The following is a 72,089-nucleotide window of genomic DNA, read 5'->3' on the forward strand; positions in this document are numbered from 1 at the left end:
AAGTTGTTTGCTCACAAAATCCCTATGCATAGGAAGCATGTTAGACTTAAATGTGCTAGTCATATTCTTCATGATGCTCTCTTTATGTTTCAATTCTTATCCTTTATGTGAGCATCATTGAAATCATCATGCCTAGCTAGGGGCGTTAAACGATAGCGCTTGTTGGGAGACAACCTAATTTTATTTTTGTTCCTTACTTCTTGTTCCTGTTTAGTAATAAATAATTCATCTAGCCTCTTTTTAGATGTGGTTTTATGCTTTTAATTAGTGTTTGTGCCAAGTAGAACCTTTGGGAAGACTTGGGGAAAGTCTTGTTGATCATGCTGTAAAAAACAGAAACTTTAGCGCTCACGAGAACTGCTGTCATTTTTATTTGGAAAGTTATATTCAGTTAATTCTTTTTGCAGATGATTAATAGATAAATTACTCAGTTCCAGCAATTTATTTGAGAATTGTGTGAGTTCCAGAAGTATACGTTTGATTCAGATTACTACAGACTGTTCTGTTTTTGACAGATTCTGTTTTCATTGTGTTGTTTACTTATTTTGATGAATCTATGGCTAGTAAAAGAGTTTATAAACCATAGAAAAGTTGGAATACAGTAGGTTTAACACCAATATAAACAAATAATTAGTTCATTACAGTACCTTGAAGTGGTGATTTATTTTATACTAACGGAGCTTACGAGTTTTCTGTTAAGTTTTGTGTTGTGAAGTTTTCAAATTTTGGGTAAGGATTCGATGGACTGTGGAATAAGGAGTGGAAAGATCCTAAGCTTGGGGATGACCAAGGCACCCCAATGTAATATTCAAGGATATCCAAGATCCAAAGCGTGGGTATGCCCCGGAAGGCATCCCCTCTTTCGTCTTCGTTCATCGGTAACTTTACTTGGAGCTATATTTTTATTCACCACATGATATGTGTTTTGCTTGGAGAGTCAATTTATTTTGTTAGGATTTGCTTGATGTTATTTAGAACAATGTTTTGCATATTTTATTTCAATAAAAGTGGCATTGATAGCCTTTACTATGCCTATTTTAGAAGTCCACATGTTGCTGTTTGAAAACAGAAAGTTTACCACTGTTGCAATAATTCCCTAGAAAATTCAGAATGTGATAAAATGTTGAAACCTTTTGCATATTAAGATCTGATAAATTTTCTACCGTGGGAATTTTCTTTCATAATTTTTGGAGCTAGGGAAGTATGGATGTTGCTGCATTCTTTACAGACTGTCCTGTTTAGGCAGATTGCTGTTATGTTTGCATTGTTTGCATATGTTTGCTTCTTTAATGATTCTATTTGAGGATATGACTATTAACTATGCAGAGGAATTTAGTATGCAATGTTGAATAATAATTTTAGTGATTTTCTACAGTAGAGTATGCTAGGTTTTGGCAATGGTTTATACTAACCTATCTCACGAGTCCTTGTTGAGTTTTGTGTGGATGAAGCTTTTGAGATTTAGGGAGACCTTGATATGAGAGGAATTAAGGAGACACAAAAGCTCAAGCTTGGGGATACCCAAGGCACCCCAAGATAATATTTCAAGAAGTCTCAAGCATATAAGCATGGGGATGCCCCGGTTGGCATCCCACCTTTCTTCTTCAACAACTATCGGTTAGTTTCGGTTGATCCTAAGTTTTTGCTTCTTCACATGATGTTTGCCATTCTTAGAATGTAATTTTATTTTTCTTTGCTTGATGTTTGAATAAAATACCAAGATCTGAAATTATTAAATGTTAGAGAGTCTTCACATAGTTGCATAATTATTTGACTACTCATTTGATCTTCACTTATATCTTTCGGAGTAGTTTGTCGTTTGCTCTAGTGCTTCAGTTATATCTTTTAGAGGTGGTAGTTTTATTTTGAAGAAATAGATGAACTCTCATGTTTCACTTAGATTCTTTTGAGAGTCTTAATAGCATGGTAATTTGCTTAAAATCCTAATATGCTAGGTATTCAAGAATAATAAAACTTTCATATAGAGTATTGAATACTAAGAGAAGTTTGATGCTTGATGATTGTTTTGAGATATGGAGGTAATAATACCAAAGTCGTGCTACTTGAGTAGTTGTGAATTTGAGAAATGCTTGTGTTGAAGTTTGCAAGTCCCATAGCATGCACGTATGGTAAACGTTGTGTAACAAATTTGAAACATGAGGTGTTATTTGATTGTCTTCCTTATGAGAGGCGGTCGGGGACGAGCGATGGTCTTTTCCTACCAATCTACCCCCCTAGGAGCATGTGCGTAGTGCCGAGGTTTTTGATGACTTGTAGATTTTTGCAATAAGTATGTGAGTTCTTTATGACTAATGTTGAGTCCATGGATTATACGCACTCTCACCCTTCCATCCTTGCTAGCCTCTTCGGTACCGTGCATTGCCCTTTCTCACATTGAGAGTTGGTGCAAACTTCGCCGGTGCATCCAAACCCTGTGATATGATACGCTCTTTCACACATAAACCTCCTTATATCTTCCTCAAAACAGCCACCATACCTACCTATTATGGCATTTCCATAGCCATTCCGAGATATATTGCCATGCAACTTTCCACCATCCAGTTTATCATGACACATTCATCGTTGTCATATTGCTAGCATGATCATGTAGTTGACATAGTATTTGTGGCAAAGCCACCATTCATAATTATTTCATACTTGTCACTCTTGATTCATTGCATATCCCGGTACACCGCCGGAGGCATCCATATAGAGTCATACTTTGTTCTAGTATCGAGTTGTAATCATTGAGTTGTAAATAAATAGAAGTGTGATGATCATCATTCAATAGAGCATTGTCCCCCAAAAAAGAAAAAGAAAAGAAAAAAGAAAGGCAAAGAAAAAAAGAAGGCCCAAAAAAATAAAAATAAAAATAAAAAGGGGCAATGTTACTATCCTTTTACCACACTTGTGCTTCAAAGTAGCACCATGATCTTCATAGTAGAGAGTCTCATATTATCACTTTCATATACTAGTGGGAATTTTCATTATAGAACTTGGCTTGTATATTCCAACAATGGGCCTCCTCAAGTGCCTAGGTCTTCATGAGCAAGCAAGTTGGATGCACACCCACTAGTTTCTTTTGTTGAGCTTTCATACATTTATAGCTCTAGTGCATCCGTTGCATGGCAATCCCTACTCCTTGCATCGACATCAATTGATGGGCATCTCCATATCCCATTGATTAGCCTCGTTGATGTGAGACTTTCTCCTTTTTTGTCTTCTCCAAATAACCCCCTCATTATATTCTATTCCACCCATAGTGCTATATCCATGGCTCGTGCTCATGTATTGCGTGAAAGTTTATGAGTTTGAGATTACTAAAGTATGAAACAATTGCTTGGATTGTCATCGGGGTTGTGCATGATGAGAGCATTCTTGTGTGACGAAAATGAAACATGACTAAACTATATGATTTTGTAGGTATGAACTTTCTTTGGCCATGTTATTTTGAGAAGGCATAATTGCTTAGTTAGTATGCTTGAAGTATTATCATTTTTATGTCAATATGAACTTTTGTCTTGAATCTTTCGGATCTGAATATTCATACCACAATTAAGAAGAATCACATTGAAATTATGCCAAGTAGCACTCCGCATCAAAAATTCTGTTTTTATCATTTATCTACTCGAGGATGAGCAGGAATTAAGCTTGGGGATGCTGATACGTCTCCAACGTATCTATAATTTTTGATTGATCCATGCTATATTATCTACTGTTTTGAATGTTTATGGGCTTTATTATACACTTTTATATTACTTTTGGGACTAACCTATTAACCGGAGGCCCAGCCCAGATTTGCTGTTTTATGACTATTTCAGTGTTTCGAAGAAAAGGAATATCAAACTGAGTCAAAACGGAATGAAATCAACTAGAGAAGTTATTTTTGGAAGGAAACCTACCGGATAGACTTGGACCCTACGTCAGAAGATGAAGGAGGTGCTCATGAGGGTAGGGGCGCGCCCACCCCCCTAGGGCGCGCCCCTACCTCGTGCCCCCCCCCTTCGGTCCACCAACGTACTCCTTTCACCCATATATACCTACGTATCGTAAAACTTCCAGAGAGCACAATAGATTGGGAGTTCCGCTGCCAGAAGCCTCCGTAGCCATCGAAAGCCAATCTAGACCCGTTCCGACACCCTGCCGGAGGGGGCAATCCTTCTCCGGTGGCCATCTTCATCATCCCGGTGCTCTCCATGACGAGGAGGGAGTAGTTCTCCCTCGGGGCTGAGGGTATGTACCAGTAGCTATGTGTTTGATCTCTCTCTCTCTCTCGTGTTCTTGATTTGGCATGATCTTGATGTATTGCGAGCTTTGCTATTATAGTTTGATCTTATGTTTCTCCTCCCCCTCTACTCTCTTGTAATGGATTGAGTTTCCCCTTCGAAGTTATCTTATCGGATTGAGTCTTTAAAGATTTGAGAACACTTGATGTATGTCTCTTGCCGTGGATATCTGTGGTGACAATGGGATATCACCTGATTCACTTGATGTATGTTTTGGTGATCAACTTGCGGGTTCCGCCCATGAACCTATGCATAGGGGTTGGCACGCGTTTTCGTTGTGATTCTCCGGTAGAAACTTTGGGGCACTCTTTGAGGTTCTATGTGTTGGTTGAATAGATGAATCTGAGATTGTGTGATGCATATCGTATAATCATACCCACGGATACTTGAGGTGACATTGGAGTATCTAGGTGACATTAGGGTTTTGGTTGATTTGTGTCTTAAGGTGTTATTCTAGTACGAACTCTAGGGCTGTTTGTGACACTTACAGGAATAGCCCAACGGATTGATTGGAAAGAATAACTTTGAGGTGGTTTCGTACCCTACCATAATCTCTTCGTTCGTTCTCCGCTATTAGTGACTTTGGAGTGACTCTTTGTTGCATGTTGAGGGATAGTTATGTGATCCAATTATGTTAGTATTGTTGAGAGGACTTGCACTAGTGAAAGTATGAACCCTAGGCCTTGTTTCCTAGCATTGCAATACCGTTCACGCTCACTTTTACCATTATTTACCTTGCTGTTATTATAATTTCAGATTACAAATACCTTTATCTACTATCCATATACCGCTTGTATCACCATCTCTTCGCCAAACTAGTGCACCTATACAATTTACCATTGTATTGGGTGTGTTGGGGACACAAGAGACTCTTTGTTATTTGGTTGCAGGGTTGCTTGAGAGAGACCATCTTCATCCTACGCCTCCTACGGATTGATAAACCTTAGGTCATCCACTTGAGGGAAATTTGCTACTGTTCTACAAACTCTGCACTTGGAGGCCCAACAACGTCTACAAGAAGAAGGTTATGTAGTAGACATCAAGGCATATTTCCTTCAGTCTCCCACTTGTACTAGATTCAATAATCTAGTTCACATTGCCATGTGATTAACATCAATAGTTCACATCTTCATGTGATTAACACCCATAGTTCACATCGCCATGTGACCAACACCCAGAGGGCTTACTAGAGTCAATAATCTAGTTCACATCGCTATGTGATCAACACCCAAAGAGTACTAAGGTGTGGTCATGTTTTGCTTCTGAGAGAAGTTTAGTCAATGGGTCTGTCACATTCAGAGCAGTATGTATTTTGCAAATTTTCTATGTCTACAATGCTCTGCATGGAGCTACTCTAGCTAATTGCTCCTACTTTCAATATGTATCCAGATCGAGACTCAGAGTTATCCAGATTGGTGTCAAAGCTTGCATCGATGTAACTCTTTGCAAGGCTTATCATGACATCGTATTTGTGGCAAAGCCACCGTTCATAATTTTTCATACATGTCACTCTTGATTCATTGCCCATCCCGGTCCACCGCCGGAGGCATGAATATAGAGTCATATTTTTGTCCTAAGTATCGAGTTGTAATCTTTGAGTTGTAAATAAATAGAAGTGTGATGATCGTCATTATTAGAGCATTGTCCCATGTGATGAAATAAATAAATAAAAGAGAGAAAGGCCAAATAAAAAAAGAAGAGAAGGCCCAAAAAAAGAGAGAAAAAAATGAGAGACAAATAGAGAAGGGACAATGCTACTATCCTTTTCCCACACTTGTGATTCAAAGTAGCACCATGATCTTCATGATAGAGAGTCTCTTATTTTGTCACTTTCATATACTAGTGGGAAATTTTCATTATATAACTTGGCTTGTATATTTAACCAATGGGCTTCCTCAAATGCCCTAGGTCTTCATGAGCAAGCAAGTTGGATGCACATCCACTTAGTTTCTTTTGTTGAGCTTTCATACATTTATAGCTCTAGTGCATCTGTTGCATGGCAATCCCTACTCACTCACATTGACATCTATTGATGGGCATCTCCATAGCACATTGATACGCCTAGTTGATGCTAGATCATCTTCCTCCTTTTTGTCCTCTCCACAACCACCACTCTATTCCACCTATAGTGCTAAGTCCATGGCTCGCGCTCACGTATTGCGTGAAAGTTGAAAATGTTTGAGGTTACTAAAGTATGAAACAATTGCTTGGCTTGTCATCGGGGTTGTGCATGATTTGAGTATTTTGTGTGACGAAGATGGAGCATGACCAAACTATATGATTTTTTAGGGATGAGCTTTCTTTGGCCATGTTATTTTGAGAGGACACAATTACTTTGTTAGTATGCTTGAAGTATTATTATTTTTATGCCAATAAACTTTTGTCTTGAATCATTCAGATCTGAATATTCATGCCACAATAAAGAAAATTACATTGATAAATATGTTAGGTACCATTCCACATCAAAAATTCTGTTTTTATCATTTACCTACTCGAGGACGAGCAGGAATTAAGCTTGGGGATGCTTGATACGTCTCCAACGTATCTATAATTTTTGATTGTTCCATGCTATTATATTATCTATTTTGGATGTTTAATGGGCTTTAATATGCTATTTTATATTATTTTGGGGACTAACCTATTAACCGGAGGCCCAGTGCCAGCTTATGTTTTTTCTATTTCAGTGTTTCGTAGAAAAGGAATACCAAACGGAATCCAAACGGAATGAAACCGTCGCGACGATCTTTCTTGGACCGAAAGCAAACCAGGGGACTTGGAGTGGAAGTCTGGAACTCCTTGAGGCGTCCACGAGATAGGAGGGCGTGCCCATGGGGTAGGTGCGCCCCAACGCTCATGGGCCCCATGGAGCTCCACCGACGTACTTCTTTCACCTATATATACTCTCACTAGTAGAAAATGGAGCTTTAAAACCGGTTTGTAAGGGCCTTTAGTGCCGGTTCCATAACCGGCACTAAAGCCCCCCCCCTTTAGTACCGGTTCGGCACGAACCGGCACTAAAGTGCCACCACGTGGCGTGAGCTCGCGCCCTGGTATGGGGGACCTTTAGTACCGGTTGGTGTTACCAACCGGTACGAAAGGTTTTTTTTTGAATTTTTTTTTTTGAAAATTTTGGAAATTTTTTTTGATTTTTTTTGATTTTTAATTTTTCTGAATTATTTGGTGATTTAGTCTCTAATCACCTCTCTTAACTGCTCAAGTGTGGATCACTCATTCCAAATCATCTAACTTCTCGACCGGTCACCCATCCCTCTCACTACTCCAGCCCGAGCACGCTTAACTTTCGGGTTCTATTCTCCTTCGTTTGCAAGTCTGCACTTGTTGTTTTCCTGACAATAGTAAGATGACAATCCTATTAACCCTCAGGAGTTTAGCTTGAGCATGAAGTCACACATTTCACTGTTTGAGTGAAACTATTATTCTAAAAAACAATAATTATTTAGTAACACTAATATTTTTTGAATAAGTTTGACCATAGTTTAACCATAGTTTGACCAGATTTGACCAAAATTCAAAAAATTGAAATAATTATTTAGTAACACTAATATTCTTGAATAATTATGTAGTAACATTAATACTTCTTGAATAAGTAGTTTGACCAGATTTAACAAAAAAATTTAAAAAAAACTTAAATTTGACCATATCTTTTTTTCCTTTTGGAATTTGAGGATTCTAAAAAATTGCAAACAGGCCATAGGCCGTCTCCATCGGATGCGGATTTTTGTGCTGAATTTTTTGATATATTATACGTTTTTTTCCGACATCGTATGCAAAAGTTATAGCCGTTTTACATTTTCCCTACACTTTTTGCAAAACATGTCCAAATTTAAGTTTTCAAATTTTCCTAACTAGTAGATGTAGTAATATAACTACCTCTCGAAGGATTTTATTTTTTGAAGTTTTTATCATTTTCTTTTAATTTTTTCAAAACTGAAATGGCGACACACGGGGGGGGGGGGAGGGGTAGAGTTTGAAAATTACCCTATAGTGCCGGTTTCTGTCACAAACCGGTACTATAGGTCAGACCCCTTTAGTACCGGTTCGTGGCACAAACCGGTACTAAAGGTTAGCCCTTTAGTACCGGTTTGTGCCACGAACCGATACTAAAGGTGATCGTGGGGCCCCAGCGTGACGCCAGCCTGCCATCACCCCTTTAGTACCGGTTCGTGGCACGAACTGGTACTAAAGGTTCAACACGAACCGGCATTAATGCATAGTCGTTCGAACCGGCACTAATGGTACCATTAGTGCCGGCTCAAATTCAAACCGGCACTAATGTGCTTCACGTTTGACCCTTTTTCTACTAGTGTCTTGTACCCTAAAAACATTAGGGAGAGCCACGAAACCACTTTTCCACCGCAGCAACTTTCTGTACCCATGAATCCCATCTGTGGACCTTTTCTGGTGATCTGCCGGAGGGGGAATCGATCACGGAGGGCTTCTACATCAACACGATAGCTTCTCCAATGAGGTCTCAGTAGTTTACCACAGACCTTCGGGTCCATAATTATTAGCTATATGGCTTCTTCTCTCGCTTTGATCTTCAATACAAAGTTCTCCTCGATGTTCTTGAAGATCTATTCGATGTAATACTCTTTTGCGGTGTGTTTGCCGAGACCCGATGTTTTTTGGGTCTATGAACTTGATTATCTATGAATATTATTTGGTTCTTCTCTGAATTCTTATATGCATGATTTGATATCTTTGCAAGTCTCTTTGAATTATCGGTTTAGTTTGGCCTACTAGATTGATCTTTCTTGCAATGGGAGAATTCTTAGCTTTGGGTTCAATCTTGCGGTGTCCTTTCCCAGTGACAGTAGGGGCAGCAATGCATGTATTGTATTGTATTGTTTCCATCGAGGATAAAAAGATGGGGTTTATATCATATTGCTTGAGTTTATCCCTCTACATCATGTCATCTTGCTTAAAGCGTTACTCTGTTCTTATGAACTTAATACTCTAGATGCATGCTGGATAGCGGTCGATCGTAGAGTGCCGTGACCATCCTAGAGTGAGATCTTTGGGTGTGAAACTTTTTCTTCGCGTGTGTCCCTTTGCGCCGTAACCATGGACAATCTTCATCATTTAACTGGATGCTCAGGTCAATATTCACTGTGGAGGGAGCAATCTCATGAAACTTTTCATAATCTTCTGACATGTTTGTCTTGTCATCCACTCCCGCGATGTACTATGTGGCTCTTTGACTCATCGTATGATGTATTCTCTTCCTTATCTTTTCTTTTTCTCGGTTTGGTAGACATGTCCTTCACATAGAAAACCTGTGCCACATCATTGGCTAGGACGAATGGTTCGTGTGCGTACGCAAGATTGTTGAGATCCACTGTTGTCATTCCGTACTGCGGGTCTTCCGTTACCCCACCTCGTGTCAGATCGACCCATTTGCACTGAAACAAAGGGACCTTCAAACCATGTCCATAGTCAAGTTCCCATATCTCCTTGATGTAACTATAATATGTGTTATTTCCCCTCTTGGTTGCTGCATCAAAGCGGACACCACTATTTTGGTTGGTGCTCTTCTTATCTTGGGCGATCGTGTAAAATATATTCCCATTTATCTCGTACCCTTTGAAAGTCATTATATTTTAGATGGTAACTGGGACAACAAGTATAGGTCATCTTCAACAGCGTCGTCATGCATGGCACATGTCTGCAACCCACCGGTGAAAGTCCCCGTTTGCTCACGTGTAATCCAGTCGTTAGACTGCTCCGGGTGTTTGGGGCATAGAATATTCTTGTGTTCCTCGATATATGGAGCCACCAAGGCGTGATTTTGTAGAACTGTGTAGTGTGCTTGAGTGAGAGAATGCCCGTCCATACATATTATTTGTTTCGGTCCTAGCGTGCCATTTCCACCCAGTCTGCCCTAATGCCACGATTCACAAACACCAATTGGCTTAAGATCAGGAATAAAGTCAACACAAAACTCAATGACCTCCTCATTTTCATGTCCCTTGGAGATGCTTTCTTTTGGCCTAGCACGGTTATGAACATATTTGTTTAAGACTCCCATGAACCTCTCAAAGGGGAACATATTGTGTATAAATACACGACCAAAACGACAATCTCTTCGCATAGGTGAACTAGGACATGCGTCATGATGTTGAAGAAGCATGGTGGGAACACCAGATCAAAACTGACAAGGCATTGCACCAAATCATTCTCTAACCTTGGCATGATTTCTGCATGGATTACCTTCTGAGAGATTGCATTGAGAAATGCACATAGCTTCACAATGGCTAATCGAACGTTTTCCGGTAGAAGCCCCCTCAATGCAACCGGAAGTAGTTGTGTCATAATCACGTGGCAGTCATGAGACTTTAGGTTCTGTAACTTTTTCTCTGCCATATTTATTATTCCCTTTATATTCGATGAGAAGCCAGACGGGACCTTCATACTGAGCAGGCATTCAAAGAAGATTCCCTTCTCTTCTTTCGTAAGAGCGTAGCTGGCATGACCCTGATGTATGCTGTCTTTTTCGTGCATACGTTACTGGTCCTCCCGTGCCTCCGGTGTATCTTTTGTCTTCCCATACATGCCCAAGAAGCCAAGCAGGGTCACGCAAAGATTCTTCGTCACGTGCATCACGTCGATTGCAGAGCGGACCTCTAGGTCTTTCCAATAGGGTAGGTCCCAAAATATAGATTTCTTCTTCCAGATGGGTGCGCTTCCGTCAGCGTCATTCGGAACAGATTGTCCGCTAGGACCCTTTCCAAAAATTACCTTTAAATCCTTGACCATATCATGCACATCATCACCAGTACGGTGGCGAGGCTTCGTTCGGTGATCTGCCTCACCTTTCAAATGCTTGCCTTTCTTTCTTAGGGGATGCCTGCCCGGAAGAAATCGACAATGTCTTAGGTACACATTCTTCTTAAAATTATCCAAATATATATTGTCGGTATCATCCAAATAGTGCGTGCATGCGCGATATCCCTTGTTTGTCTGTCCTAAAAGGTTACTGAGAGGAGGCCAATCATTGATGGTCACAAACAGCAACGCATGTAGGTCAAATTCTTCCTGATCGAGCTCATCCCAAGCACGTACACCTTTTCCATTCCACAGCTGTAAGAGTTCTTCAATTAATGGCCTTAGGTACACATCAATGTCGTTGTCGGGTTGCTTAGGGCCTTGGATGAGCACTGGCATCATAATGTACTTCCGCTTCATGCACAACCAAGGAGGAAGGTCATACATACAAAGAGTCACAGATCAGGTGCTATGATTTCTGCTCTTCTCCCCAAAAGGATTAATACCATCTGCGCATAGACCAAACCATACGTTCCTTGCGTCACCGGCAAAGTCCCCCCCACTTTCTCTCGATTTTTCTCCACTGCGACCCATCAGCAGGTACTCTCAACTTCCCGTCTTTCTTACGGTATTCTTTGTGCCATCGCATGAAATTGGCATGATCTTTGTTTTGGAACAAACGTTTCAACCATGGTATTATAGGAGCATATCACATCACCTTGGCAGGAATCTTCTTCCTAGGACGCTCGCCCTCGACAACAGGGTCATCGCGGCTAGTCTTATAGCGCAATGCACCGCATACTAGGCATGCGTTCAAAACCTCGTACTCACCGCGATAGAGGATGCAGTCATTAGTGCATCCATGTATCTTCTGCACCTCTAATCCTAGAGGGCAGACAACCTTCTTTGCTTTGTACGTACTCTCGGGCAATTCGTTGTCCTTTGAAAGTCTCTTACTTAACATTATCAGCAACTTTCCAATTCCCTTGTCAGATACACCATTCTCTGTCTTTCATTGCAGCAATTCCAGTGTGGTGCCCAACTTTTTCTTGTCAGCTTCGCAATTTGGGTACAATGATTTCTTGTGATCCTCTAACATGCGCTGCAACTTCAGCCTCTCCGTTTCACTTGCGCAGTTTCTCTTTGCATCGGCAATGGCCCGACCTATATCATCAGCGGGCTCATCTAATGCCTCTTCTTCAGCTTCATCCCGCATTGCCGGCTCAGATTCTTCCCCCATTGTTGTACCATCGTATTCAGGGAACCCATGGCCAGGATAGTTGTCGTCGTCCTCTTCTTCAATGTCTTCCATCATAACCCCTCAAATAGCTTATCCGTCCTTGGTCCAAACATTACAGTGGGGCATGAAACCGGACTCAAACAGGTGCCAGTGAATGGTTCTGGAGTTAAAGTAATTGTGATCATTCTTACAGCTAGCACATGGACAACACATAAAACCATTCGCCTGCTTTTTGCCTCAGCCGCAAGCAGAAAAGTTTGCATGCCATTAACGAACTAGGGAGAGTATCGGTCATCGTACATCCATTGCCGGCTCATCTTTATTACACAACATCGAAAGGACCAAATTAATACAAGTTCATACATAAAGTTCACACATAAAGTTCATACACACTTATTCTCATAAAACAACATACAAACTCTCTAGCTTAAACATTTAAATGCAACAACAAATGCGATAAAGATCACAACTAAGATAACAATTGATCCAACAACATAATGATACCAAGCCTCACTATCAATGGCATATTTTCTAATCTTTCTAATCTTCAAGCGCATTTTCTTCATCTTGATCTTGTGATCATCGATGACATCGGCAGCATGCAACTCCAATTCCATCTTCTCCTCCTCAATTCTTTTCAATTTTTCTTTCAAATACTCGTTTCCTTTTTCAACTAAATTTAACCTCTCGACAATAGGGTCGGTAGGAATTTCTGGTTCACATACCTCCTAGATAAAAATATCTATGTCAACTTGATGGGCATAATTTGTCATAAACATGAAATGCAACAAATAGTTATAAAAGAGAATATACCACATCCGAATCATAAACCGAACGAGGGCCGACGGGGACGGATATCAAAACCATGGCACTATGTATAACAAACAACGTACGGGTAAGAAAATTATACAAGTAACTATATATCTAAATCACACAAACATGATTTTTTTTATATAAAAAATAAGAACAAGAGGCTCACCACAAGGTGGTGCCGGCGATGGGACGGTGCGGTCTATCAACGGTGGTTAGGACAGAGACGGGAAGGCACTAAGTAAACCACACCTACATATGCAACTACGAGTTATTTTGAGCTCAAATTGCATATAAATCAAATAAACTACCACATATAATTTCTCCCAAACTAAAACCCACAAATCACTATACTTATAGAGCATTGCAAGAGATAATCTAGCAATAAGAGATGAAAGGACAAAGTTGCTAACCTTTGTGATCACTTGGATGGATGGGGTGCCTTCAAATCTTGACAAATTTTGGCAAAAATGGAGAATGGGCTCGAGAGGAGAGGAAGAAAACAGAGAGGAGAGGAAAGGGGAAGAATTGAGAGCTCGGGCTCGATGAAGGGTTTATATAGGATGATCTTTAGTCACTAGTAGAAAAAGGGCCTTTAGTCCCGGTTCGTAACCAGAACCGGGACTAAAGGCCCTCCACGTGGCCGGTCCACCTTTAGTCCCGGTTGGTAACACCAATCGGTACTAAAGGAAATTTTCTAAAAAAAAATTGAATTTTTTTTTGAAATTTTTTATTTTCAAAATTCTGAATTATTTTAACCTCTAATCTCTAATCACCCCTCATCACTGCTCAATTTAATCTCTAATCACCCCTCATCATTCCAAATCATCTAACTTCCCGGACGGTCACCCATCCTCCCACTCCCCCAGCCTGAGCACGCTTAACTTCCGGGTTCTATTCTCCCTCGTTTTCAAGTCTGCACTCGTTGTTTTCCTGACAATAGTAAGATGTCAATCCTATTAACCCTCAGGAGTTTAGCTTGAGCATGAAGACACACATTTTACTGTTTGAGTTTGAAACTATTGTTCTAAAAAACAATAATTTTTTAGTAACACTAATATTTCTTGAATAAGTAGTTTGACCATTGTTTGACCACAGTTTGACCATAGTTTGACCAAATTTGACCAAAATTCAAAAAAACTGAAATAATTATTTAATAACACTAATATTCTTGAATAATTATTTAGTAACACTAATACTTCTTGAATAAGTAGTTTGACCATAGTTTGACCAGATTTAATGAAAATTTAAAAAAGACTGAAATTTGAGCATAACTTTTTTTCCTTTTGGAATTTGAGGATTCTACAAATTTGCAAACAGGCCGTTCGTGCCATGAACCGGTACTAATGCCTCAAAACCCATTAGTCCCGGTTGGTGCCACCAACCGGGACTAATGGGCATCTCATCCTTTAGTCCCGGTTCATGGCACGAACCGGGACTAAAGGGCCCAGGTGAACCGGGACTAATGCCTTAGCCGCACGAACCGGGATAAATGCACCCATTGGTCCCGGTTCTGGACTGAACCGGGACTAATGGGCTTACCCGGCCTGGACCAAAGCCCCCTTTTATACTAGTGAGTCTTGGTTGGTTATACGAACCGGGACTAAATATGCATCTGTAATCCTGGTTCGTGCCACGAACCGGGACTAAAGGTGTTCGTGCGGCCCCAACCTGACACCAGTCTGCCACCACCTCTTTACTCCCGGTTCGTGGCACGAACCGGTACTAGAGGTTTGACACGAACCGGGACTAGTGAGTGCCGCCCGCCTAGCCGTTGGAACCGGCACTAATGATCACATTAGTACCGGTTTATTTACAAACCGGGACTAATGAGCTGAACATCAGGTCCTTTTTCTACTAGTGGGGCGAAGCGAGAAGGTGCGGCTGCCAAGCTGACAGAGAAGTTCGAAGAGATTTTGACGAAGAAGGAAGAGACATGCGTGAGGCGCTCAGGCATCAAGGAGGAGAGGAAGGCGGAGAGGTTGAAGCAGTTGATGGAGGTGACGGAGAAGAGGATCAAGCTCGAAGAGAGGAGGGCCATGATCAAAGAGAGGAAGGCGGCACTCGAGGAGAAGGCTACGCTAGAAGAAATGAGGATGAAGATTGCCGCTAACGCGGAGGACACCAAGGTGTTGACCTTGAATATCGACTCTTTGAATGTCGACGCTAGAATTATCATGCAATCTGTCCGCTACCAAATGTTGGAGCGGTAGAAAGATGAGTCAGCATCGGTGGAAGATGGGGACGTGGCAGAGGTGGAGGCGGCCGCGGAGACTTCCTAGGTGGTGGCGACAACACCTCCATGATCGCGGAGCAGCTTGCTAGAATGTCCGGTCCGACATGACAGAAATGCACGGATTGCCGTACTGATATTATTTTGGGTCGGATGTGTAAAAACTAAACATATTTGCCTCCTTTTGGTTGTGATCAGGGATGTGATCCGGCAGGTTGTGGATTAGCGTAGATTTGAATTTGAATTTGCTAGCGGACAAAAAACGACTACGGTTGAATGTCGACCTCCCACATCCGTGTCCGCGGAGAGACCAGTCTGCATATGGATGCGGGAGGAAATTTACGGGTTACCGTTGTAGATGCCCTAACTGGGGTAAAAGAAACACTTGTACCGTAGTTGGTAGTGTACCATTCATCACGAACTCCCGTTCCCTTGCGCTCCCATGCCATGATATATACCCATCGACACCCGCCACCAGCAGTCCACAGTCCACACGCGAGAGCGCAAGGCACAGCCGGGTACGTACGGCAGTCGGCAACCAAGTTAGCTAAGCTAGGAGGCATGCGGCGCGGCGGCGGAGAGATGGAGGAGACAGCGGCGGCCAAGAACCGCAGCGGCAGTGTTGGTGAGGGCGCCGTCGTGGAGTTGGAGGTGGAGGTGGAGGAGGGGCCTCGGTTCCGGCGGGTGTGCGTGTTCTGCGGGAGCAGCTCCGGGAAGCGCAGCTGCTACCGCGACGCCGCCGTCGAGCTGGGCAAGGAGCTGGTACGTAATCCCTCAAGTTAATTGCACACGTTTTGTGCATGATGTTTAGTTAGTTAGTTAGTAGTTATAAGCATGTCGGGCATGCGTGTGTGGTGGCAGGTTGCTCGTGGGATGGATCTGGTGTACGGCGGTGGCAGCCTGGGGCTCATGGGGGAGGTCTCAGAGGCCGTTCACAAGGCCGGCGGCCACGTCATCGGGTGAGTCGACACTTGCATTATTGTCGATCGCCTGGTTTCCTTTCTCTCTTTTGCTACCTTTCTGTCGAAACTGAGGTTTCTCCGACCGGCCTAATTAACAGTATCCATGTCCCACTAAGTTGCTCACGGCAGTCGCGTTCTGCTTTTCTTTGATGTGCAGCGTCATACCCACCATTCTCATGGGCAAAGAGGTACGATCGACGTCTCGACACCCAACCACAACCACATGGGACGATGCCATGCATCTTAATTACATAGTTTGCACTATCCTTGGGGAGTAGCAGTAGCTTGTAGGACTACTTTACTACAGCTCTAATTAAGTAAAATGGACTGATGTTACAGATCACCGGGGAGACGGTGGGGGAGGTGGTGGCGGTGTCCGGGATGCACGAGCGGAAAGCGGCCATGGCGCGCAACGCCGACGCCTTCATCGCGCTGCCCGGCGGCTACGGCACCCTGGACGAGCTGCTCGAGGTCATCGCCTGGGCGCAGCTCGGCATCCACACCAAACCAGTTGAGCTATTCATCGACTAACTGGTCCTGGATGCTCTAGTTACCCTGCTGATGGCGGACGGATGGGTGCAGGTGGGGCTGCTGAACGTGGATGGGTACTACGACTTCCTGCTGGCCTTCATCGACAAGGCGGTGGACGACGGCTTCATCCGGCCATCCCAGCGCCACATCTTCGTCAGCGCCCCCGACGCCAGGGACCTCGTCCACAAGCTCGAGGTACGTACAGTTAATCTCCTGCATGCATGACTAGCTAGCTGCGTGGTGAGTGCAACGGCATCTGCGAGCTTCTTCCCAGCGAGCTAGCTAGCTGCTTCTACTCTTTGATTAGTGGTCGTCCTACCTAGCTAGCGTGTCCAGCTGAAAAGTTTCCACGATTGTTCAGTATTCCCTCTGTGCAAAAAAACTTCTCAAATTTGCCCCTTAAATGAATATATTTAGCACTAATTTGATGCTAGATATATTTATTTAAGACACAAAGCTTTTTCAGACGAAGAAAGTACGTAACTGTTGATGTTCATTTCTTTGGGGCGCAGGAGTACGTGGCGGTGGAGGAGGACGACCCGGCGGCGCCCAAGCTGCGGTGGGAGATCGATCAGCACTTGATTAATTACGCTAGTCAGTAGTCACCTACTTTTTCATTTTACCACGCTTTAGCTCCGGTGCATATCTCTAGCTCGTCAGAGTCTTAGCAATGTGAGTATGAATTATATATCCCAAAAGCTATTCCATTGTAAAATAGTACATTTGAAATTTCCAATTAATGGTATCATTATTGCAATATATAACTTGTGTAATGTTCATCAAATTGTTTATCTTGGACATGTGTGACCTAATAAACCGAAAAAGAGGAAGAGTATGATGCTTTAATCATGAGCGGGGGGTGGTTAGCGAGGCGATCTCAAGAGCAGCGGATGCCTTTGTGCGCTGTCGGCACCGCCGCTGGTTCCCACTCCCTCCGCCAGACGCTCCGGCGGTGGGAGGAAGGGTAACCTCGGATCTTTGCGTCCGGTGTGTTTAGGGTTAGGGTTGAGGGAGTCGTTGCTGAAATCGTCGCGACGGCGGCGCGTCTAAATAAGTCTCTTCGGGCTCTGTTTGTGGTCATACGGGGCTCTAACCTTCATCTAGGAGCCAGCGGAGCGGGGGATCCCCGGACCTCGTTGAGGTCTCAGGCTATGGTGTCTGGCGGTCGACCGACACTGGCATATTTGGTTCTCAAGTGGGTAGGTGGTTGTGTGGAGACGAAAATTCTTCTTCCTCGTCAGTATGATTTTCTACTGTGTTTCTTCATCATTCTTTGTGCTGCTGCTGGAGGGATGTCCTGCTTTGCCCGGACGGTTGGCCCAGCCGCGGTGTCGGAACCGGATCGTAGTTCTCTTTCATCCGAAAGAGGCACATATAGCGGTACACAAAGCCACAGATGGCGAAGGTTGGTGCAGGCGTGTTGGATGCACATGTGTGTCCTTATCTTTTTGGCGCCGGAGCGAAGAAGTGGGTGAGCAGCATGGCGATGATTATGACATGGTTGAAGATGAGGACCTGCTTGGGTCTGGATGCAAATTACTGTGTTACAGGGGTCTTTTTTCAAGATTCAGAATTGATGACACAGAGTTTCGGAGGTCTTCAAGAGCTTTGTAGGGCTTCATGTTTTGCTTATTGTTTTAGGGTGTTTTTTGTTATTCTGGTTGTTTATACGTGTGTTAGTGTATGCTCGTTCGGGGTTAAGAACTGTGTATTGTGTCGTGATTTGAATGTAAGCATACAGTTTTAAGAAAGAAAAAAAAAGAAAGTACTAAATCATTTTTGTACTTATCATTTGTGTTAATTTATTAGTACTACTGTCACACGTACGGCATGCATGCATATACGAGCGCAGGAACGGGAATGTTCCTCTTTGGTGTTGGTGCATGCACGCATCGCGATCGCGTGTTAAACTTGGACCATGGCTGCGTGTAAGTACGATCAGGTTCCAGTTTTGTGCTTGCTAATAATCGGTACAACAAAATAAGTTGACTGAATTTGCAATTTGGGTAAATCAATTTTATGGCTGACGTACGGAAGTGTGTTCCGTGTCTACTTTGATGATGTATACCTGGCTGGAACGGTGGTGTGCATGGTGCACGCCATAAATAATGGTACTTAAATATCTGTCTAGCTTAACTTACACAATGAGTTATTTTATCTCTTTTCCAATTGACGGGGTATTTGCACAGTGGATTTGTGTTAGCTGGTTTGACCTTCATGTGCCAACTTTGGTTCTCGATCTGGGGCTGTTTCGCAGCCTGCGAGATGTAGGTAGACAGCATGTGAAACGAATATTTGGTTTGCACGGTGTTTGCCTGTTTGTGTTGCATCAGATTTCTGCATCACACGACTCTTAAAGCACCGCCAGCATAGCTGAGGAGCAACGGTCGAATCGGTTATTTTCACTCATGCAGGCTCGCGTGAACCACGAAGTGAAAAATATTTTCTCATATTTTGTGTCAGACTACATTCTCCTCTCACAGCGCATGACATAATATTTTAAAAACTAGTGTTTTTTATGAAAATTTGAAACTATAGTTTTGATTTAGTAGATTGCAAATCTACGCCATCATCGTCCTCTGCTAAGCCGAAGAGCGACTCTTCGTCCTCACGTGGGCGAAGAGGCATATTTCGTCCTTGTTTGGGTCGAAGATTGCTCTTCGTTCCAACAATGGTTGAAGAGTGGGTCTTTCTTCACCACATGAACCAAAAGGTTACTACCTATATTACCACACGCAAAATCACATTCCCCTTCGATCTAGAGCTCTCCTTGTTAAGCCCTCACACCAGCTCAACTGTATCGATGACAAAATTTCATTCAGATGAAGAGTAACTTTAACTGTGCATTGATATTGCCAACCTCATAGACATTGTCCTTTATCGTGTTTCACCACCGGCCATGCACACCATGACCCTTGCCATCCTCGAACGTGAACCGATGTTGTCAACTCTGACAATGATAAAAATATAAGGAGGGGTAATGTCTAGGATGTTGATGACATCTAGATGAGTACATGTGTGCAGTTAATTAGAAAATTTACACCGAGCGCACTATAGGCTTGCAGTGGTCAGTGTAGACTGAAAGGTGAAATTCGTCCTCCACAATCAATGGTTCAAGTTGTTCTACATCGGAGTGGATTCTACTCATCGATGCGATCCTGGTGACAACGAAGGTTTGACCGGGAGGAGCTGTGGTGTATAGGACAGTGTGTGGGGCTGCAACAAAATCGCATAGCGTTTAATGATCACTCGGTAGCTCGGCTTATTAAGCTTGTAGCTCGATCGCTTCTTAATAAGCAAAGCCAATCATTGATTTTAGCTCGTTAACCTTAACGAATGCGCTAACAGGTTTTATGAGTAGCTCGTTAAACTCATTAGTACAACACACCACATGCTTTTATTTTACGTGACAACACTTTCATAACACCACCACGACTAGGAAAAGGCCTACTAATGGCGCACTGGTTTTGCCTATTAATGGCGCATTACCAGTGCGCCATTAGTATATCTTACTAATGGCGCACCACAGGTGCGCCATTAGTATCTGGTATACTAATGGCGCACCAACTAGTGCGCCATTAGTATGTAACAGCATGCGCCATTAGTGTGCCTCCCGGGGGGCCATACGTAAGCATGGCTTTGTCATACTAATGGCGCATTCTCTGTTGATGCGTCATTAGTATCCTTTGGCATACTAATGGTGCACCTGGTGGTGATGCGCCATTAGTATGAATATTTGGTTTTTTTTCCTTTTCTGATTTTTGCGCAGGTTACAAAATATATTATTAGACAGAATATAAAATATATTATTGGACAGAATATAGACAGCAGCACACAGCAACATCAGATCCATCGAATACAATAGAAGATTAGTCTTCGAATACAATTCATCATATTAGTCTCCGAATTCAAAAGACCGAACAAAGATAAAACATTACAAGTCTCAAGACCGCGAGTATCGAGTTTGTCGGAAGTAATACTTATCCTAACAAGTCCTACTAATCATCATCATACAATTTCTACTCGTTATTCATAACAAGTCATACGATCATCATCTTGATAGTCTTTGAACCAACCCTACTTAATTGTTCTTAGCACATGATCATCAGTATTAGGCAGGACCTAAATACCCTATTTAAGCTAAAATAGCATAAAACAATATTGACCCTGACTCTCCATTATGGAGAATGGAGAACATCCTGTCTCCAATTCTTGCGCTTCGCTTCCTTTTGCTTCCAAGAAACTCCTTACGACTGTCCATACATTTTTTCCATCCTTTGATTTTCATGTCTCCACTTCTTTTAGAAATCTCGTATGGACAGTTGAGATTCGTAGGACAACCTGGCTGTATGTTCAAAACATTAACACTACCTTTCAGATACATCATATGAGGCACACAATTCTCTGGGATTATCTGTTGAAAAACATAGTAATAACTTCATAGTTAGCAATGATGTATTAGTTTCAGAAGTATGCAAAAGATGCACGGATGTCGTAATAGTAAAAATCTTACCAGGGTATCTCCATGGTAGTTACCGTAGTTGAACACATGCACTAGTGGCACGTATCTACCATAATGTTGAGGAGTTTGATTGTAGATATTGTAATTCTCAATGTCACTACAAAATCCGACCAAATGATTTTTCTCCTTGTAAGTTGTTAATTCGAAGCCATCGGTGTAGTGGGTTTTGTCTATCATCTCCCGCACATTCTTTGAACAATAAAAATAAGCTGTCAATGGAAATAGGCTGTCAACTATTTTGAAATAAACAATATAAATTAGCTAATAACTATGTTTGAGAAACTCACATAGCGGTAGAACTGGAGGCGTATCAACAAGGACCCAAATGTCTATATTGTCTTGGTTGATGTCAGGATTACCAAGATCCATGGTGATAAGCATACCCTCATCAAAACCATACATCTTGCAAAATGCTTCCTAATTTTTGCAACCAAAATGGGTTACGCTCTCAGAATTATAGAGATTTACTTCAAAGTCCACATCGTGATGAGTCCTTAGGTGAATTTTCTTTGTTTCAGAAATTTCATGGTCTTCAAAATCCATCCTCTCCAAGACATAGCATCTTGCATGGCATGGGATAAGCTATACTCGAATTGTAAAAGATGAAAATTACACGTTGAAATAGTTGAAGTCATGCTTAATTATGAAAATAACACTTGTCGTCGTTGTGTACCGTTTCAACTTCGAAGGTCTCCTCGAGCTTAATGCTGAAGCGCCGATCATCGTCCAGGTGAGGCATGTCGCACAGACCTCGATCGTCGTGGCACTAGTCGCACTCCGCCGAGAGACTTTCATCGTCCGATGATGATGACGACATATCCTGGGACAGCTCCCAGAATTGCTTGCCGCCCGAACCACTGGCCTCATCGTTGTGGGCCATGTTTCGCTCTAAATAGGAAAAAAGTTTGGTCAAAAAGTTGGTTATTGTCAAGGAACAAGATCATGGTCTCATCATTTAGGGTTTGTCGACACCGAGGCACCCTAAAAGCCTAAGCTTTCATCATTTAGGGTTTGTCGACGCCAAGGCACCCTAAAAGCCTAAGCGTACATCATTCAGTTTCTCATCGACACCGAGGCATTCGGGGCAGCCAAGTTAAGTTTTCATCATTTAGGGTTTATCGATGCCGAGGCACCCTAGGTTGGGCCTAATAGCTTGGCACTAATCACTTGGCTCTATTGCCACCTAGGTCGACGCCGAGGCACCCTAAAAGCCTAAGATTTCATCATTTAGGTTTTTATCGACACCGAGGCACCCTAAAAGCCACGGTTTAATCATTTAGGGTTTGTCGACGCTAAGGCACCCTAAAAGCCTAAGCTTTCATCATTTAGGGTCGGGGGATATTAGTACTTAATCAAGTAGCAGATGGTCTAACTAAGGGTTTTGGAGTCAAGGAACATAATTTAGCTTGTAACAAAAGATGGGAATGATATCTATCTATCACCAATCTTGACTGGGAGTGTTGGGCTGAGCATAACAGGGTGATAATGAAGCATTAGTAGATTGCATCTTACATGTCCAGCTCTACTTTCTCGTGGCTTTTTGTCCCACTGATTGGATATATATTGCATGTACACAGAATATCTCAGATAGAGGAATACAGCTAGTTTCCAATAATTGCCAAGGAACAATTTTGGAAATCTACAGATTAAGTACTAAGATACCCCGGCCCATGCATTAGTCGCAAGTACCCCATATGCCCTATTTTTAGCAAAGTCATGCTAAAATTCACGGCAAATTTCAGCATGACCTTTGCTGAAAATAGGACATATGGAGTACCCGAATTTGCCGGAACGGAAGTTAATCGACATTCCGACAAACTCAAGGGCCTCTCGGGGTACCTGCAAAATCATTGAGCAGGAAGCCCCCAACAGCACCCGAAGTATATGTAACAAAAAACAGGTGACAAAACTTGCACACCCCTCTCCGCTTAACGAGGCATGGAAATAATGCCAGGACAGCAACCAAACACTGTCCAGGCACAGTTTAGGGAGGCTCCAAGCCAGACACGATTCAGTGTGGACACTATCCAAAAAGACCCTAAATGACTGGGGATACTTGTAAAAACTTAGTTTAGCTCCTTTCACACATAGATAAGCAGTTGGGAAAAAGACACAATTTCCTGTAAGAACTTGAAAAAGAAACTACGCCATATGTACTTCAAGACTTCAAGTATATAGCCATAAAAAATAGTTCATGCATGTATGAGCCGTGGATCGTGCTGTTTGCGAAAAGAGTAAACCCATAGGGGGCAACTTACCTGTTATTTCAGGCTAATTGTATTAAAATTTCAAGCAACTACAATGAGACATGTAAAAAAGGTGCTATCTCTCTCTTGTGCTATCTCTCTCTTGCAAAAAAGTGCAGTTCCTTTAAAGTTTCAAATTTGCACTTGCATTGCATTTAAACATGCCCATTGGTTGTGGGTGAACCATTTAGAACAATCAGCCATGGCAATGTCACATTTCAGCACCAAAGTGGCTTGCACTTCTTTTTAGTTGAACTTTTTTTAATAGACAAACAACCAAATGCTCAGAACTACTACTACTACCACTAGATCATTTTCCTCTAGAACAGAACCAAACATTTTTTAATATAAAAATACGCAGTTCAAAGATTTTGGCACAAGAAGTCCAGTTCATGTCGTACCAACAGTGCTTGAAGATCGAAGTTGTAGTTGTGAGCACTTTCAGATTCTTCAGCAGTTAAGCCACGGTAAAATGAATCCTACAAAACTAAAGGCCATACTAAAAATCAAGCATGATTATACTGCAGGATCCCTAGCAGGCTCGTAACGCAAAGCATTTCCAATCGCAGAAGAGGAGTACTGGGGGAAGGATGCGCGTACACTTGAGGGAGGCGGTGTACTGGGGGAAGCAGGAGGAGTCGGCGATCCGGGCTGCGCTGGGGTAGGGCCGGAGTTGAGGTGGAGCGGAGACCGGAGTTGAGGTGGAGCTCGAACGAATCCTCCAAGACGGCGTAGCAGAGCTTGGCGCAGCTCCTAGGCACGACGACGGAGCACGGGGTGGTCGGTGGCCGCGCTAGGGGAGGCGGGGGCCGCGGAGGGTTCGGCCGGCTGGGCGCGCCGCGGCGGAGGGCCGGCAGCGGCGGCAGGGGCAGCGCAAGACCACAGTGGCGGCGGCGTCGCCGACAGTGTGCAGGCGCGGCGGACGGAGGGGGCGGAGCAAGGGGGCGGCGGCGTAGGGTTGTGGTCGAGTGCGGGATCTGGCGAGGGAGGGAGGGAGGCCACAGTGCGAGGGGAATAGGTGGAGTGGGGGAGGGTTAGCAATGGCGCACCTCCCCCTAGTGCGCCATAAGTACGACGATTCTAATGGCGCACCTCCCCCTGGTGTGCCATTAGAATTTTGTTTCAATTACTAGCCCGACTGGTCAGGTTATATTCCACCTAACCCTATCTCCATTAGAACACGCCCACTAGCCCGATTGGTCAGCACGCAGCACACACACTAGGAGGTCCTTGGTTCGATTCCCAGGCTCCCCAATTTTTGTTTTTATGCATTTAAAATGTTGTTTGATATTTATTTGTATTTAAATATGTTCAAACTTGTTTAAATCATGATAGTAAATTTTTTTATAAAAACAGTAATAATTTTTTTTAAATATCATCAAATTTGTTATTTGAAAATATTTATGAATATGAAAAAATAACATCAAATTTATTATTTGAAAATATCATCAAAATTTTTATTTGAAAATATAATCAAATTTGTTTTTTTTGCAATTTTAGTTGCATTCATTTGTGACGATGGAGCGGGCCGGGGAGGGTGCTGGGGAGAGGGTGCGGTGGGTCGTCGGCGACGGTGGAGTGGGGGAGGGTGCGGGCCGGGGGTCGGCGGCGGCGGCCGGTGGAGCGGGGAAGGGTGCGATGGGTCGTCGGCGGCGGTGGAGTGGTGGAGGGTGCGGGGGGTCGGCGGCGGCAGCCGGTGGAGCGGGGTACCAAGCTTCTGCTTGAACCAACGCGTGAAACATGAGTTGTGCTCTTTGAGTATATCTCCGTCCGTCCTCTGTTGGCCTCGGTCATTGTACGTCTTCTCAATAAAGGTTTTGTGCTCTATCACCCAAGGATCGACCATGTCTATGTGTTGTAGCGCGACTAGGTTTGCTCTTTCAAAGTCGGCGAGTCGACCCTCGAAGTCGACATGCATTTCGCGGCCATGATCCCACGGATTGCAACTGGAAGTATCTGCGTCATCAGCACGTGACAGACGTGAGACTTCATCCCGCTGAACTTCTACTTCGCTGGGTCTAGGTATCTGCTTATCTTCCCCGCATAACCGTAAGGAAGTTTTACTCCTAGGAGGCAGGTGAAAAACTGCTCGATCTCCTCCTGACTTAGAGTGAAGCACGCGGGAGGGTAGTCATTTCCGGTCTTCTTGGTCTTTTTGCCTTTGCAACGACTTTCTGTGTCCTGCTTCGCCTCATCGTCATCATCATCATCATCATCATCATCATCATCATCATCATCATCATCATTAGCGTGAAGCTCCTGCCTGATGCCCATTGATTTCAAGTCTGCCCTTGCTTTCGGCCCATCTTTGGTCCTCTCTGGCATGTTGAGCAGGGTACCAAGCAGACTCCTCTATTTCGGCCCATCTTTCGGCCCATCAACAGCTCGTCTATTTCCTCGCCGCTCCTCATACACGGGCGTTTTCGGGGTTCGGTTTCACCAACGAACAGATCCTTGCGTTTCCTCCACGGGTCATCGTCGCGAAGCCACCTTCGATGTCCCACTAACACGGTTTTCGAAGACCCGGGATCTCTATCTAGCTGGCGATACGTTGTGTCATCCATGCACCTTACGCATCCAGCAAATCGGTGGACTACCTGCCCCGCGAGATATCCGTAACCGAGATAGTCGTGCACCGTCGTGAGCAGTGCGGCTCTCATAGGGAAATATTCTTTCTCTGTGGCGTCCCACGTATTGGCTGGCGTTTTCCATAGCGTGTCTAGCTCCTCCTTCAGCAGCCCCAGATACAGATTGATGTCGTTCCCTGGTTGTTTCGGCCCTTCAATTAGCATACTCATGTGAATGTACTTCTTTTTCATGCACAACCAGAGGGGAAGGTTGTACATCCACACAAACACAGGCCAGGTGCTATGTGTGCTTCTCTGGCTGCCAAACGGATTGACTCCATCGGTGCTCGCGCCCAGCACGATGTTCCTTGGATCCTTTCCAAATTCTGGGTATTCGAAGTTCAACGCCTTCCACTGGCTCGCATCCTTAGGGTGACTCAGCATCTTGTCTTTTTATTTATCTCCGGATCATTTCCGTCATCTTCCCGCTTCTTCTCCTCCCTATTCGCATGCCAACGCAGGAGCTTTGCTACCTTAGGGTCCACGAAATACCGCTGCAGACGAGTGATCGGAAAGTACCACACCGATTTTCGAGGAGCTTTCTTCCTCTTCTTGTATCGAGTGACGCCGCACACCGGACATATGGTAGACTCCGCGTGCTCTTCCCGATAAATGATACAATTGTTCATGCATACATGGTATTTCACGTGCGGTAAATCCATAGGACACATGATTTTCTTCACCTCCTCGAAACTGGTCGGGCACTTGTTCCCCTTGGGAAGACGTTCGTGCCAGAATGACATGTTCTCGTCGAAGCATGCGTCGGTCATTTTGTGTTTTACCTTCATCTCCAGAGCCATGAGCGTTACTTTCAGGCGGGTATCCTCGGGCCTGCATCCTTCATACAATGGAGTAACCGCGTCTATCTCCAGTTCATCCAGCTTGGCTTTCTCTCGGGCGGCAGCTCTTGCATTATTCGTCTGCTTGAGAAGCATCTCTTGAATATGAGGGTCATGCACCCAGCCTCCATCGTCGTCTGCTCCGGCATCTTCATCTTCATGATCATGCCCTTCGTCTTGATCTTCCTCATCATCATGTACAACATCTTCTACATGATGACTGTGTACAGCATCACCGTCGTGATCATGTCCTGGAGATTCTTCGTCTTCTCGCCCGCCCTCGCCGCGGTGGTACTTGTCTTGTTGCCCTTCCTCATTTCTTGCCCGGCCCCCATGGACGACTTCATAGTCATCTTCATCACCTTGCCACCGATAGCCATCCATGAAACCACGCAAGAGTAGGTGGTCCCGCACCTGCCCGGAATCCAGGTCCGCAATAAGGCTCTTCAGCTTGCATCTTCGACACGGACATCTTATCTCCGTCTCGTTCTTTTGAAGCATCTTGGCCTTCGCGGAGCTCAAAAACCTATTCACGATGCCTTCAGTCATCGTGCGGACCATGGTCGCCTGCGGGGTAGAGCAAAACGATATTTTAGAACCAAAAAAAAATTTGGCATGACCTTCCCTAAAAATAGGACCAAAAAGAATGCATAGTGCCAAAATTCTCGCCGAAACGGAAATGAATCAAAACATTCCGGCAAAATATTGGCAACTATCGCATTTCAAATACCGGTACCTTCAAACACAAACATATATGCAACACCACAAACACATGCAACACCACAAACATATATAGATCTAGCTAGGCCACAAAAAGTGCGTGTGCACGTTGTTGGAGCGAGCTAGGGAGAAAAAAGTAGATCTACATCATGAAGATAGCTTTCCCCTTACTTACCTATCAAAAAAAAGGTAATTTCACCACTTAATTTTGATGAATCTATGGTGGAAATGAGGTGAGGAGGAGGAGATGGCCGAAAGCTTGGAGAAGGAGATGGAGGGAATGAAGTGGGGAAAGTGAGTGGGTAGGTGTGGGGCTGTCCAAAATATCTTATTGGGGTCCCAGGTTACTAATGGCGCACCACCAGCAAATGCGCCATTAGTAACCCTGGTTAATAATGGCGCACCTGAAGGTGGTGCGCCATTAGTAGTTTTGCAAAAAGGTAATATATATATATATATATATACTAATGGCGCACCGGGTAATAGTGCGCCATTACTAGTTTAAAATAGTAATGGCGCACTATGAAACGATGCGCCATTAATAGTTTTGCAAAAAAAAAGAATATTTTTTTTACAGTAATGGCGCACTGTCTGCTTGGTGCGCCATTACTACTTAGAACTAGTAATGGCGCACTTCGACCTGATGCGCCATTAGTATGTATGGAAAAATGGAAAAAAATAATAATTTAATACTAGTGGCGCACCCTGTTTCTGGTGCGCCATTAGTGTCTTCCACACTAATGGCGCATCACCAACCGGTGCGCCATTAGTATATAGTAGTGGCGCACTGCTTCCATGATACGCCATTAGTATTAATCCTATTTATAACCCTTTTCCTAGTAGTGCATGGCCCATCTGTTCAGTTTATCGACCCAATCTAGCCCATATGAGGCAACAAACTAGTGCACCTTCTTATGTAGTCACCATCTTCCTTTGTAGAAGCCACACTACACTCTTTTTCTGTGGACTGTAACATACCGTAGTCTATTAATGAGCCCTTTTTCGCACTCACAAGCTTAACGAGCATCAGACAAACAGAGTCGAGCCATAATAAGCATGAGCTTGACGGGTCGAGCAACTCGTTAATTCACCGCTAACTGTATGGATGTACTCTTGGTGCGTTAGAATGAAGACCCGTTCCTCCTTGTTGGGAAGGAAGAGTGATGTTCAGCCAAACAAGGATGAAAGGGGCTTCTTCGGCCCACGTGAGGACGAAGAGTCATTCTTCAGCCCAGCAGAGGACGACCATGGCATATATTCGAAATTTACTAAATCAGAACTATAGCTTTGAAATTTCATAAAAAATAATAATATTTTAAATAATTCGAGAAGTCCCACCACCAAATAAGAACCATGCATGCCTCCACCAAATCCCACTAACCACCATGTAGATGACCAAACAAAATGGTACGTCGTTTTCGCATCGTTTGTTCTCAACCAGGCGGGGTCATTTGCATAATGCAGTCTGGCTGAATTGCTGGAGTCTACCAAAGAGCCCCTTTGTTGTTGGCTGACAATTGTGCGTGTGTGTTTGTCTATTCTGATAATCTGATGTACTAGTGGGGCTGCATTATTTTGTCGATCTGGCTCTGTGTTTCTGTACACGTGGCCTCTGCATTAATTAACTGACCGACTACTCGAAGGTAGCAACGTTGGGTACTTGGCTGCAAGTACCGACGCGACGGCCGTCATGGTTGTTTGTTTCGGGATGTATTTCCCCTCCGCCCTTTACTTGTTCCGGCCGGCTGGTGCCAACCAGCTCGCTGCCTCTGACTACCTCCAGAGCTCTTTAGTTCAGCTTAGCTAGCCCCGCGGAACTAAGCTGAACTTGTTAACCAAACATCACCGCGCGGCGGCGGCAGCAAGCAGCGCCGTGCCGTCACCATATTATTTACCCCACCATGCATATACTCTCCTTATCTCGTAATATAAGAGTGTTTTTGACACTATTACGTACATTCGCCATGGTGTGATCACTGCGAGCTAGACCTAGGATAGCTACGGAAGCTCTGGGTGGCCTGTCGAGTCGAATTCAGGCAGCCGGACAGGCGGATGTAGCGGGACGGTGATGATGGGACATATTCCTCTCTAGTCCGTTGCAGCTTGGCAAACCCTCAGATTCTATCGGGCTGACGGAGTTAAAATTCTATGCTGGCCCCCTGTGTATTGGAACTGATTGTACCTCGGTTGCTGCTTTGCTGGACCCCAAAGTGAAGAACCTGTAAGCGTCGTTCTCTATTATTGCTGATGCGGGAGAGTTGATGGGTGCATTCCAAGATGTTTCAATCAGTGCGGCGAGGAGAGAAAGGAACAAGATAGCTCATGAGTTGGCGGCACATGCCAGGAAATTTGGAGATCAAGCGCTGATTGCTCATATACATCCCTTGCTAAGAGCTATCCTCCACTCCACGCTGATTGCTGATTCAAGGTGTTAGTTATATATGGCTGGCGCCTTTTCTAAAAGAAAAGGATGTATGCGTGGGTTCCATCTCTCACTTTTCTGACTCTAGTACAGACTAGGACGCATGCATGTCTCTAACAATATCTCTCCTCTCTTGCTAACAAAATCCATCACTTTTACTCCCTCGGTTCCAAAATAGATGACTCAATTTTGTACTAACTTAGTACAAAGTCGGGTCATCTATTTTGGAACGGATGGAGTATTTCCTTTTGATAATTTAGATGGTTCATATCTTTTAAACCAAAATTTTGTGCGTGACTTTTTTTATTTGAATTCCGAGAGATGATATCTTTAGAAATTAGTTTTTTGAAATGACTGAAATATGTTTGTTAAAGTGAGGTGCATCAATTTTTGGAAATGAATGAAATATGTATTTTTAATTGACTGAATCAGTTTTTTGAACTAGTGAAAAAATTGAAATCACTTATTTCAAATAGTGAAATAACTGAAATCACTTTTCTGAAATAGTGAAATAGTATTGAATGCATGGTTCCTTGCTCTCCAAAGCTTTTGCCTTCCAATTTCCAAGTTCCATTCTTCCTCCACAAGTGCTCCTAAAATTTTCAATGATATTTTCTCATCTGCTCTAATTTTCTCCAAATACTTCTCAACTATGTATCTGGCAGTAAATGATCCCAGTGACTTCTTGTAAAATGTGTCCTCATCCCTGAAAGTTTTTACCATTATTGCCTTTGTCATGTTATCATATGATGAATAGAGATACCAAGGGCATCCATCACAACACTTAGCTCCTAGCCTTGCCCTGACATTTTTTAGAAAGGTAATTCCCAATCTCTCTTGCAACTGTACTCCTAAACAGCATTTTGCAGAAACTCAAATAAGGCTTCACAACAAGAAACTTTGGCTCCTTCAGATCTGATTCAACGAAATGTGGGAGATTGAATTTCATCTCCTCATCATCTCAATCAGACAAACCACATAATTCATCATATGAATTTTGTTCTTTTGCTACCTGTTTCCCTTTCCCCTTTCATTCTTCCTTTCTTTTCGTCGTCATTCAGATTTTTTTGCACCAAGTTTTCATCTCCATATTCCAGGTCATACTCATTGTCAATCAAATCTTCTAGAACATAATTTGAGTCCTCTGACTCAAACTCACTAGTTACTCCTTATTCTTCATGTTTTCTTGCTCAGCTAATTGCCATATGGCACTACTGTTTGGTCCTTCTGCGCATGCATATAAATTGTCTAGGCTATTCTCAACACAAACAAGGCTCATGCTTTTCTATAAGTCACTATCCTCTATGGACTCTTTATTGCTCTTAATTGAACTGATAACAGGACATAGATTTGCACTTGGGTTGGCAACCACATCATCCCTCTCCAATTTATCTGCACAAGGATTTCCACAGGATCAAGATATACATAAGATAGTTGTGCACAAATCCTCATACCCCAAATCTTGTACTAAATCATCCAACATTACATGCAAGTTTCACTAGCATCATAGGAATCATAAAAGACCTTCTTTCCATTCAGATATGACATATTCGCTCCATTCCCAAAGAAAAATCATGTATGCACTAACTCTACGGTGTGAGAAGTCAGTGCCTTCATATGTCAAACAAGAAAAAGGAAATCTTTAACGAAGTCAACTGAAACCCTACTATTCCAACTAAACCTAGGCAAACAAGCTCGAATTAACCATGAATTTCACTGTAGAATGTATGAACGCGGTTGAAATGCTCGCAATTGAGTAGAAAACAAGCAACAAAGTGATTTTGAGGGGTTCTTCGGTACTGCGGGAGGGGGGCGCCCTCCGGCAGTCGTCTGCCCATCGCTCAAGCTTAGTGTGGGCGACGACAATGTCGTTGCCAGACATGCTAGAGCCTCTCTGGTGAACGCCACAACAATGATCAGGTGGCACCGCCGCGCAACGTTGTCGTTCTCGAGGAAGATAAATAGAAGAGTCGTTTCGGATGGCAGGGACTCAAATTAATTAGGCATCTGAGTAGGTGTCGTATCATAAAGGTACACTTGCTCGGCGAGGACGTATCTGGTGCAAGAGTGGTTCCTACTGCTAACGCTGCACAAATGTCAAAAACTCATGCAAAAGCTTCCCAAAATTTCTGAAAATAAATGAGTACACAAACACAATATATGTCTATCATGTCATAGAATTTTAGCTAAAAATTCAACTTACACCTCGTGACATGAATGTTGTTAATTTAAAATGGGCCACGAATTGGGCCCGTTTGCACTACCATAACGGAATTTGTTATTTTTGTTTCTCTTGTTGTGAGTTGAATTTATGAGTGAAATTTTGTAACAGGCTAGGTGTATGTTATTTCTTTAGACTCAATTATTCTCGTGATTTTTTTAGAACTAATAATACAGTTTTTGATGTTCGGTGCACCGGTAATACAAAAACTCCGGGGCACATGATACGTTCTCACCTATCAGCTGCCCTAAGGTGTGACGGGATTATGGACAAATATGGAGAGTCAGTTTTGCCAAAGGTGCACCGGACACACGAAGGGATACGTGGCACCACCGCAAAGCACCAGCGTATCCCTGACTATATCTAGGACCGTATGTGTTATGTATCTGTGCATTTAAAAAGTGTATCGAAGCATTTTACAAGTTTTGGGCTAATATTGTGTTAGCCGCCAGCAAGTCGAAGGACGAAATGCGTAATTTACTCGCGGAGAGAGGTTGCTACGGTAGAATCTCCTTTCTCTGCACCAAGGTCGATCACGATTCACAAAGCCTGTGCTAATTTACTGCTCATCCCTCTCGCCGTCCTGGTAACAGTGTTTCAATTCAGATTAGCGCCACATTTTTCAGTCCAGTACACCCACGTGCCCAGTACCGGTTGCATGCATGCGCGCACATCACTGGAGCGTACGTGGGCACAGTGACCACTTTTTTTTTTAGGGAAGGCACAGCGACCACTTTATCGTACGTGGGCGCGCACAGGAGATCTATAACCAGACTGTACCGGCCGGCAGCGACAGACGTGATGATGGACTGGACACCTAGGCGTGTTTGGTTGTCTAGAGTAAAAAGTACCCGTGTTTCAGCCACATTTCACCAGAGCCTGGTTCAGCAAAAATAAGCACCAAATCAGCATCTGCATGTTGTTTGGATGCCTCCATTGCATCAATGATCACTTTAATACAGGTTGTTTGATTGTCTGTATTTGTGCTTGAGGGGTGAGCAGATGCAAACCACATCTGTTTGGCTGCATACATATTTGTGCTCTGCTCACCTCATTCAAACGTGGCGGCCTTACCATCAAATTAGACACAACAGCAAGCAGAGCACTAACAACACATAAACTAACAGATAAAGAAGCAACTAAACAGGTTTAATGGTAGTCTGATAACAGGCATAAGTTTCAAGACAGCAGGGGCATCCCATGCCCCCTGCTTCACCACAGGGTGCTGAACCCTGGACAAAATATTAACAAGTTCACAGCAGTTCTTCCATCACCGCACCAAACTAACTATAAGTTCATACTAACAAGTTCAAAGGGGGAAAGCAAGGTCACCGATGCAGTTGTGCCTGTTGCAGCGCACCTTGCACCCGATGGAGCTGTCGTGGTTGTAGATTTGGACCTTGAGGCCTAGGCCGGGGATGCGCAGCACGACGAGGTCGCTGGGGATGATCCTGTGACGGCGGCTGAAGTACTGCCACCCCCGACCAAGCACCATCTGCCCCCGAAAGTTTTGGACCTGAACCCAGAACTCGCACCACTTGTTCGCCAGGAGCCTGACGACGCGCGGGAGCCTAACCGACAACCACTCCTTCATCCCCTCCACGAAGGGATGACAAGCATGGCGAGATCCTAGGGTGGATTCATTGTCATGCTAATGATGAAAACCCTAATCGATTCATTGGCATGCTAATAATGGAAACCCTAATCTACAAATCTACGAGCGAAGGGGTGATTTGGTTCTTACCGGGGTGGGTAGCTCAAGCGTACGCCGGCCGGGGAGAAAACCCCGACGGGAAGGAGATGACGAGAAAAGAGGAGGTGGAGCCGCCAATGCCGACAGCCGTCTGCATTGGCCCGATGCGCGTAGTTGAGGAGGAGGGCGCCATCCATGGGCCTGCCATGCTGCCCAGAGAAAACCCTCGGATGTGGGTATAACCCCCCCCCCCCCCACCCACCCACCGACCCACAGGGGTTCCGAGCAGCTGCGCCACTGAACCCAGGACCACAAAGTCCGGAAACGGTGGCGGAGCTGGAGTGGCCGGCACCGCATTGGCCTGACGAGGCGGCCTAGTGCAGAGAGGAGACGGCGGGCGCAGAACCCGCATGAGATCGACCCCGGAATTCGCCAATCCGGCATCCCACCGCTCGTGGATGGGGTTGTTGCAGGCGCTGATAGGGTCAGCGAACGGCGCAGCGGTGGGCGACTCATTGTAGGAGACGAGAGGAGAGCAATGAGCGGTAGAGTGAGGAGGCGTGGTGTGAAAGGGAGTAGGCGGTGACACGAGAGAGAGGGGGTTATGAGCGGTCTGTCCGTCTCCCGCGCTCCCCGAGGCGTGCAGCGAAGAGCCACACATGGCCACACTTAGTCTGGCTGCGGAGAAACTGCCAATTTGGCAGTACCTCGCGGGCCTGGCCCGGAACTGCTTTAAGTTTCATGCGACGGAGACATGGGTGGAACCCTTTCGACCCGCGCAGACCTGATTGGCCCAAATATGAGCAACCAAACGCGTCCCTAGAGCTCTAAGTCGGTGAAAAAGGCAAAACTGACCCTTTTAGCAAAGTTTAACATGAAATAAACCCGACCTAAAATAATTTCACAAAACGGGCCTTTTTAATAACGCCCGGCCCGGGACACTCTCCCTGATCAAGGGCGCCATGAAGTGCCATGGTCAATCGCATGACGCGTCAACCCGGAGCGCAGTGCACGCTGTATGCTTCGGCCCGAGCGGAGCTAACACGGAAGCATACAAGCAGGCATCTTAATTGATTTCTTCTCAATCAATTACACCTGCACAGTATTGCCGTACGCGCAGCCTCCCGCGAACCTCCTGACTTGGACTAGCTTGGCTGGATTGATTACGTAGGCGAGAAAGAGCTGCCGAACGATTCGGTCGGTCTACTTCGGCGCTCGGCAGAACATAGCGACACGTAACTTGGCGATGAGAGAAACGAAAATGCATGCCTGCATGTGCTAATAAGGCCTAATAATCCACGCTGCAGCAAGCCTTAATATTGCATGAATGTGCGTCTGGGCAGCTAGCTTGGTACCTCTTAAAAAGAGAAAAGCTAACTTCCCTGCAAAAAAAAGAAGAGAGAAAAGCGAACTAACCGATCAACAAGTGTACGCACAATATGAGTCTGTGTATTTCTCTAATTTTTTATGGAATGAGCCTTTGTATTTCTAAAACACGTGTTCTACATTTTCCAACAGCAAACAAGAAAAACCATTAACTGAGAATCGCCGCCATAGCAGGGCGACTCCGCGGCGACCTGTGGTCGACAATTAGTGAACAATCCTACACGTGCGCCACTATCATCTCGATTAGGGGTAAGAGAAACTGAAGTTATCACTAGTAGAAAACAGGGCTTTGGTTCAAGCCGGGTCAGCCCATTAGTCCCGGTTCAGTTCAGAACCAGGACCAATGTGGGCATTGGTCCCGGTTCGTGAGCCCAGGGGCCCGGCCCGGCCACGTGGGCCATTGGTCCCGGTTCATCTGGATCTTTTGGTCCCGGTTGGTGGGATGAACCGGGACCAATGGGCCTCGCTCCTGGCCCACCACCATTGGTCCCGGTTGGTGGCTTGAACCGGGACCAAAGGCTTCCCTTTAGTCCCGGCTCATGTCACTAACCGGGACCAATGAGGTGCCTATATATACCCCTCGCTCGCAAGCAGAGCACCCCAGTGCTCTGTTTTTCTCTGGCCGAGGGGGAGAGGGCTTGGTGGTGCTCTAGCTCACCTCCTATGCACACAAGGTATTCGATGCAATGCCCGAGCCACACTACTTAAGCTTTCTCCTCTCCAAGCTCGACCTTCAAGCTCCATTTTCCATAATATTTGTCTAGATTTAGCGGTCCGTCACGCCCCATCTCCGTCTTCACCGCCGTCGATCACCCGCGCCGAACTCATCGCCGACACCACTGTGGCGAGCCTCTTATTTTATCTTATTTCTGAAAGGAAAAATATTCTTACTTGTATGTTTACATAGATACTTGTATTATTTTCTTACTTTTATTATTGCATCTTATATAGTGCGATGGTTTTGGTATCCGCCCCCGTCGGCCCTCGTCCTGTCTATGATTCGGATGTGGTATATATATTATCTTTATAACTATTGGTTCATTTATTGTTTATGAAAATTATGCCGACCAACGTGACATAGATTTTATTTATGTAGGATGTATGTGAATCAGAAATGCCAACCGACCCTATTGTCGAGAGGTTACATTTAGTTGAAGAAGAAAACAATTTGTTGAAGAAAAAAATAAAAAAAATTGAGGAGGAGAAGATGATATTGGAGTTGCATGTTGCGGATGTCGTCGATGATCACAAGATCAAGATGGATGCAATGCGCTTGAAGATTAGAAAGATTAGAAAATATGCCATTCATACCGAGGCTTGGTATCATTATGTCGTTGGATCAATTGTTACCTTGGTTGCGATTATGATCCCATTTGTTTTCGCATTGAAATGTTTTACATAGTTTCAATGTATGGTTTAATTAATTAGATGCTCTGCAGAGCTATATGTTGTTAGATGAGAACTATGTATGCACTTTGGTTTTAATGTGATGATGAACTTTTATTAATTTGGACACTTAATTATATATAATGCACGCAGATGAACCGGCAATGGATGTACGGTGACAGACACACCCGCGAGTACATTAAGGGCGTGCATGAGTTTCTTGATGCGGCTGAGGCAAACAAGCAGAATGGTTTTATGTGTTGTCCATGCACTGAATGTGGGAATACGAGGTCTTACTCTAATCGGAAAATCCTTCACTCCCACCTGCTTTACAAGGGTTTCATGCCACACTATAATGTTTGGACGAGGCACGGAGAAATAGGGGTTATGATGGAAGACGGCGAAGAAGAAGAGTACAATGACAACTATGTGCCCCCTGAATACGGTGATGCTGCAACGGGGGGAGCTGGTGAAGATCAAGAGGAACCAGACGATGTGCCCATTGAGCCAAAGCGCCACATAGTTCTTTCAGGAAAAAGGGACATCCTGGGAGTGGACGGCAAGACAGACATGTTTGAAGATTATGAAAAGTTTCATGAAATTCCTCCCTTCAATGTCAAGGCTGACCCAAGTATCCTGATAAACAATGAAGATTATCCATGATTACGGCGCAATAAGCAAATGATACAAGCGAAGAAAAAGTGAAGACTTTCTCCCGCAACTATTATGATGATACCATGCCAACTTTATAACACACGAACATGCTACCATTGTCCGTTTTATACATGCACATGCTATGTGGGTGAAATTATGATACCATGCCAACTTTCAACTTTTTCAGAGTTCATTTGAAATGCTTTCGATGTCTTATGGTTCGGCCCTCGTAATACCATGACCATTAGTCCCTGGCCCATGCCAACTTTCAACTTTCAACTTTCTAAAACTAATGACACTAACAGAAAGTTTATAAGTTTGCTCCTCGCCCCTGGCCCATGACCATTAGTCCCGGTTTGTGCCACAAACCGGGACTAAAGGGTTGGTCCTCGTTGCGGGCAGAGTTTAGTCCCACCTCGCCAACCGAAGGGGGCTCACACCGGTTTATAAGCCCTTCCCTCTCTGCCTTGTTGAGCTCCTCTCAAAGTAAAAATAGATGCCCTAATAGAGAAAAGTTTAACCTAAATTCATAGTGAATTTCTCTGAAATTCATAAAAAATTACTAGGAATTTAGGTTGAATTTTCTCTATAAGCGCATCTATTCTCATTTTTTAGTAAGTTAATCAAAAACTTGTGATTCAAACAATTTTCAAAGAATTCAAATTAAAAGCAAAAAGTTTATAATGGCACTAATAGAAAGTTTATAATTTTCTAAAACTAAAAGCAAAAAGAATAAAAAAATAAAGCAAAAAACAAAAGAAAATAAATAATGCAGAAAACAAAACAAAAAAACTGGAAAAAATAGCAACAATAAGTATTTTGTTGTAAGTAGAAACAAAATAAAATAAATAAAGCAACAGAAAGTTTATAATTTTGCTGACCTAAAAGCAAAAAGAATTAAAAAATAAAGCAAAAAACAAAAGAAAATAAATAATACAGAAAACAAAACAAAAAAACTGGAAAAAAATAAAATAGCAACAATAAGTATTTGTTGTAAGTAGAAACAAAATAAAATAAATAAAGCAACAAAGAAAACAAAAAAAACAAAAAAAGTATTTTCAAATTTGAAAACTAATGGCACTAACAGAAAGTTTATAATTTGTCTAAAACTAAAAGTAAAAAGAATTAAAAAATAAAGCAAAAAACAAAAGAAAATAAATAATGCAGAAAACAAAACAAAAAAACTGGAAAAAATTAAATATAGCAATAATAAGTATTTTGTTGTAAGTAGAAACAAAAAAAACAAAAAAACAAAAAAGTGCCACCTACTGGGCACCCACGGCCTGAATACGACTAGAAACCCTACCATGGGCCAGGATTCAGGCCCGCGGGAGGCCCAGTAGGCCCACAGGCACATATTGCACGGTTAGGCCCGAAAGCCTGCTTTAGAGAGGAGCTCGAGAGGGAAGGCGCACCGCACCTTATAAACAGGTGCGGCTCCCTCTCAACTAGCAAGGTGGGACTAAACATTTGGGCGCGGGGCAGCACAAGGCCTTTGGTCCCGGTTGGTGGCACCAACCGAGACTAAAGGGGGCATTGGTCATGGTTGGTGCCACGAACCGTGACCAATGCCCCTCTTTAGTCTCGGTTGGTGCCACCGGCGGCCTTTGGTCCCGGTTGGTGGCACCAACCGGGACTAAAGGGGGGCATTAGTCCCGGTTTGTGCCACGAACCGGGACTAAAGGCTTTGCTATATAAGCAGCACTTAGCAGTTTCTCCAAAATCCCTCCCTTTCTTCTCCGCCCGACGCTCGCTGCTCTGCCTCGTCGCCGTCGCCGCCGAGCCGTCAGGCTGCTCCACCTTGTCGTCGCCGCCGCCTCCGACGCCGTCAGGTTGGTCCACCTCACCGTCGTCGCCGCCTCCGACGCCGTCAGGCTGCTGAAATTTGCCGTCGCCGCCGCCCTCGAATGCCACCTCACCGACGTCCCCGCGCCCCGACGCCGCCCGCCGTGCTCCGCCACCCCTCTGTGAGCACCTGCCTCGCGCCCCTGCCTTTCCTCGCTCCCGCGCCCCTGCCCTGCCGGCGCCACCGCTGCCGCCATGCCCCTCTGCCCCGCCGGCGCCAGCACTCCCGTGCCCCTGCCTTTATTAGTTTAATTTTTTTTCATATATATATAATGTATGTGTATGTATGTGGCTATATGTTTTTGTTCATATGTTGCAATATGTTTTTTTTATTTTTATTAGTTTATTTTTTGTTCATATGTGATGTATATGTGTATGTGGCTATAATGTATATGTGTATGTGATGTATGTGGCTAGAATTTGCTAAATATATATGTTAAAAATGTTTTTTTGTTCATAGAAAGTTTTTTGTTCATATATAGAAAGTTACAATTTTAGAAAAGTTTTATATATGCAAAAGTTACAATTTTAGAAAAAGAAGGATAGGAAAGAAGAAAATAAGAAGAGGAAAGAAAGAAGAAGAGGAGAGGAAAAGAAGAGGAGAAATAAATAAGAAGAATAAAAAAGAAGGAAAAGAAGAGGAGAAGAAGAAAGGAATAGTTTCTTCTCCTCTTTTTTTTCTTCTTTTTTTCTTCGATCTTCTCCTCTAGCTATTCCTTTCTTCGAGGGTTCTATAGGGTCGAGGGATCGAGGGTCGAGGGTTCCAGGGTCGTCTAGGGGTCGAGGGTTCCAGGGTCGTCGAGGGTTCGAGGGATCGAGGATCGCCGAGGGGTCGAGAGAGGTTTCCTAGTGTCAAAGTATTGAAGAAATCCATGGGTTCATCATTAGCCGGAAGTAACCAGGGCATGACGAAGTCCTCCAAAGTTATTTTGGAATGGTGTCCCAGATAGGATAATTTGCCTTTTTGTATGAATTTCAGCAAAGGCCTTCCAAATAACGATATTTGGAAGGTTCTTGCTGAACTTTGTACCAAAAAGCGAATTATCTTATCTGGGACTCCGTTTCAAAATAACTTTGGAGAGCTTCGTACCATCATGCACCTGTTACTTTCGCCTAATGATGAAGACATGGTTTTGTTGAATCCTTTGACACTAGGCAACCTCCCGACCCCTCGGCGATCCTCTCGAACATGAGAGGAAGAAGAGGATAAAAAAGAAGAGGAAGAAGAAAAAAAAAGAGGAGATGAAAGAATAGAGGAGATCTCCTCTATTCTTTCTTCTCCTCTTTTTTTCTTCTTCTTCCTCTTTTTTTATCGGGAACGAGGGTCGTCGAGGGTCGCCGAGCGGTAGAGGAGAAACCCTAAATAGAAAGTATCGTCGGTGTGAGATACATGTACCGTCGATGTCAGACACTACATCCACGTCCCACAAGTGGCGCGGGCTTCGACGCCCACGTCACTTGTGGGACGTGGATGTAGTGTCCGACACCGACGGCCACATGTATGTCACACCCACGATACTTGCTATTTAGGGTTTCCTCTATCCCTCGGTGACCCTCGACGACCCTCGTTCCCGATAAAAAAAATAGGAAGAAGAAGAAAAAAAGAGGAGAAGAAATAATAGAGGAGTTCTTACTCCTCTATTATTTCTTCTCCTCTTTTTTTCTTCTTCCTCTTCTTTTTTTATCCTTGAAGCGTTGTCGAGGCCACCCCAAACCCTAGAGAAGCAGCGTCGAGGCCACCCCAAACCCTAGAGAAGCAGCGTCGAGGCCACTAATTAATATTAGTTCTACGTTTTTGCCACTAATATATCCATCTGTCATGTTTGAATAATAATTGCCATGTTGTCAATATTTGTAGAAACTATGGACACTGCCCGAGACGAAGTACAAGAAGAGTTGTTGGGGGACATAATCGCACGAGGAAGTGATGCCATATGCTCGTTGTTTCTCAACGAGATCGATGGTCTGGAAGCAACTAATTATGATGGCTCCGGTGACCTAATGCCGGTGCAAGAAGGAGACCGTGAGGACGGCTCCGGTGACCCAATGCCGGTGCAAGAAGGAGACCGTGATGACATCTCCGGTGACCAAACCGAGTCCGGCCAGGTATATATATTAGTTAAGCTTCTGCTGACTAGCTAATTGATGCATTCATTGTTTTGGTATGTACACATATTAATTAAGTCTTTGTTCTTTTTTCTAGCTCTCCGGATCGAGCACAACTTCGGTAAAGAGACGAGGCCCGAAGAAAAAGTTGAGCTCGGATGAAAAGTTTGAGATCATAGCAATCGCGCCCGACGGCCAACCGATTGAACCCCTCCGGACAAAGAGCGCATTTGTTGCTCAGTGCGGGGTTTTGGTTAGGGACAAGATCCCGATCAGCATCCAGCAATGGTTTAAGCCGGCTACAGAAGACCCTGAGGTGTCTTATGTCAATGATATGCAGAAAAATGATCTTTGGACTGAGCTGAAGTCAAATTTCACCCTACCGCCAGAGGATAATCCAGAGAAGCCAGTTAAAGAGCAATTAATCAAGTCTTTTGCTCTTAAGAGGATGGCAGAACTATTCAAGAGGTGGAAGAAAGAGCTGAATAAGTTTGTCAAAAATAATGAGACACCAGAATTCAAGGGCAGATATGAGAAGATCAGAGATCACTGGCCCGCATTTGTGGCCCACAAGACATCAGAAAAGAGTAAGAAGTTGTCGGCGACAAACAAGCAAAATGCTGCGAAGAAGAAGCATCACCATCGCACGGGGTCAGGTGGCTACCTCGTAGCCCGGCCTAAGTGGGCCAAGACTGAGAATGATCTGGTTGATAAAGGGATCGAACTAGAGACAATTAATTGGCCAGACCATTGCCGGACTTGGTTCTTCGGGGCTGGAGGAACCTTGGACCCTGTAATAGGGAAGTGCATTTGGACGAACGATCAAATGGACATACCAGTCAGGAAGCTTCAGCACTATATCGAAGCAGCGCAGCAAGGGACGTTCTTTCCAGACAGATAGAACGACGAGCTCACAATGGCCCTCGGGAATCCTGAGCACCCTAGACGGACACGAGGCACGCCAGGCTCCATTCCATTGAAGGTTGGGTTTCCGGACGCAGGCGGTTACAAATCCCATGAGAGTTGGAAAAAAGTGCAGTAGACCCAAATGCAGGCGTTGCAAGCAAGGGTACAAGCGATAGAGGAACGAGAAGCAAATCGCAGCAAACGTACTGCCGAAGCTTCCCCCGAAGCTACCCCGCCATCTCAGCAGAGAAGTAGCATGGCTTCCACCGAGCTGCTTCAGCCGGAGCATTTCTTGACGGCTCCTGCCAGCTATCCCGTGGATGCTATCACGGAGTCTCAAAATTGCCACCTTATGACGCAATGGATGAATTTGAAGGTCAAGGCGGTTGTTGGCTCTGTTTATCCTACTGAACCCGTCGCAACTTTTCCCTGCCGGCCGATTCCAGAAGGATATGCTAGGGTGATGGTGGATGAAATAACGGAGGGATTTGAGGACCTCCAGCTTGACCACCCTACAGGTGAAGGGGAGACTAGGCTGGGGTCTGCTCTGAAGACTCCATGCCTATGGCGGAAGGAGCTCATCAACCTTCCGAACTGGACGGCTCCGCCTCCTCCTCCTCCGGCAAGTCAGGGCACTCCGTCTCCTCCACCGCCTCCTCCTCCGGCGAGTCAGGGCACTCCGCCTCATCCACCACCTCCTCCTCCGGCGAGTGACGATCAACGCACTCGACCGGCTCCTTCTCCAGCGCGTGGTGGCACTCTGCCTCCTTCTGTGACGCCCGAATAATTAAGCTACAATAACCCTCTCCTATTGATGCCATGTCACCGCTATCACTGTAGTTAATCTCGCGATGGTTCAAAAATGATTCAAATTTAAAATAAAGAAAATAACAAAAGCTTTTCAAATGTCAAAACTAAATTGTTCTAAATGTGACAAATAAATCATATGTAATATTGGTGGAGAAACCACACTTTTATAAAGCGTTTAAATGCACTATAATAAATAAATAGTGACAAAACCGTTATTCAAATGCTTTAAAATAATAAACAATATAAAACTATTTTATTTCAGTGCTAAACGGTTTGTGGCAGTGGCATAAATTGTAACACTATTTTAGGTGCCACTCTTGTATTTTTGGAAGGTAAAATAAAACAAATAAGAACTAAAAGAATAAATAAAAGAAAAGAGAAAATAAACAAAAAGATAAAAGAGACAAAGACCCCCCCTCCCCATTCCCATGGGTCTTCGGCCCACCAGGCTAACACTTGGCCGGCCCACCCTTTCCCCCCGGTGGCCTACTTGGCCGGTCAACCCACCCCCGAAACCCTATCTCCCCGCAACCCCCACTCGCCCCCCACGTCTCCCTCGCTTCCCCCACTCGCTCGCTTTCTTCCCCCCCGATCTGGATCGAGATCGGGGCAAGGAACCAAAGCCACCGCGCCGGCCACGCCGCTCATTCCTTCCCCGCGATCCGACGTCGCCGCCGCACACCATCACCTCCTCATCCCCGCCGTCTAGCTCCGTGGCCGGATCGACCAAGGCCGCCAAGACGCCGCGCCCGGACCCCGTCGCGCTCGACATCGACCGCCGCCCGACGCTACCTTGCCGCAGCTATGTCGCCGGCGATCGACCTCGACTCCTCCCCGAGCCGACTTAAGCACAACTACAAGGCCCCGGTGAGGCCTTGTCCGCCCTCGCTCCGTTCCCCTTTGCTTCGGTCGCCGTAGGCCGCCCCCACCGCCCGTGCCGCGCTTACCCCTCCATAGCCGCGTCCGTGCCCACGCACTGGCCATCTCCTGCTCTTGACCGCGCAGAAGCGCACGCGCTGCCTGCGCCCTGCTCGCCCCACGCCACCGCTGCTCGCGCGCATGGCCGCCCCCGGCTCTCCCTTGACGCGCTCACCGCGCCCGCGCCACGGCTCGACGGCGCGCGCCCACGCCCCATCGCTGTGTTGCTGCGCTGTCGTTGCCGCGCGCGTCCCCCTGCTGCTGGTGCGCCGCTGCGCCGCTGCGCCCCGGTTCCCATGTTGCTGCTCCTCTGCCGCCCGCGGGCTCGCTCGTCGCCGGCCCCGCACTCCTCCCCATGCCGGCCGACCACCGCGGTCGCCCTGGCCGCTGGCCTCGCCTCGCTGCACACCGTGCGGGTGAGCGCTCGCCCAGGCGCCCGTCGCCCTCCTGCCCGCTAACCCGCTAGGCTCCCCCAGAGCCTATGACATATGGGCCCCACGCCAAAAAAAAGAGAAGAAAAAAAAATATAAAAAAGGAATTAATTAATTAATTTAATTAGTTAACCTAATTAATTGTAGTTAATAAACCTAATCATTTTAGATAGACTAACTAAACCTGATTAGGTAGTCATAGTCAATGACGAACGGGTCCCACCTGCCAAGTTTGACCCAGTCAACCTTTGGTCCCGCTGACATCATAATTGCAATTTCTAAATTAATTTAATTATGCTAATTTCTAGAAAATGATTTAAAATCTTTAAAAATTAATATAAAATAAACCGTAGCTCGGATGGAAAAACTTTGTACATGAAAGTTGCTCAGAACGACGAGACGAATCCGGATACGCAGCCCGTTTATCCACCACACGTCCCTAGCATAGTGAACCTGCAACATTTCACCTCCAGTTCATCTGTCCGAAAACGCGAAACACCGGGGATACTTTCCCGGATGTTATTCCCCTTCACCGGTATCACCTAATACCGCGTTAGGGCACCTCTAACGTCGTTACTTGTCATGTCATGCATCACTATGCATATGCTTGCTTATATATTTATTGTTTCTCCCCCCCTCTTCTCTCGATAGACACCGAGACCGACGCCGCTACTACCCAGTACGACTACGGAGTTGACGATCCCTCTCTCTTGCCAGAGCAACCAGGCAAGCCCCCCCTTTGATCACCAGATATCGCCTACTCTTCTCTATACTGCTTGCATTAGAGTAGTGTAGCATGTTACTGCTTCCCGTTAATCCTATACTGATGCATAGCCTGTCCTTGCTACTACTGTTGTTACCTTACCTGCAATCCTAATGCTTAGTATAGGATGCTAGTTTTTCATCAATGGCCCTACATCCTTGTCCGTCTGCCATGCTATACTATCGGGCCGTGATCACTCGGGAGTTGATCACGGGTATATACTATATACTTTATACATGATACATGTGGTGACTAAAGACGGGTCGGCTTGAGGAGCACCCGCGAGTGGATCTTTGAGGCGGAGCGACAGGGCAGGTTCCGACCACCTAGGAGAGAGGTGGGCCTGGCGCTGGTCGACGTTCGCGAATACTTAACACGCTTAACGAGATCTGGATATTTAATCCGAGTCTGGCCATTTGGTCTATACGCACTAACCATCTACGCGGGAGTAGTTATGGGTATCCCGGCGTCATGGTATCAGCCGAAGCCTTCGTGACGTCAGCGACTGGGTGGCGCGCGCCGGATTGGAACGTAAGCCTGCTCTTGTATTAAGGGGGCTAGTTCTGCTTCCGGCCGCGTACGCAACGTGCAGGTGTGCTAAGGGCGATGGGCCCAGACCCCTGTGCGCTTAGGTTTAGACCGGCGTGCTGACCTCTCTGTTGGTCTAGGTGGGGCTGCGACGTGTTGATCTTCCGAGGCCGGGCATAACCCAGGAAAGTGTGTCCGGCCAAATGGGATCGAGCGTGTTGGGGTATGTGGTGCACCCCTGCAGGGAAGTTAATCTATTCGAATAGCCGTGATCTTCGGTAACAGGACGATTTGGAGTTGTACCTTGACCTTATGACAACTAGAACCGGATACTTAATAAAACACACCCTTCCAAGTGCCAGATACAACCGGTGATTGCTCTCTCACAGGGCAATGAGGGGAGGATCATCGGTTAGGATTATGCTATGCGATGCTACTTGGAGGACTTCAGTCTACTCTCTTCTACATGTTGTAAGACGGAGGCTGCCAGAAGCGTAGTCTTCGACAGGATTAGTTACCCCCCCTTATTCCGGCTTTCTGCAGTTCAGTCCACATATGAAACCCTTATTCCATTTGATACCAATGCATACATATGTAGTATAGTTCCTTGCTTGCGAGTACTTTGGATGAGTACTCACGGTTGCTTTCTCCCTCTTTTCCCCGTATCCCTTCTACCTGGTTGTCGCAACCAGATGTTGGAGCCTAGGAGCCAGAAGCCACCTTCAACGACGACTCCTACTGCACCGGAGGTGCCTACTACTACGTGATGCCCGCTGACGACGACCAGGAGTAGTTAGGAGGATCCCAGGCAGGAGGCCTGCGCCTCTTTCGATCTGTATCCCAGTTTGTGCTAGCCTTCTTAAGGCAAACTTGTTTAACTTATGTCTGTACTCAGATATTGTTGCTTCCGCTGACTCGTCTATGATCGAGCTCTTGTATTCGAGCCTTCGAGGCCCCTGGCTTGTAATATGATGCTTGTATGACTTATTTTATTTGTAGAGTTGTGTTGTGATATCTTCCCGTGAGTCCCTGATCTTGATCGTACACGTTTGTGTGTATGATTAGTGTACGATTGAATCGGGGGCGTCACGAGTTGGTATCAGAGCCGACTGCCTGTAGGAATTCCCCCTTCCACACTCCTTGGCCGAAGTCGAGTCTAGACATTGCAAAACTTTTACTAACATGGCTGTGTGCCTTACGGGTCCACGTCGCCATCTGGGTGGTATTAGGATCTTTTACTCCTCGATCCTTACTCTGGGACTTTGAGCTCTCTTCTACTCGGGTTAAATGAATTTTACTAAATCTAACATTAGGATCTCGTTATCACTTTCACCCGGAGAGCCCCATATTACTGATGATCGTCTGCTACACGTGAAGACCCTGAAGATACTCTCCGCTGTTAACCCGAGAACTTGTGTTCATCGCGTTTGCAATTCCCCTTCCACCATCAACCCTTATGGATAACTACTTGCAGTTGTTATTCTTACATTCATCCCCAGTTGTCTTGTTATTACAAGATACCCCGAAATACTCGTCGATGTTTCGATAATCCTTTAAGCTTACTGCCTTGCAGTTATTTGTCACCTGAATACCCCTATGGAAAATTCTCACATTTATCGAGTATCCGCTCATCCCCAGATATTCATGCAGTTCACAAAATTCTTCGAAATACCATTCGATCTTCTGAAATTCTTGCTTGCTTGCATTATGGTTAATCCCATAAGTATAGTAATCTTATTGGCAACCTTTGTCAATATCATTTTGAGTCCATTGACTCAATATGTTGCGAATGCTCGCAATCCTCACTCAGATCATAGAATTCATCCTTCCAGCTCAGATGTCATTTAAAACGTGAGCTGGTCCTCGGCCAATCAGATTCCATCGATTGTACCCCTAAGTCTATTCAACTTGTCCGTCCTTGATCAGAGCGTTTGCTCCTGATCCCTTGATTTGAAAATCATAATTCCTTTGTTATTTAAACGTTGAATTATTCAGATATTCTGTAAAACGATGCATTTGCATTCTTTCTTCCTCTTATTGGGTATTGATACTCACATCAGCTCCATTGTGGGTCACCATATCCACTGTTGGATTATTATCCGACAATATCCTTCATAATTAATCACCTTGTGAGTTCTTTCTCCGATACATAATGCCTTTGGTAATTTGTATCCTCTCCTTTTGCCAACCATGCTCTGCTTTCGAGCTGGTAATATTTACTCATGAAACTTGTGGTATATGTTTCTAAGAAGCCCCTATGGGTTGAACATATGCCTTCTCTAAAACTGTGTGAACTCGAAAGTTTTCACGGGTCATACTCCTCTGATAATTCACCAGGTAGGTTTTGACACTGAAATCAGTTTTATCTAGAGCAGTGAATGAAAGGTTATGCATTGAAGAAGTGGGAGTCGACCTTGAACTTGTGTTCATGCCCATGGACATGATGTATATCCTATCGTGGAAGCTTCTTGCAATAATAACTATCCTCCTTGTTATAATATCATTTGGTATCTGTGAATTGATCCTTGCAATCGTGGTTCCGACCATATGTTCTTCTTTGACCCCATTTCTCGGGCAAGTTTAAGCACTTGTCTTGTGTGGACCAATACACCAGTCCAACCTTTACTTTGATCTACTGTCGAGTATTACACCCTGGTATCTCGGGAATATCATGGGACATCATAACTTCTTATGGGTTCTTCATAAACCATTATCACTCGCCGGATCCAATTGATCCTAGGTTCTGGGTTGTCGTCAACCAAGAACATCGAATAAGTGAATCGAGTCCGCACTCTGATTCAATAACTCTTAAGTAAATGTTGTTGCTTACGAGTTAATATTCATTTAAGTCATTCCTAGCCTGATCGGCTATATCATCATTGTGCTAAATTTTAACTGTGCTACCTGGTCCTTCACGGAGCACAATTCTCGACGATGAGCTAAGCTTACGTCGATTTTCCTCATTATATCATTTCTCCCTGAACAGCAAACTTGATTTCGAGTTTGTGTCATACCCATGGTTCCAATAACCATTCGCTTCATCATTCCTTTCACTTGATGTCATCGCCGATCGATTACATCTTCGTGGAGCCTCTCGACTAAATTTGTCGTGGTCATCAAACAACATTTTGATTCCTTCTAGGATATCAACCAAATGTATAATGACATGTAACCATCCTTGTCCCTCGATGATTTGTGTTATCACCGACAACATTATTGCTTTCCCTCCAACACAAACTTGTTCGTGTTTTGTGTTATACCTGGAGACCCGTGCTATCCAGCAATTATTCTTCGATACCTTGGAGTATTACCATCTTTTATGTCAAGAATGTCGTGAGAATTTCACCACCTCCTAAGAATTCTTGATACAGGTAATACTTATCACCATCGCCATTCTTTCTTGGTCCCCGTGTTGGATCTAACCGGGATACCAACAGGTGAACGGTGCTGTTTGGATTCTGCCCTTCTAGCAACCCTATTGCTTTGAAGTTAATGGTCGGCCGTTCGTTCTTAGACTATGGATTATTGAATCACCATTCTGACATTGGTCGTGCAACCCAACCCATATTTTGGGCGCACCTTTCAACCAATGTTCAATTGTGTATGTTTTCCGTGAGCGTACTTCCTTATATCATTTGATCTGACAAATGTTATCTCCTTGTTCACTTAATTGTGAAAATCCATCTTTTGTTAATCTCGATAAATTGTCGCTGATTCCATCAGCCACCTCCTCATTCTATCCTTGATTTAATAATGAACTCATGATTCGGAACTTGCTTCCACAGTTCAATTCCCGAGAATCTTACAATGTCGTCTCGTCAATTTGTCTTGCACCTTTTCTTCTCAGGCATCTTGAGTCTGAGGTTTCCTAACACCGATCAGATCTGAATCTCGGTCAGATATGATGGTTGGAACATACTTTCAAGAGTTATAACATTGATCCTCATATGACCTGGTAAGGTGATGTCATGCCAGCACACCTGGCTGGAGGACCTACTGTTATAGTTTTCTTATTAGCAAGGTTATCCATTCTTCCATGAGGAAATTGCAAGACTTATTCTATAAGTTGTTCCTGATAAATCCTTGGTGTATCCAAAGTACGACCTTTGCTTGAAGACTATGTCAATGCTATCTCGAAGCATGTCTGTGGTACTCTGATTTTCAACAAGAACATTTGAAGCCCAATGCTAAATGTTTCTTGCTTAGTTATCCAAACACTGTGGTATGGGTAATGTCATTGAATTTATCTCCCCTTACCTAAATGATTTTCTACTTTATATCCTGTCATGGATATCTTGCTCTGCTTGTCGTTGCGAAGGAAATACCCTTGGTTTATGTGTCAAACACACATTCCTTTCCATTCTTCTGTTTGATCTGATGATCACATTTTCCTTTCCATTGTTCTGTTTAACCTTCTTGAGGTTTATATGATCTAAGCAGTAATATTTTCCTGCTTACGAAAACACCTCGGTGTACCACCTTACCAGTCAGACTCTGTTACTATTGTTGATGACATTTCGGAAACCACCGATGGACGGGAACCTTGCCTATTGGTCCGCCTCGTTCAACGAGCAGGAAAATGGTTCTCTTCGTCCCTCGCCCTTGGTACCGACATTGTTGCCGACATAACTGATAGGCTACCCTCTGACATGTCTTGCCATCATGACCGTGCAAGATGTCAACGCCCTTCCTACTTTTAACCACATGGTGGGCCCATAACCCACAGTTCAACAGGATCGAAACCTGACTCTCCTGTACACCCTGTTGTCAAAATTATTCCTCGCGCTTGACTTTGTAAGTAATTCATGGGCCACCTGCCTAGTGATCTATTCTGGTATCTGATGAAATGCTTATTCACATTGCTCTAAATCCTTTCAACACTTCGTTTCAGGCAACGAAAGATTGCCTATGCGCTTGAAACTTCTATTTTGCACCTTCTTACTTTGCTCTCGATACTTTCTTAAGTGTCAATTCGAGAGATAGTTATGCTTCTTCCCCTGAGTTAACCGTCTGATGCTCGGTCTTGTTAGAATCCGTCCTTATAGGGTTTTCCCTTCTCACCCCATTCGTAAGTACGGTGAAGATCCTGAAGGAAGGACGACAACTTCATCATGATGAACTGGAGCAGAGAAATGAAGGCATCAACGTATTGGATTGACCTCTTCGAGAAGAGCAACCAACACCGAGAAGACTCGTTAGAATTTCGTAACCAAATCCCTTCCCCCTTGCTCCCCTCATTAAATCTCGGGACGAGATTTCTTGTAGTGGAGGAGAATTGTGACGCCCGGATAATTAAGCTACAATAACCCTCTCCTATTGATGCCATGTCACCGCTATCACTGTAGTTAATCTCGCGATGGTTCAAAAATGATTCAAATTTAAAATAAAGAAAATAACAAAAGCTTTTCAAATGTCAAAACTAAATTGTTCTAAATGTGACAAATAAATCATATGTAATATTGGTGGAGAAACCACACTTTTATAAAGCGTTTAAATGCACTATAATAAATAAATAGTGACAAAACCATTATTCAAATGCTTTAAAATAATAAACAATATAAAACTATTTTATTTCAGTGCTAAACGGTTTGTGGCAGTGGCATAAATTGTAACACTATTTTAGGTGCCACTCTTGTATTTTTGGAAGGTAAAATAAAACAAATAAGAACTAAAAGAATAAATAAAAGAAAAGAGAAAATAAACAAAAAGATAAAAGAGACAAAGACCCCCCCTCCCCATTCCCATGGGTCGTTCGGCCCACCAGGCTAACACTTGGCCGGCCCACCCTTTCCCCCCGGTGGCCTACTTGGCCGGTCAACCCACCCCCGAAACCCTATCTCCCCGCAACCCCCACTCGCCCCCCACGTCTCCCTCGCTTCCCCCACTCGCTCGCTTTCTTCCCCCCCGATCTGGATCGAGATCGGGGCAAGGAACCAAAGCCACCGCGCCGGCCACGCCGCTCATTCCTTCCCCGCGATCCGACGTCGCCGCCGCACACCATCACCTCCTCATCCCCGCCGTCTAGCTCCGTGGCCGGATCGACCAAGGCCGCCAAGACGCCGCGCCCGGACCCCGTCGCCGCTCGACATCGACCGCCGCCCGACGCTACCTTGCCGCAGCTATGTCACCGGCGATCGACCTCGACTCCTCCCCGAGCCGACTTAAGCACAACTACAAGGCCCCGGTGAGGCCTTGTCCGCCCTCGCTCCGTTCCCCTTTGCTTCGGTCGCCGTAGGCCGCCCCCACCGCCCGTGCCGCGCTTACCCCTCCATAGCCGCGTCCGTGCCCACGCACTGGCCATCTCCTGCTCTTGACCGCGCAGAAGCGCACGCGCTGCCTGCGCCCTGCTCGCCCCACGCCACCGCTGCTCGCGCGCATGGCCGCCCCCGGCTCTCCCTTGACGCGCTCACCGCGCCCGCGCCACGGCTCGACGGCGCGCGCCCACGCCCCATCGCTGTGTTGCTGCGCTGCCGTTGCCGCGCGCGTCCCCCTGCTGCTGGTGCGCCGCTGCGCCCCGGTTCCCATGTTGCTGCTCCTCTGCCGCCCGCGGGCTCGCTCGTCGCCGGCCCCGCACTCCTCCCCATGCCGGCCGACCACCGCGGTCGCCCTGGCCGCTGGCCTCGCCTCGCTGCACACCGTGCGGGTGAGCGCTCGCCCAGGCGCCCGTCGCCCTCCTGCCCGCTAACCCGCTAGGCTCCCCCAGAGCCTATGACATATGGGCCCCACGCCAAAAAAAAGAGAAGAAAAAAAATATAAAAAAAGGAATTAATTAATTAATTTAATTAGTTAACCTAATTAATTGTAGTTAATAAACCTAATCATTTTAGATAGACTAACTAAACCTGATTAGGTAGTCATAGTCAATGACGAACGGATCCCACCTGCCAAGTTTGACCCAGTCAACCTTTGGTCCCGCTGACATCATAATTGCAATTTCTAAATTAATTTAATTATGCTAATTTCTAGAAAATGATTTAAAATCTTTAAAAATTAATATAAAATAAACCGTAGCTCGGATGGAAAAACTTTGTACATGAAAGTTGCTCAGAACGACGAGACGAATCCGGATACGCAGCCCGTTTATCCACCACACGTCCCTAGCATAGTGAACCTGCAACATTTCACCTCCAGTTCATCTGTCCGAAAACGCGAAACACCGGGGATACTTTCCCGGATGTTATTCCCCTTCACCGGTATCACCTAATACCGCGTTAGGGAACCTCTAACGTCGTTACTTGTCATGTCATGCATCACTATGCATATGCTTGCTTATATATTTATTGTTTCTCCCCCCCTCTTCTCTCGATAGACACCGAGACCGACGCCGCTACTACCCAGTACGACTACGGAGTTGACGATCCCTCTCTCTTGCCAGAGCAACCAGGCAAGCCCCCCCTTTGATCACCAGATATCGCCTACTCTTCTCTATACTGCTTGCATTAGAGTAGTGTAGCATGTTACTGCTTCCCGTTAATCCTATACTGATGCATAGCCTGTCCTTGCTACTACTGTTGTTACCTTACCTGCAATCCTAATGCTTAGTATAGGATGCTAGTTTTTCATCAATGGCCCTACATCCTTGTCCGTCTGCCATGCTATACTATCGGGCCGTGATCACTCGGGAGTTGATCACGGGTATATACTATATACTTTATACATGATACATGTGGTGACTAAAGACGGGTCGGCTTGAGGAGCACCCGCGAGTGGATCTTTGAGGCGGAGCGACAGGGCAGGTTCCGACCACCTAGGAGAGAGGTGGGCCTGGCCCTGGTCGACGTTCGCGAATACTTAACACGCTTAACGAGATCTGGATATTTAATCCGAGTCTGGCCATTTGGTCTATACGCACTAACCATCTACGCGGGAGTAGTTATGGGTATCCCGGCGTCGTGGTATCAGCCGAAGCCTTCGTGACGTCAGCGACTGAGTGGCGCGCGCCGGATTGGAACGTAAGCCTGCTCTTGTATTAAGGGGGCTAGTTCTGCTTCTGGCCGCGTACGCAACGTGCAGGTGTGCTAAGGGCGATGGGCCCAGACCCCTGTGCGCTTAGGTTTAGACCGGCGTGCTGACCTCTCTGTTGGTCTAGGTGGGGCTGCGACGTGTTGATCTTCCGAGGCCGGGCATAACCCAGGAAAGTGTGTCCGGCCAAATGGGATCGAGCGTGTTGGGGTATGTGGTGCACCCCTGCAGGGAAGTTAATCTATTCGAATAGCCGTGATCTTCGGTAACAGGACGATTTGGAGTTGTACCTTGACCTTATGACAACTAGAACCGGATACTTAATAAAACACACCCTTCCAAGTGCCAGATACAACCGGTGATTGCTCTCTCACAGGGCAATGAGGGGAGGATCATCGGTTAGGATTATGCTATGCGATGCTACTTGGAGGACTTCAGTCTACTCTCTTCTACATGTTGTAAGACGGAGGCTGCCAGAAGCGTAGTCTTCGACAGGATTAGTTACCCCCCCTTATTCCGGCTTTCTGCAGTTCAGTCCACATATGAAACCCTTATTCCATTTGATACCAATGCATACATATGTAGTATAGTTCCTTGCTTGCGAGTACTTTGGATGAGTACTCACGGTTGCTTTCTCCCTCTTTTCCCCCTATCCCTTCTACCTGGTTGTCGCAACCAGATGTTGGAGCCCAGGAGCCAGAAGCCACCTTCAACGACGACTCCTACTGCACCGGAGGTGCCTACTACTACGTGATGCCCGCTGACGACGACCAGGAGTAGTTAGGAGGATCCCAGGCAGGAGGCCTGCGCCTCTTTCGATCTGTATCCCAGTTTGTGCTAGCCTTCTTAAGGCAAACTTGTTTAACTTATGTCTGTACTCAGATATTGTTGCTTCCGCTGACTCGTCTATGATCGAGCTCTTGTATTCGAGCCTTCGAGGCCCCTGGCTTGTAATATGATGCTTGTATGACTTATTTTATTTGTAGAGTTGTGTTGTGATATCTTCCCATGAGTCCCTGATCTTGATCGTACACGTTTGTGTGTATGATTAGTGTACGATTGAATCGGGGGCGTCACACCTTCTCTGCCTGCGCCGACGCGCCCGAGCAGCCAGCCTCCTTCTTCTCCGCCTCGTCAGCAAGGGCGGAAGAGACCTGCCGCCGCTCCGGCTGCTCCGGCGCGTCGTAGTCCTTCTCCTCCGCCTCGTAAGCAAGTAAAGAAGATAACCGCTCCGTCTGCTCGGCCAGCGTCTAGCAGTACAGCCAGAGGCGGGAGGACATACAGATTTGGTCCTTCTCTGAAGACTCTAGAGAAGTTACCATACGAGAGGACCCCGGAGGAGAACGCCGAGATCGCACGAACCGAAGTGGATGACTGGTTTCAAGGGTTGAAAGCAAAGAGACATCCACTTCCGGAGGAGAAGGTAGATCCGGTGAAAGCGAAGCGCACTCTGGCTGCCCTGACAAAACCACCCAAGTCTCCGCCGAAAGGAAACTATGAGCGCATTATTGGAAAGGAATTTGCCGAAGCGGAGCAGTTGGGAAGTACTGTTAGTGATCAAAGGCTGAAAGATCGACGAGCTGGGAAACAAATTGCCCAGCTCGGCGAACAAGCGAAGGAATCGTGCCCCCCGCTCAAGGTGCCTAGCCACAATGTCGCTAATAATCCGAGGATGGTGCCCGGTTATAGCAATCTTGCAGATTACCTGCCCGACGATGTACATTATGAACCCATGGAGGTGCAGATACAAAGATACGAGTACGGGAAGCCTCTCGTCAAAGATGAAAGATCTCTATCAACGATGATGCGAAGATTGCATGATTGGTACTTGAAAATCTGCAGAGACTCTGGGGGGAGGAGTACTTTGTATGTGAAAGTTAAAAAGGAGCATGACCTCGTTGGAATTGAACTGTTGCCTGTTCCATTTGAGGAGTTCTATCAGTTTTTCAATCAATTGGCCCTCGATAAAACAACGGTCGCCTGCTACTGTCTGTAAGTAGTACTACTTCTGTCATTAAGTCTCTCTATATAGCTCAGCTCTTTCATTGCATGTATTTATAATCATCCTCACTATATTATGCAGATTGAAGATCGCCGAATTGAAGAAAAGACAAGTCGGTGATATTGGGTTCATTAACACATATCTCATAGATGCAACTCAGGTTAAATTTCATGCCGCAGCTACCGAGGCCAACTTGCTACGATCGTTGGTAATAAATGAAAACAAAGATATAATACTCTTTCCTTACAACTTCAAGTGAGTGTTACTATCTTATGCATATTCGGTTTCCCTTATATATTAGTCAAGGTTATAGTAATGTAATTGATGAGTTATGCATGCGTGTGCAGTTTCCACTATATTCTCCTAGAGATTAAGCTTGAGCAGGGACTAGTAACCGTCTTAGACTCAAGACGAAAAGATCCCCAGGACTATGCAGACATGACTCAAATACTCGAGAAGTAAGTTAAATCGATCATTATCCACCATATCAGCAACTTTGTTCATTTCCTGATATATCAAGTAATTGTTTTCTTTGTCCGGCAGGGTTTGGAGAAAATTCACCAGAAAAGCTCCGGGACTGCCGAAGGAGCTGCAATTTAGACACCCGAAATAAGTACTATAGTAGCATGTTCCGCGCATCTACTAGTCATTCAAGCGCTACTTTCATCAATACCATTTGGCATTCTTGCTTATCAGTTTGATTGACCTCTATTTCTTGTAAAGTGGTTGTGGCAGGAACAAGGGAATGATTTCTATGGATACTACGTTTGCGAGTCCATCCTCCACACGACCTGTGAGCGGGGCTACACTGACGAACAATATGAAGTACGTAAATAACAACATTCACAATTTTATTTTATTACCATCATTTGTGTTGAGTTTCATTCATTCATATATATATATATGTATTGACCCCCTTCTTTAAATTAGATGTTTTAGAAGCGGGATGAACTCCTAGCACCAGCTCGCATGCGAGCAATTCAAGAGGAATTGGCAGCATTCTTTCTTGACCACGTGATCCCTGAAGACGGAGAATACTATGTGGACCCTGAGTCCGTATGATTATATTTGTAAGAGATAATTATTGTATATGTGTAGCCGGTAGTGTCAGATAGATATACGAGAACTTGTTGTTCGACCAATCTCTCGGAGAAGGAGTGGTGGTCGATATCACTTCTCTCTGTATGCATATATGTTCATGATGATCTTCTGTTTCCTTCGTTTTCTTACTAGCTAGCTAGCGTGTCTAGTCCTCTCTATACGTATGTATAGTACGTAGCGTCGACCAAGCACGGACATAAGAGAGGACACTTCTCTCTATTAATTATAGCTAGCTAACACAATATATGAAACACCTAAATTAACCCCCCAAAACCCCAACCCCCCCCCTTTCAAAAAAAAACAAAAACCCCAACCACAGAAATGCTGACGCGTGGATGCCTATTGGTCCTGGTTGGTGCCACCAACCGGGACCAAAGGGTCTCCTGCCTGGGCTCCACGCACAGGCCACGTGGAAGCCCATCTGTCCCGGTTCTGGAATGAACCGGGACTAAAGGGACAGGGCATTAGTACTGACCCTTTAGTCCCGGTTCCAGAACCGGGACAAAAGGCCCTTACGAACCGCGACAATAGGCCCTTTTTCTACCAGTGTATTAGAGCATCTCCAGTCGTTCAGCCCCCCCAGGACACCGAAAAAGAGCCGTCTGGGGCCGAACCAACGCTTTCTTGGCGCTTGGGGGCGACTGCGTTCCCAGTCGACGCCCCCAGGTCGCCGCTAAAATCGCACGAATTCAGTGTTATTTCATGCAAATTTGTACAAACTCGGCAATCTGGCACAAACTCGATGATATTTCGTTGAAATTTGTACAAAAACAGATAAACATGCAAACTACGCCAAACTACGCCTATCCCTGCTACGCCGCGGCCACCGCGCGCCATCTACATGCCGAGAAGCCTGTAGAAACGGGTGTAGTCGTCGTCGTCGCGCGCCGCGCTAGAGCCGCCACCGTCCCTACTGCACCCCTAGCCAGGGTCACCGATGCGCGGTGGGGGGTTGGACGGGACGGCCTCGTCCTCCTTGTCACTGTCTAGGATGATGACGCCACCCACCACGCGTGCGTGGTGCCGGGCCTGGAGCTCCGCATATGCCCAGTGCTGGCAGAGCACCTGCTCGCGGACGTAGTCCTCCATCGCCCACTTGAGGGCAGCCTCATCGTCGGGGGCCACCATGTCCGCGTGCTCCGGCTTCACGGGGAGCAGCCCCGGCTCGGGTTTCGGCCAGATCAGGCGGAGGGAGGGCGGGGAGGGGCGGGCACCCTCGTTGATGACGAGGGCGCTGCTGCGGATCCGGCGTCAAAGCGGCGTCTCTTCCGTCTCCGGCTTGACGGGGCGGAGCGCCGGCAAGTCGGAGGAGAGCGAGCCAGAGCCCGACGACGAGGACGTCCCCGACGCTCAACTTCCACGACCACGACACATGTCCGGGGGCACCGGATAGTCGGCCTCGTAGAGGAGGCGCGCCTCCGGCTCTTGGAGATGGCGGCGTCAGAAGACGTTCACCGCCGCGCCTGTCGGTGCCAAAACTGGCGGATCTCGGGTAGGGGGTCCCGAACTGTGCATCTAAGGTTGATGGTAATAGGAGACAGGGAACATGATGTTTACCCAGGTTCGGGCCCTCTCTATGGAGGTAATACCCTACTTCCTGCTTGATTGATCTTGATGAATGTGAGTATTACAAGAGTTGATATACCTCGAGATTGTAATGGCTAAAACCCTAGAAGTCTGGCCTATATGATTATGATCACTCCTATGGACTAAACTCTCCGGTTTATATAGACACTGGAGGAGACTAAGGTTACACAAAGTCGGTTACAGAGAAAGGAATCTTCATATCCGAACACCAAACTTGCCATCCACGCTAAGGAGAGTCCCATCCAGACACGGGTGAGAGTCTTCGGTCTTGTATTTTCATAGCCCATCAGTCCGACCCATGTCCATCAGGCCGGACGCCCGAGGACCCCTTAGTCCAGGATTCCCTCAGTAGCCCCTGAACCAGGCTTCAATGATAAGGTATTCGGCGCGCAGATTGTCTTCGGCATTGCAAGGCGGGTTCCTCCTCCGAATATTCCAACACAGTCTTCGAACACAACGAACGTGTCCGGATCTGCAAAATAAGTACCACACACCACCATAGAGAATATCTCACGAGTCCAATCTGCTGACAACTTTTTGCAACGTGATATCACGTTCCTACCCAGTTATTATTTCGAACCATTTTTTCGGCCCACCGCTCCATATTTCGAGATGCGGCTTCATTGGCACGTCTTGTCATAGCAGAGATCGTGTCCCCTTATTGTGGGATTGTCATCAATACGGGTATGGGTAGTCCAACTGTGCCGCCTGCACGGCCCCTGGGGAATAGGCGAGTTTTATGGCGAGTGGGGAGGCACTTGATATTCATTACCTTTATAAGGAGATAAGGATTGTCCTCTTTTACCCACGCCTTCTGTCTTTTCGCCTACCCACTCTCGAGCTCCGGTGCCCAAGTTCTCATCTTTTCTGCCTCAAGAAAGCACTCAGACCATGTCCGGAGTGCAGGGAAAGTGGATGGCCTCCACCGTCAAGGAGAAGGATATCACCCAGCTTCGGGCGGCCAGATATTTGGCCAAGGAGGTCGCCCATCGGCTTCCGACCGAGCGATAGATCGTCCCTACCCCGAAGCCCCATGAGAGGGTAGTTTTTATCCCCCACTTAGTCCACAGACTGGGATTTCCACTCCACCCCTTCGTCTGCGCGCTCATGTTCTACTATGGGCTGGATTTCCATGATCTGGCCCCAAATTCCTTCCTCACTATCTCAGCATTCATCGTCGTGTGTGAGGCTTTCCTTCGCATCCCACCCCACTTCGGATTATGGCTGAAGACCTTCAATGTGAAACCGAAGGTGGTGGGCGGCCAACACGCAGAGAGCGGAGGTGCCATGGTGAGTAAGATGTCCAACGTCCTGTGGCCCAAAGGCACCTTCGTGGAGACCGTCAAGGGGTGGCAGAAGTTGTGATTCTATGTCACAGAGCCCCGCGACACTATCTGGGCCGTGGCTCCCGAATTCAAATCCGGGGCCCCAATGCGGCTTACCTCCTGCCAAGAGAAGGACCTGGATTGGTCCTTGTCGGATGAGCTGACAGTGCTTCAGACGCGCATCAGGAGCATGATGGACAAGAACGTCAAGCTTGTCGATGTGATTCAGGTGATGCTCGTTCGCCGGATCCTTCCATGCCAGAACCGGGCTTGCCACCTATGGGAGTTCGATCCGGCCGAGCCCAAGACCTTGCAACAGTTCTTCGGAACTACGCACGAAGATATCTGGAAGGTGCTCTTCAAGGCCAACGAGACGTGGCCGAAGACGATCGAGGACCGTGGGCATGACCTAGCCCATCCTGCCAGTTCGGTAAGTTTTCCGTGTTTCAAGATACATCCCTTACTTGCTTACTCAAGGAGGATGTCCAAACTTCCCTATTTGTTTTTTCAGAGTTGGACAAAGAAGGCAGAGCGGATTCAGTGTCTGGCTCCGCTGCCCGAGGAACCAGCCATCCCGCTTTTGACGAAGATGTTGGTTTCGGCGCCCTACAAGGCGCCGGAGAAGAAGGCCAAGGGGACCAGAGGTAGTCTCCGTCCCAAGGGTACTTCAGACATGGCGTCTGAAGATGCCGAAACTCACTCCTCCTCTGCCGAAGATGACGAGGAGGAGAAAGAGGAAGAAGAAAGCAACTCCCCCCTCCCCGCGGGGGGAAAGAAGAGGGAGGCCTCCACAGATCTAGAAGCGGAGGCGTCCAAGAAGGGGAAAGCCTCCCTCGCGGATAGCTCCACGTGGGACATCGATAGCAGCCTAGAACGGCGCCCTCGAGATAAGCCCTTGGCCGAATTGTGAGTATCCGAAGACCCTGACGCATTCATATATAAGCCTTTTTACTTCATAATTTTAACATTTCGAATCATGCACTTGCAGTCCAGCTCGTTCCGCCCTTGGGAGATCCTCGTCTTCGGGGAACTCGCTGGACCCGAAGGTGATGGACAGCGGGTCCCTTCCGGCGAACTCCTCTCCCAGGGCCATGGATGACACCGAGGTGTTGTCCCGAAGGATCCCCGGCTAGGGAGAGACGCAGGAGGCCGTCAGGATGGTGCCAGAGGACGAGACCTCGGCTGCCGGACACAAGGGGGAGCAGATCCCCATGGAGACTGGCGATGGGGGCCATATCCAATTCGGCCCATAGTCGAATACGGTCCATGAGACCTATACTACTCCGGAATCCGGCAAGCAGCCTCCTTCGTCGAAAGGAGGTGTACCCATTTCGCCGGTGTCCACTGTCCAACCAGAGGCTCCGGATACTCTACTGAAAGCTCTACGAAGTGCTTCCATCGTTGAGGAACACCGTACCCTCATGGGTGCGGTGATTGAGAAGATTCAGTCCGCGAAGAGCAGACTGACCGAAGCCTGCACAAGTCTTTTAACAGGCTTTGAGGTAAGCAATGCAATTTGCAAAAAGAAAGTCACAGTATAGACAGTAGCCCCTGAGATTCTGTCCGGTGTTCGGAAAGAAGAGCCGAACAGAGGATCAAATAGTTATTCGCAGGAGAGTAACCAGATATGTCTATGTGAATAAGCAGGCATCGCTGCTAGCCACGACTTCTCATGCTGCCGAAGTTTCCGGACTAAGGCAAAGTCTGGAGCAGGCCGAGGAAGAGCTCGATCGAGTGAAAAAGTAGCTGGAGGACAAGCAGGGTATGTAATGACCTTGATACGTCTCCAATGTATCTATAATTTTTTATTGTTCCATGCTATTATATTATCAACCTTGGATGTTTTATATGCATTTATATGCTATTTTATATGATTTTTGGGACTAACCTATTAACCCAGAGCCCAGTGCCAGTTTCTGTTTTTTCCTTGTTTTAGAGTATAGTAGAAAAGGAAAATCAAACGGAGTCCAATTGACCTGAAACTTCACCGGACTTATTTTTGGAAGGAAAGCAACCTGGGAGACTTGGAGTCCACATAAGGGAAGCAACAAGGAAGCCACGAGGCAGGGGGGGGGGGCGCTCACCCCCTGGACGCGCCCTCCACCCTCGTGGGCCCCTCGTGGCTCCCCTGACGTACTTCTTCTGCCTATATATCTCCATATACCCTAAAACGATCGGGGAGCACAATAGATCGGAGTTCCGCCGCCAGAAGCCTCTGTAGCCACCGAAAACCAATCTAGACCCGTTCCGGCACCCTGCTGGAGGGGGCAATCCCTCTCCGGTGGCGATCTTCATCATCCCGGTGCTCTCCATGACGAGGAGGGAGGAGTTCTCCCTCGGGGCTGAGGGTATGTACCAGTAGCTATGTGTTTGATCTCTCTCTCTCTCTCATGTTCTTGAGGTGTTACGATCTTGATGTATCGCGAGCTTTGCTATTATAGTTGGATCTTATGATGTTTTCTCCCCCCTCTACTCTCTTGTAATGGATTGAGTTTCCCCTTTGAAGTTATCTTATCGGATTGAGTCTTTAAAGATTTGAGAACACCTGATGTATGTCTTGCCGTGCGTATCTGTGGTGACAATGGGATATCACATGATTCACTTGATGTATGTTTTGGTGACCAACTTGCGGGTTCCGCCCATGAACCTATGCATAGGGGTTGGCACACGTTTTCGTCGTGATTCTCCGGTAGAAACTTTGGGGCACTCTTTGAGGTTCTATGTGTTGGTTGAATGGATGAATCTGAGATTGTGTGATGCATATCGTATAATCATACCCACGGATACTTGAGGTGACATTGGAGTATCTAGGTGACATTAGGGTTTTTGTTGATTTGTGTCTTGAGGTGTTATTCTAGTACGAACTCTAGGGCTGTTTGTGACACTTATAGGAATAGCCCAATGGATTGATTGGAAAGAATAACTTTGAGGTGGTTTCGTACCCTACCATAATCTCTTCGTTTGTTCTCCGCTATTAGTGACTTTGGAGTGACTCTTTGTTGCATGTTGAGGGATAGTTATGTGATCCAATTATGTTATTATTGTTGAGAGGACTTGCACTAGTGAAAGTATGAACCCTAGGCCTTGTTCCAACGCATTGCAATACCGTTTGTGCTTACTTTTATCATTAGTTACCTTGCTGTTTTTATATTTTCGGATTACAAATACTCATATCTACTATCCATATACCACTTGTATCACCATCTCTTCGCTAAACTAGTGCACCTATACAATTTACCATTGTATTGGGTGTGTTGGGGACACAAGAGACTCTTTGTTATTTGGTTGCAGGGTTGCTTGAGAGAGACCATCTTCATCCTACGCCTCCTACGGATTGATAAACCTTAGGTCATCCACTTGAGGGAAATTTACTACTGTCCTACAAACCTCTGCACTTCGAGGCCCAACAACGTCTACAAGAAGAAGGGTGTGTAGTAGACATCAGACCTCTTTAGATATAGCAAGATATGAATTGCTTGTGTTGATCATATGATAATTTGTAGGAGCGGCGTACAAGGTGGAAACCCTCAAGGCAGCGTTGGCCGAAGCCCAGAAGAGGGCGGCAGATGAACAGGCCGCCCGCGAAAAGCACAAGGCCAGGGTCGGTGAGGTCCAGCAGGAGCTACATGACACCGTGAAGAAATGTGAGTCCTTGGAGCGCAAGAATGCGGACCAAGAGTCCGAACTTTCCAAGGCTCGTCAAAGTGCACAAGAGGCCCGGGTCGAAGCCCAGGGCGCCCTCCAGGAAATCCAAGATGCCAAGAAAATTGCGGCGGGTAAGAGTTTTATTATGCAGAGCAAGTATGTGAAGAAGAGATATCTCTTGCTAACCCAGATTTGGAGTTCTCCAGGGGCATTTGCGGATTTTCCACGCAGTGTTTCTGATGCTGCAGAATTCTTCCGAGCCGAAGAGGGGATCTCAACGGAGAAGCTGTTCTGGTTGCAATACCTTGCGCTAGAACATCCAGTGCCCTTTAGCGACCAGCTAAAACAGCTGGTCGAGCTGCATAGGGTGACCGAACTAGCCATGAAGTATTTAATAATCCGGCTATGGCCTGCAGAAGCTATACTCGGCAGCTACTTCAGACTCGTGAAGTGGCTGGTCAATGCCTGCCTCGGCTTGACGCCATCAAGCGGTCGGTCTGCATAGAAGGTGCACGGATGGCCTTCACCCGTGTCAAGATACAATGGGCGAAGATGAACATCGTCAAGCTCGTGATCGAAGGACCGCCCGCGGGCAAGGAGCACCGCACGCCCGAGCGGTATTTTGAAGATGTTCTGAAGGGAGACCATATTGTAGCGGAGCAATGTGCTAAGGACATCATTTTTGAATGAATACATTCATGTTATCTCGTCATGTATGATGAAAACAATGATGATATGTAATATAATGTGTTGCTATTTATTATTTAAAGTTTTACCTCCTGTGCGGCCATTTTTATCAAGTTTGAGAGTTGCCCAGTCATCGGCTTCAGCCCCCACGTAGGTAGTACGGGGGTGTTCGGGATGAATCTAAACACTCTTTATCCGAGACATTGGTCCTTGAAGGAGGTATTTAGTGCAATGAACCAGGCAATTGGGCTATGTGGCTTTATCACCCTCACTTAGCCATAGGAGTTTGACAATAAAAATTTCGGCGTAGCCCCTAGTATCCGAACTAGGGTGCTGTAAACACCTGATCGGATAAGAACCGATTCATCGCATAATGCGGAAAAAATCGCTAAAGATTTTAAACTACCGAAGACCTGACCGGCTCACGCCGCATCATGACAGTCAGTTTTCGGCTTTCTCTACTGAGGTGCTCATCCGGATAAAATAGGACACAATTTCAGCAGTTCTCCTTTTACTACCCTAGCCGATATAGCGGAACGTAATGTAGTAAGCACATGAGCCGGGCAACCGAACTATTGACCACAAACATGATTCGGAGCCAATGCATATAATGCTAAATTCAGGGTGCCGAACTATACTGTAAAAAGTGTTCAGACTTTGTTGCCGTATTATGAGGCGCAATGAAGCCCCTAGCAGACTAAAGCGTACCAAAGTGTACGGGTGTGATTTGATATGATTATCAAAAGAGCAAACTAGTGCCACAAAAGTTGGGCTGCAAACTGTTTCCATTATAGTTTGATTGATACATTGAAGCATACTTGTACAAGTAGTGCAATAAGCAATAAGGCTATTTAATATGCCACAACCAAGGGGGAGCTGCATGCGGGTCCTGAAAATAGGTAGAGTGATCGTTAAAGAGACCACCTAGAAATTCCCTTATACGTCAGTGCTTTTTGCTGTCTTGGTGTATCTATCCTTTCAAAAGGAACTTTGATCAGGCCGCCAGGAAGGGCATGTAGAAAAGAAACCTGCAAAGGGGGGAAGAAAAAAAAAGCAGTACGCCCCAGAAGTGCATGGTAGCTACTGCGGAACGGGACAATATCAAAGGTCAAGCCTTCGCTTTGGAAGTTGTTCAACAAACCGAAAACAACTTCCAATGTGACGGAGCCCCTACAGTGATCTTCTATGCCGCGTACTGCTCCCTTGAGGGTAGTTGTGGTGGGCTTGATTCTTGAAGGATCGATGCCCATTTTGCAGACAATGTCTTGGTAGAGTAGATTAAGGCTACTGTCGCCATCCATTAGGACTTACGTGAGATGGAACCCATCGATAATTGGATCGATGACTAGAGCCGCCGAACCTTCGGGACGGATATGGCGAAATTTTGGGGGGAATGGCTCTATGGCGTATGCGTCCCGTAGTGCACGCCTGCTCTCCCCTGTAGGGGTGTGCGTCACGTATACCATGTTTATGATTTTTACTTCGGGGGAAAATTGTTTCTAACCCCCGGTATTCGGCTGGCGAGTCTCTTCGTCATTGCTGTCACTGGGCAGCCCCTTCCCCTTGTGTTCAGCATTAAGCTTGCCGGCTTGTTTGAAGACCCAACAGCTTCTGTTGGTGTGAGTAGCTGGTTTATCGGGGGTGCCGCTAATCTGGCAGCGCTGATCCAGTATTTTGTGTAGATTGGATGGTCCGTCTCTATTTGCCTTGAATGGCTTTTTCCGTTGACCGGGTTTGGAGCCGCTTAATCCGGCATTGACCGCTGTGTCTTGCGTTCTTTCGTTATGATTGCGATGTTTGTGTTTATTGCGTCGTGGCTTGCTGTTGCCGTCTCGGACTTCAGAAGTGCCTGGATCGCTGGCGTTGCTTCTACGAGTGAGCCGGCTGTCTTCTCCCGTGCAAAAGCGGGTCATTAGAGCAGTAAGGGCTGCCATGGATTTTGGTTTTTCTTGATCGAGATGGCGGGCGAGCCACTCATCCCGGACGTTGTGTTTGAAGGCTGCGAGGGCTTCGGCGTCCCGACAATCGACAATTTGACTTTTTAATTAGGAATCTAGTCCAGAGCTTCCTGGCTGACTCTCTGGGCTGCTGGATGATGTGACTTAAGTAATCGGCATCTAGTGGCCGGACATATGTACCTTGGAAGTTATCGCAAAAGGCGTCTTCCAGGTCTTCCCAGCTGCCAACAGAGTTCTCTAGAAGGCTGTTTAGCTAGTGCCGCATTGGTCCCTTTAGTTTTAACGGGAGGTATTTGATGGCGTGGAGATCATCACCGCGGGCCATGTGGATATGGAGAAGAAAATCTTCAATCCATACCGCGGGATCTGTTTTTTGTCGTATGATTCGATATTCATGGGTTTAAACCCCTTTGGAAATTCGTGCTCCATTACTTCATCAGTGAAACAAAGAGGGTGTGCGGCACCCCTATATTTGGCCACATCGCGACGTAGCTCCGATGGAGTCCGTCTGCGGCATTCGGCCCGTGCGTGATTAGGCTTGTCACGTCCGAATAGATAGCCGTCGTCGTGTGTCGGGGCACACCCCCGTGATCCGTAGATCGATCTGGTATGTCCTGCTCTGTTGTCCAGGTCCTGCCGAAGGTCATATGTATATGCCCGAGCTGTTTTATCCCTGCCTTTACAGCTAGGTAGTACGGGCTGGTGTTCGACTTGAGCTGCCGCTTTGTCCTAGCCACGTGGTGGTCAGTCAGCCGCATTGTGCGCTGATGGCATAGGCTCCGGCGCCTCGTCATCGAATTGACGTAGTAATTTGCGCATTGGGTAACTTTTGAGTGGTCGCTCAAGGCCGTATTCCTCGTCTGTCAGGACATTAGTCCATCTATCGTTGAGCAAAACTTGATCAGCTTGAAGCTGCTGCTGCTTCTTTTTCAGGCTCCTTGCAGTGGCTATTAGCTGGTGCTTAAAGCGCTCCTATTCGAGGGGTTCCTTAGGCACGATAAAGTCCTCGTTGCTGAGGCTCGCCTCATCCTTGGAGAGCGGAAGGTAGCTACTGTCCTCCGAGTCTTCGTTCATGGCCCGTACATCATGCCTAACTTTCCTATCTTCCCGTTCGTCCTGTTCGAAGACTGGCTTAGCGTGGTCTTCATTGTCTTCGGCATCATCGAGAGCATTTTTGTGCCGGTATTGTTGTTTTTTCCACGGCGTGGCTTAGAGCGGCGCCGCTGACGTCGGTGCTTCGGCTGTATCTTAGGAGGCATGTCCTTGACTGGATCTTCCTTTTCATCGCCGCTATTCTCATTTGATGTGTCCATCATGTATACGTCATAGGAGGAGGTGGTTGTCCAGCGCCCGGTAAATGGCGGGTTTGGGGATTGCTCCTCTTCGGCATCGTCGTCCATACCGTCGATGTCTTCGGAGTCGTAGTCGAGCATGTCGGTTAGATCTTCGACAGTGGCTATTAAATGGGAGGTGGGTGGGAAGGGAAATTCCCCGTCATCAGCCCCTAGTTCAAACCGGATATAATTCGGCTATGAGTCCCCTGCTAAAGAGAGGGTTTTTAATGAGTTTAGCAAATCGCCTAAAGGTGAGTGCCGGAAGATGTCCGCGGAACTGAATTCGATGATCACCGCCTGGTAAGGCTCAGCGGACGCGGATGCACATAGCTCGGAACCAATTGCCGGAGATGAATCCGGGGGTCCAGTGACGAAAACCCCGCTTGAGTTTGGGTCTGTGTGCGGCTCCAGCGCCGCTGAGTCTGCGGCTTTTGTGGCGGGGTTAAGCTCCCCATCTTCAGATGGCGCAAGCTGTTGGGTAACGTAGTAATTTCAAAAAAATCCTACACACACAAGATCATGGTGATGCACAACAACGAGAGGGGAGAGTATCGTCTACGTGCCCTCGTAGACCGTAAGAGGAACCGTTATGAGAACGCGGTTGATGTAGTCATACGTCTTCACGATCCGACCGATCCAAGTACCGAACGCACGACACCTCTGAGTTCAGCACACGTTTAGCTCGATGACGTCCCACGAACTCCAATCCAGCAGAGCTTCATGGGACAGTTCTGTCAGCACAACGGCGTGATGATGGTGATGATGTTGCTACCGACGTAGGGCTTCGCCTAAGCACCGCTACGATATGATCGAGGTGGATTATGGTGGAGGGGGGCACCGCACACGGCTTGGAACAATCAACTTGTGTGTTCTAGGATGCCCCCTGCCCCCGTATATAAAGTAGCAAGGGGGGAGGCCGGCCGGCCCTTGCAGGGCGCGCCAAGAGGAGGAGTCCTCCTCCTAGTAGGAGTAGGATTCCCCTTTCCTACTCCTACTAGGAGGAGGAAAGGAAGGAGGAGAGGGAGAAGGAAGGAGAGGGAGGAAAGGAGGAAGGGGGGCCCGACCCCCTAGTCCAATTCGGTTTGGGCTAGGGGGGGGGCGCCCTGCCTCCTCTCTTCCACCACTTGGCCCATGAGGCCCAATACTTCTTCCCCGTATTCCCGTAACTCCCGGGTACCCTGAAAAATACCTGAATCACTCGGAACATTTTCGATGTCCGAATATAGTCGTCCATTATGTCGATCTTTACATCTCGACCATTTTGAGACTCCTCGTCATGTCCCCAATGTCCTCCGGGACTCCAAACTACCTTCGGTACATCAAATCACATAAACTCATAATATCAATCGTCACCGAACGTTAAGCGTGCGGACCCTACGGGTTCGAGAACTATGTAGACATGACCGAGACACGTCTCCGGTCAATAACCAATAGCGGAACCTGGATGTTCATATTGGCTCCTACATATTCTATGAAGATCTTTATCGGTCAAACCGCATAACAACATACGTTGTTCCCTTTGTCATCGGTATGTTACTTGCCTGAGATTCGATCGTCGGTATCTCAATACGTAGTTCAATCTCATTACCGGCAAGTCTCTTTACTCATTTCCTTAATGCATCATCCTGCAACTAACTCATTAGTTGAATTGCTTGCAAGGCTTATAGTGATGTGCATTACCGAGAGGGCCCAGAGATACCTCTCCGACAATCGGAGTGACAAATCCTAATCTCAATCTATGCCAACTCAACAAGTATCATCGGAGACACCTGTAGAACACCTTTATAATCACCCAGTTACGTTGTGACGTTTGGTAGCACACAAAGTGTTCCTCCGATAATCGGGAGTTGCATAATCTCATAGTCATAGGAACATGTATAAGTCATGAAGAAAGCAATAGCAGTAAACTAAAATGATCAAGTGCTAGTCTAACGGAATGGGTAAAGTCAATCACATCATTCTCCTAATGATGTGATCCCGTTTATCAAATGACAACTCATGTCTATGGTTAGGAAACATAACCATCTTTGATCAACGAGCTAGTCAAGTAGAGGCATACTAGTGACACTCTGTTTGTCTATGTATTCACACATGTATTATGTTTCCAGTAAATACAATTCTAGCATGAATAATAAACATTTATCATGAAATAAGGAAATAAATAATAACTTTATTATTGCCTCTAGGGCATATTTCCTTCAGTCTCCCACTTGCACTAGAGTCAGCAATCTAGATTACACAGTAATGATTCTAACACCTCATTTTACGTACTAGTATCTCGGGTAGTCTTTAATCTTGTCGGTGTCAAAACCGGCAGATCTCAGGCAGGGGGTCCCGAACTGTGCGTCTAAGCCGAATGGTAACAGTAAGCAAGGGACACGAAGTTTTACCCAGGTTTGGGCCCTCTCGATGGAGGTAAAACCCTACGTCCTGCTTGATTAATATTGATGATATGGGTAGTACAAGAGTAGATCTACCACGAGATCGAGGAGGCTAAACCCTAGAAGCTAGCCTATGGTATGATTGTTGATGTGTATGTTGTCCTACGGACTAAAACCCTCCGGTTTATATAGACACCGGATAAGGTTAGGGTTACATAGAGTCGGTTACAATGGTAGGAGATCTTCATATCCGTATCGCCAAGCTTGCCTTCCACGCCAAGGAAAGTCCCTTATGGACACAGGACGAAGTATTTAATCTTGCATCTTCATAGTCCAGGAGTCCGGCTGAAGGTATAGTCCGGCCATCTGGACACCCCCTAATCCAGGACTCCCTCAGTAGCCCCTGAACCAGGCTTCAATGACGACGAGTCCGGCGCGCATATTGTCTTCGGCATTGCAAGGCGGGTTCCTCCTCCAAGTACTTCATAGAGGATTTTGAACACAAAGATAGTGTCCGGCTCTGAAAAATAAGTTTCCACATATTGCCATAGAGAGAATAATATTTACACAAATCTAATCTGCTGACGTATTCCATAGTGTGACATCACACCACGGCCAAGCTTTTATTCGAACCGTTTTACTGTCCCTTCTTAGCGCGTTATGCGAGGCGGTTTCCTTGGCACGTCTTGTTAAAGCAGAGATCGTGTCCCCTTATCCCGGGATTCTCATCAATACGGGCGTGGGTAACACAACCGCGTCTAGGACTCCTAGATTATAGGCATGTCCAAACGGACACGGAGAGGACGCTTGATATTCACCCTCTTTATAAAGGGGACAAGGCTTCTATTTTTCCCTCCCATGCTTAATCAAATCCTTCCCCCACCTCAAGCTCAAACGCCCGAAGTTCAGGTCAGGTGCTCCGAACCTCCAGTCATGTCCGGATCTAGCCTTCAAGGCCGATGGATGCCTTCCTCCGTCATGGAAGAAGACATCAAGAAGTTGAGGGAAGCCAGATATCTGACCGTCGAGATTTTGCATCGGCTGCCTCCCCGGGGGTAGGCCGTGCCCACCCCCGAACCCAACGAGAACGTCGTGTTCGTTCCCCACTTCCTCCGAGGTCTAGGTCTTGCCCTGGATCCTTTCGTCAGGGGTTTGATGTTTTACTATGGGCTAGATTTTCATGATCTAGCTCAGACTCCTTTCTTCATACCACGACATTCATTATCGTGTGCGAGGCCTTCCTCCGGGTTACCCCTCACTTTGGCCTATGGCTCAAGACCTTTGAAGTGAATCTGAAGCTGGTCGAGGGGGAGCATGCAGCATGTGGAGGTGCCTCAATACGCAAGATGACGGGAGCTCCGTGGCCCAAAGGTTCCATCCCAGAGGTGTCTAAATTGTGGCAACAGGAGTGGTTCTACATCATGGCTCCTAGAAGTGCCAAGTGGGCGGCCCCCCTGTTTTCCGCTCGGGCCCCCCACCACAACTGATGTCATGGATCAGCAGAGGTCTGAGCTGGGGGCCAGCTAAGGACGTGCTATACTGCAAGGCTGCATTCGAGATCTCTTCAATGGAGATTTCAGTTTGATTGTGGTGATACAGGTTATGCTGGTTCGTCAAGTCCAGCCTTGCAAACACCGGCCTCTTCGCCTGTGGGAGTGCAATCCTGAGGGACCGCGTGCCATTCAAAATTTTCTCGGCCTGACGTACAAGGAGATGTACAAGTCATTCTTCGGACCTCAAACGGAGCGTCCGGAAATCACCGAGGATGTGGGCCTGAGTAGCAACCGCACCGCCGAACAGGTAAGGCATCTTGCAGCCGAACATACTTTCTCTACTTTGTTACGAAGTTATCTCTGAGAGTTTGCATTTTGACCAGGACTGGCTAACAAAGGCGAAGTTGATTCGGTGTTCGGCCCCCTCCTTGAGGGTTTGGAAAATCCGGTATTGGAAAAGATTCTCCAGACCGCACCTCGCCCGGAGCCCTTGAAGGAAGATACTGTGGAGGATAATGCGGGCGGACGCGGGCTCCCAACGCTGCCCACTCTAACCAAGGGAGCAAGCGTCTCCATGAAGGAAGGCGACTAGAAGAGGAAAAGGACTGCGCCCGGGGATTCGGAAGCCGAAGCTTCCAAACGGGAGAAGAAGTCTCCTACGGAGGGTCCTACCTCAGGGGGCGCTGTTGCCGCACAAAGTCCGCGGGGGGATCAATTCTCCCATGAGTCGTAAGTGATCGGAA

General features: G+C 46.2%; 1 protein-coding gene across 1 annotated transcript; it reads left to right on the forward strand.

Annotated features, from left to right (window-relative positions):
• The first annotated feature begins 15,853 nt into the window (after positions 1 to 15,853).
• LOC125556545 (putative cytokinin riboside 5'-monophosphate phosphoribohydrolase LOGL9) lies at positions 15,854 to 17,675 on the forward strand. Its single transcript, XM_048719258.2, has 6 exons — positions 15,854 to 16,117; positions 16,217 to 16,314; positions 16,475 to 16,505; positions 16,657 to 16,827; positions 16,900 to 17,043; positions 17,361 to 17,675. The coding sequence occupies exons 1-6, from the start codon at positions 15,917 to 15,919 to the stop codon at positions 17,448 to 17,450; spliced, it is 735 nt and encodes a 244-aa protein (XP_048575215.1). The 5' UTR covers positions 15,854 to 15,916; the 3' UTR covers positions 17,451 to 17,675.
• Positions 17,676 to 72,089: the final 54,414 nt, after the last annotated feature.

The sequence above is a fragment of the Triticum urartu genome, chromosome 5A, assembly GCF_056163025.1.
Source record: "Triticum urartu cultivar PI428250 chromosome 5A, HENAU_Tu73, whole genome shotgun sequence".
Lineage (NCBI taxonomy): Eukaryota > Viridiplantae > Streptophyta > Magnoliopsida > Poales > Poaceae > Triticum > Triticum urartu.

What these genes read in the sequence shown, in the direction of transcription:
- LOC125556545 (XM_048719258.2), top strand. Translation starts at nt 15,917, where the DNA reads ATGCGGCGCGGCGGCGGAGAGATGGAGGAGACAGCGGCGGCCAAGAAC. An exon ending in TCGAGCTGGGCAAGGAGCTG is followed by an intron (nt 16,118 to 16,216) that starts GTACGTAATCCC and finishes GTGTGGTGGCAG; the next exon opens with GTTGCTCGTGGGATGGATCT. An exon ending in CCATTCTCATGGGCAAAGAG is followed by an intron (nt 16,506 to 16,656) that starts GTACGATCGACG and finishes CTGATGTTACAG; the next exon opens with ATCACCGGGGAGACGGTGGG.